Source organism: Amblyomma maculatum, chromosome 1 (assembly GCF_055883805.1).
Source record: "Amblyomma maculatum isolate TAMU_Amacu chromosome 1, ASM5588380v1, whole genome shotgun sequence".
In the NCBI taxonomy this organism is placed as follows: Eukaryota; Metazoa; Arthropoda; class Arachnida; order Ixodida; family Ixodidae; genus Amblyomma; species Amblyomma maculatum.
The window spans coordinates 456,816,293-456,888,381 of NC_139344.1; the positions used below are offsets into that span (position 1 = coordinate 456,816,293).

Consider the following 72,089-nt stretch of genomic DNA (forward strand, 5'->3'; position numbering starts at 1 on the left):
TCAGCACCAGCGCCCATTCAGCCTTCCCAAAATGGACAACAGCCCGTAAGTGAACTGTTCTCTGGGCGGAGCACGGCTATGGCCACTCAGCTAACACGACGAGATGCACATCCAACAGTGCGTCCTGAGGAGACAATCTCTTCAATGGACCTATCGGCTCCACCATCCGTATCAACGAGCACCCGTGCGCCTCACAAGCGTCCTTCGGAAGATAATCAACCGAATTCGTCCTCGGCAAGTGGTGGCTATCAAGGAAAGCGCTCCTGTTTAACTATCGAAAACCAGGTTGCACCTACACCGGGATCGTCATCTTATAAAGTGGCGATTAAATCTCTTGCCAACAAAAGCCTCACCGATATACCAAACAGGATCATCCAGGCCAACTTGGACGCGTGTCTCGGAACCAGAGGTTTTCGGGGCTTCACGGCAAGGAAGAAGTCAAACACTATAGCTGTGTGGCTCCCGACACTTACTGCGGTGGAACGTGTCCAAACGCTTAGTTACATTTCAGTCACAAGTGAGATCTCAGTGCCTGTGCAAGTGTATCTAGTTGAAGGCTCCGACTTGCAGCGTTGCGTTGTTTACAACGTCGACATAAACGATGATCAAACCACCCTTCAACGTGAGCTGTACTGCCCAACGCACCGAGTCATACAGGCCCGACACATAGGAAAGGGGCGTTCCTGCATGATCACCTTGCAAGGCCCTCCGACACTCCCAGCTTGTCTGTACTACTACGGCTGCATATTAAGGCCACGGCCGTATAAACCGAGTGTGGTTTACTGTTATAACTGTTTTCGGGCAGGGCACATGCGCAAATCTTGCCCCTTTGCTACTGCCGATGAAGGTGCGTCTGAAGGAAAAGTTACGTACCGATGCGGCCTCTGCAAATCGGACGACCACGAGATAACATCTCCAAGTTGTCCGACAAAGCAAAAGGCAACGCAGAAGGCTCGTCTTCGGAACACTAAGCGTTGGCCAATAGAGGATATGACGCCGGTGCAGACATCCAATCGCTTTGCAGCTCTTCAGTGGAATGATGACGAGTGGCCAGAGCTTCCTGAGCCCGCTTCGAATGCACCTCCAGCTAAGACAAAGTCTAATGATACGGTGCTCAAGAAACGCCGTCGACAACAGCCAATACAGCAGTGTACTGATCTACCAGACGACGATATGGCTGTAGTGGATGAGCAAATCAATCGTCTCTTAGCAGAGGTCTCTAAGCTCCGACAACACCGCGAAATGCTTGCTCGACGTCGGCGAGTTGCAGAAGTAACCGCCAAATCTAGTAATTGCCCAACACAACCGCCCTCATTCCGCGCAACAGGGCCATTTGCTGCCTCTTCCCAGTGTACCACAACACCCAATGATAACTCTGCAACATCGCTGCTCCGCTATATGGTCAACCAGTTATCCAACCTGACATCTGTGATACTACAGCGCTTGGACTAGCACACAAAAATGGCGAAATCCGGTCGTCCTGGTGTACTACAGTGGAACTGTAGAGGCATTTCCACGAAGGTTGCCGAGCTCAGGACCCGACTGCGATTTAACAAGCTTCGGGTGTGGGCTATGTTACTTCAGGAAACGAACGCCTTGCCATCTATTCCTGGCTTCAGCGGCTACGTGTCCCCTTCAATGACCGACCGCCGCGTGCAGACTGCTTCTCCCCCGGGAAAGGCGGCGATATATGTCGAAACGAGTATTCCTCATGTACGCCTTTCTCTCGAAAACTGGTGCACATCATACCAAGAGGTAGTAGCAGTTGCTGCGAAATTTCTGAAAGGAACAGTTGTTCTTGTTTCTTATTACGTTCGACCAGCTGGAGGCGCCTCTTCCCGTATTAATCTTGGCTGGTTATTAAGTGTTCGTCAGCAATACCCCGGGTGTCCAATTTTAGTCGGAGGCGACTTTAACGCCCCTCACCCAGATTGGGGGTATCCGACTGCAAGCCCTCGTGGTAGGCGTGTGCGGGACGCCTTCACTGATGCCCTGTTTGTTCTGCTTAATCACCCTGGGACAGCAACACGGCCTGTGCGTCACATACATAGTGCTGCTTATGCTCCAGACTTGACGTGGTGGTTGGGCGCAGGAACTCCCTCATGGCACATGGAGCCGGACTGCTGGGGAAGTGATCACCACCCTATCCTCATCGGTCTCCATCCCTCCCGCCTCCGCCCTTTACGCCGCAAATGTTCTGTGATAAACTGGGACAGCTTTCGCTCATGTCTCGACAGTATGTCTTCAGATTCGCCGTCACTCCTTGTTGACCGTATACAAAGAGCACTAAACAGCGCTACGACTACTACCTGGATTGATGTAGGTCGACCGGCACCAGATCTCGGCCTGCTTAACCTGTGGGCAGCCCGCCGTCAAGCTGAGCTGGCTGCTACACGAGACCCTACTTCGGGGCAGGCACGTACACGACTGAATTATCTCACCGCGAAGGCTCGGAGATATGAACGCGATCTATCGCGACGCCAGTGGCATGCATGGTGTGAACAATTTTCTGATAAATCATCGAATGCCTCACTATGGCGAACGTTTCGTGCAATGGAACATGGTCGTCGTTCTACTGACGCAGCAGCAACAGCATGCTTTGCGGCTAATCTGTCGCCGGGTGATTTCGCCAAAGAAGCTGCTCGAAAATTTTTCCCAAAATACGATATACTGCCTCCTTCAGCTGTAAACCTTAATTTGGCAGGTATCCCTGCAGACGCATGGAAATTACCATCTGCTGCCGACGCAGATGGAATTGCGAGCCCCTTTTCGATGTGCGAGCTGCTGGCTGCAATTGACGATGCGAAACGGAAAACAGCGCCCGGCCTGGACAAAATTCAGTATGAGGTTTACAAGAACCTCAGTACTGCTGCACTTCCTCAACTACTAGACACCATAAACAAAGTGTGGCTTGATGGTGTCGTACCCGAGAGCTGGAAAACCGCTGTCGTGATCCCTATTCCCAAACCTGGGAAGCCTCCAACGGACCTCGCCAACTTGCGACCAATCTCCTTAACATCAACGCTTTGCAAGCTTGCAGAGAAAATGCTAGCCACACGACTTTCTTGGTGGCTTGAACAGCACGGTTTTTATCATCCTGCTCAAATTGGATTTCGTCCATACATAGGTACAGAGGACGGGTTGGCTGTCTTGGCCTCAGCAGTTCTGTCATCTACCCACAGCCGCGATGTACGTACCATATTAGCAATGGATGTTGAAAAGGCATATGACAACATCAGTCATGCTGCAATCCTGAATGCCATTGACATGCTCCATCTCCCTCCGAGAGTACGCACTTTTGTCGCATCATTTTTGGATGGACGAAAATTTGCAATACGTCTCAGCGGTGACACTGTTGGTTCATTCGTTTCACTACGTGGCGTGCCCCAGGGATCAGTATTGTCTCCGACGTTATTCAATATTACTTTCATCCCATTGGCGTGGCGCTTACATGATATCCCTGAAATCAAGTTTTTGCAGTACGCAGATGATATCACGGTATGGAGCACTCACCATGATCTTCTCACTCAAGAGGCCGCCCTTCAGTCAGCATTAGACGTAACCTCTGATTACGCCTCCTCCATTGGCCTTCAACTTTCTGTGTGTAAAACGTCATACACGTCAGTCGCCAACCGCTGGGGACGCCGTAAACTTTCCTCAAATCCAATTCGTCTCTCTCTATCAGGCACCCCAATACAAGAAAGTTCGAGCCTGAAAATTCTGGGCTTAACAATTCACCAATCAGGATCAGCGACTGCTTGGCTCTCTCAGGCAAAAAAGCAAGCACTTCAAACTATAAGTTTAATAAGAAGAATTGCACCTAAAACGGGTGGCGCTGGCTCGTCTGTTGCACGCCAGTTAGTGAGGGCGGTTCTGCAGCCCCGTATTGTTTATCAGGCCCAGTTCCAGCATCTTACAAGGGCACAATGGGATCGCCTTGAAGCCTTAAATCGAGAAGCTATGAGGACCATAACATGCCTTCCACGAATCACACCGGTCGTAGCGTTACAGGAGAATGCGCAGCTCAACACCATCGATGAACTGGTGCAGCAGCGCCGAGACGCTCGCAGACTCAAGGCCACTTTGTCACATTCCACGCAAGCACTGAGGGCGTATGCAATGTCACACATTATTCTTCAGCCACCTACGCCAGTTCTCCCTCCCTGGAAATTTATACAGTTAGGAGACAACAAGCCAACTGACATCCGCAGACCGACGTCTGCCAACTCTGCATCGTTGCTACGCCAGAGATTTGAAGAGCACGATGCTAACCTGCCTCAGGATTCCGTAGTAGTGTACGTAGATGGAAGCCTGCAAGGCTGTGAAGCCAAAACGGCAATCCACTGTCCACGGAGGCCTAGCCTGAATCAGACAACTACGTTTCAGCTTTCGGAACCACTTACATCTTTCTGCGTTGAGCTTGTGGCAGTTCAAGAGGCACTCTGCTCCGTGACTTCTATAACCATGCTCCCTACAGCCCACATTGTAATCCGCACTGACGCACTTCAAGCAATACGTCTGCTCCGACGTGTCAGCCGCTGCCCTAAAATTTGCCAGGACATCCACCAGCTTGCGGCGCGCATCCCACAGTCAATACGCATTGAGTGGGTCCCACGGAATCTGCTGCCTTCCCAAAGTCAAGCTGATTTTGCAGCCCGCCTCGTGAACCAAGACGCATCAATCCCACAGCTTCTCGAAGTCGACGACGCTACCCTCCTTTTGTCAAGAAAGGAGCACCTCCGGCGCCGCACACGTGCACTTATCCCTCCGTGTGCGATATCCCTTCCCCGCGGTCTCACCCGTGCAGAGGAGGTTGCGCTTAGGAGGATCTGGGTCGGTGTTGCCCTTACACCAGCAGTAACTAGGACGTGGTCATACTTCCAACACTTATATCCTCGCCCAGGATGCCCGATCTGTAACAACGAAGATGTCGAGGCCGACATCCACCACTTGCTGTGGGACTGCCCAGCACTCAAGCCAACACGATTCCGGCACCTGAGAATAGCTGGCCTTTCAGCAACCAATCCTGCCTCATACGTCACTTGGACGCAGGGACCTCATCATCGCTCACTTCTGAACTTCATAAAATCAGCCAACATTTTTCCATTCATTTAATCATTTATTCATCCTTCATCTCATAACCTACTGATGCCCTGAGGCAATAAATATCGACTTAAAAAAAAAAAAAAATTACGCAGGTGATGCCGATTGCAGTGGCTTACAAGTGAGTTCACCTGCTACATCGAAATAATCCAAACATTGCTGTTCACCCCGAAGTCTACTGTACAAATGGTAGAATACATCCTGCGGAAAGATCTCGGCTATGTCATTACCAGGCAATTCAATGGAGACCGCAGTAAGTGTCTCTTCGGGAAAGTAAGACTAATGTGTGGAGGCAATGACATGCTAAATGCGAGAGCCGTAACCGCGACATTTAACCACACTGTCAAGAAGGACGTTTCATCAGCGAGCAAAATCAAGGCACTTTGCGTCGATGCCGAAGAAATCATTGCTGTTCTGCAACAATCAGTAACCGAGGAATTTAAAAACTGATGGCATCTCTTTTTCTTCCTATTATCCACTGTCACATTCCTGCTTAGCTTACGTTGCTGGATGCATCGTTGAACTAACCATGCAGTGACTTCAGGCGTTCGAAAGAAGCAGCCATATGAACACTCTTAGAAGAGGGCATCATTCTAGTGGACTGCATTATCCAAAATTAGAGTTTGTTGCCCTCTTGGTCAAGCATTTTTTTTTAAGAAGAAGAGGAAGCTGTCGTGCACCTATCACGCACAAATGTTCTTGAAGTACTTCAAAACCTTTGATATCTGATATCTGAAAATTTTCTCAAAGTCCATGTCAATTAGGCGAAAAACGTGACAGACAGGAACGAGAGGCAAGTATTCTTATGTGCAAAAAACCGTCCAGGAAGATTTTAAGACTATGAATTTTCTAGCCACAGGTTACGTTTTGATGAATTTATGAATATGGTGTGCACGCAATGGTGTAACATTAAACGAATATTTTTTTGTTTGCCGCTCTTTTCAATTATGCGTAAATGTTTACAACCATTTCCTTACCTAAAGGTTGTTTATATATTAAACCGACTACGTCTGTCATACATGTGCGTCAGTCGCGAGACTGCATATACATCTGCTGTCTTTCAACCAACTGATTTGTTTGGAAGCTAGTAGAGCCCACTCCGTTAGACAACTGAAAGTTTTACTACACGCTGAAATTTTTGTACCATACTCCGAATCTGGGACGTGCCAAGAATTTTAGCCGGTGCCTTTTTTGCTCTAAACAAGAACAGTAGCGGTTCACAGAATCTACACCCAACAGTTTGCATTTACTCGCGTCAGGTCGCGCTAACATGTCTGCAGTTTTAAAAGGCACACTGCATAGCCTGGTACATTTATTTTTGTAGAAAATCTAGGGGCAAAACGTGTTGAGGTAAGTTTACCCGAAGCTCATTCGACTGTGCTCGGCTGCCCTGACGAAGGCGCGCACGGCCGTGCGCGGACTGTTGACTATTTTATTCCTAATACACGATAAATCTAGGGCTCTGAATGCGGAATGTTTGCATAAACCAGAAGGGGTGAAAAGTCGGTACCGACCTGCCGGTTGCAATTGATGCGGGGGAAGCGAAGATAAAGCGCGCGTTTCCCTTGCGCTCAAACAGCGATAGCAGAAGCGCAGTAGTGGGGCGATCCAACCGAGGCACGGCGGGAGATGGAAACAGACATTATCCGTGAATCAGTAAGAGAATAGAAGCGCGCTCTCCCTCGAGTCTGGCCGTGGACAGAATCGGAATAGGGTGCCAACTTCTAACATGAAAATTGAACGAACCGGGATCCTTCGACCCGAAGACATCCAAACAGATGCAGGCACGTTCGTGCGGCTTCGTTAAAGTTGATCTTTATGTCTATGGTAGGTGGTGCTTCACATTATGTGGCAGATTACAACGGTATGCCAACGTGTACGTGCCACTCGAAACGTAAATGGAAAACCTGAGTTATACCACTACTTGAGTTATACCATTGGTCTAACCACAGTAATCCGACCGCGATTTACTCTTTAAGATATGCAACCTGGCCACTTATACATTTCATTAAATATCTACTGCAGCACGCATTCGCATGTTTGTTGAAGTGTACAGCTAAACAATTAAATTTATTCACCAGAAATGTTTCGATGGTTTCCTGGATAAAAGCAGCTTGCGCAGCTTTACTAGATCCAGGAAACCTAATACAAGGCATAGCGTACAGCAATCAGACATCTAATTAGTAATCGTCAATGACTATAACACAAATTAAACATAATAAATTAAGAAATATAAAGCACAAAACGAGAGGCAATGATAAGGTATACAACTCAAGAAATGCCTATATGTACAGGTGCGGACTGAAGTAAAGGGACCGCCCCGCCCAAGAAAAAAACTGAGGGTCAGCGCCGCCTAGACGAGCCAGCCGAAACCAGAAAATCGTCACGCGAATCTGCCCGTGCCCTGCCTGCGTGGTCTTCCATTTGCTTCGCATGTCTTGTCACTGCCCCGTCGTCACTGTCGCGATGATGATGATCATGTTCGAATGGTCGCGCTCTTCAAAGCGAGCGGGCATATTAGATGCGCGGACCGCTGCCTCGATAAATCGTAGTCCGCTGGGACGGCGCCATTTCATCCGGTTTGTTTATAAAGCGGTAAATGCATTTCCACTACAGATGACTGGCGTATTTTGAACATTTTGTGGCGCCGCCACTCATTTGTATCTCGCTGTCGGCCTGGTCGAAATGCGTGTGGTGCCGCCGCAGATTGGGATCGCTCAATTTGAGGGACAAGTGGTGTCATATTAGCGGGTAGCACACTTAAAATTCAAAGCACTATTGAGCTGGCCATTGTCAAATCAGACTGGATACCATGTAAAATTTGGGAACTTTTCCACCATGTCAAATTTTCAAACTCCAGTTTGCCAAACTTTCGGGGTGGTCACATCAATTTGGTATTCATCACTGAGTTGCCGTAGCTAAGAATTAATATACCGAATAATATTTGTCGATCATCTCTTTATCTATCTAATTTTTTGCGGACACTTTCTGCGGAAATATTCTATATGCAGGCACTTTCTGCCCCATGGTCGTATTATATCCAAGCATTGCCAGTAACTCCAACAAACGAACCCAAATCTGCGCCGGCACATCGAGTTCTACCACACTTCGTCGGCAGCGAGATAAAAATGAATCCAGGCAGCAACAAAAGTTCAAAACACAAAACACGCTGCCATCTGCGGCGTAAATGCCTCTACTGCTATCTGAATGAAGCACCTTAAATGTAGCGCAGCCCACTCCGGCTCTGCTATCAAGGCAGCGCCCACGCACCTTAAATGCCCAGTCGCTTCGAAGACTGTGACCATCCGATCGCGATTTTCAGTGACGCCAGGACAGTGGCAAGTGATGCGGAGCGCAGGAGGGTTATGGTGGCGGGGTATGTGTAGTGCGCGCCACGATTTCCTACTTTCAGCCGGCTCGGCTAGGCGGCGCTGACCTCAAGTTTTTTCTTCGGCTTGGCGCTCCGTTTACTTCTGTCCGCACCTGTACAAAAAAAAAAAAAAAACGTACACAGGCAACTAAAATCGCACTGCACTGAAACAAAGAGAAGGAAACATTCCAGGTGACACCGAGGTAATAAACAAACAAGAAGATCTTACGCCTTGTGGCAAACTCTTCGAAAAAAAAAAAAAGAAGGTAGTGAAAATATTACTGTACACAAGTATTTAGTTTTACAAAGCGTAGTTCCTTTCTGTTATAGTTTGTGGTGTCTTGAAATGCGTTTAAGGCGCGGGAAGGTTATGCGCTGAAGACTACTTTATAGTTGCTAAAAATGGCATGGCCCATACATACTGATTTCTGGTGTGCATTAAAGCCTGGCGCATTTATAAAGATGCCACGGTAGATAAGGTTTAACATGGTGGCAGCAAAATACATGCGAAATTTATATAGGCCTCCTTCACTCTGCCTACGTCACGAAGATGCGGTGGCGCTGGCGTCGTCAGTGACTTTCGCGTGGTAGGCAAAACAACGCTTCAGTTGCTTTTGCCTACCGTGATTGCCGGGCGATCGGATGCTTTGCTGCTGCCGAAGAGAAACTGCACCCTGCCGACTAGTTGCGTCGCCGTGGCGTGCGCTGAAAGGCACAGGAAGGGAAGTTCTATAAGCTTCCATAGGTTTCCTGCCGATAAAAGTCGCCGTAAGCAGTGGGCCGTCGCGGTGAAGCGTAAAAATTGGACACCGACGCCGGCTCATCGAATATGTGGCAAACACTTCGTCACGGGTAAGCTGGAGCTTTATTCAACTTTGTGCCAGAGCATTTTAGCTAGTCAAAGGTCGCGAATAGCTCGAGCTAACTGGCCGTTTTTACGACACGTAATGGTATCTTGGCACTGCTTTGGTGCGACTGCGCAAGTAACATGCATACAAGGCAGCCAGTATGTTGCAATGCGTAGGCCTGTTTCTTTTTTGTGCCTTCACAGTTGTATCTACTTCTGTAAACAATTCCTCGAACATGTTATTTTTCACTTAGGTAATTGTGCGTATGCGTAGGGATATGCTGCGCGAGTGATCTGTGTTGTTGCACTCCACCGTGATTATGTTGCATCAGTCTTCACCGTGTTAAAATCTTTTCTCTATTTCGTGATGACTGGTGCGAGCGCTTACAGGCGCTAATTTTCTCTATCGGAGGTTCATTTTGTTTTTCTTACCCAGAGTGAATTTAGTTGTATTCACGGCAAGTAATTGTGAATAGGATTTCTGGGGTTGGGCATCGGCACCTCATTCAGACTATCTGAAATATTTCCATTACCTGCGTTCTGCGCCGCACATTATCGCATTTCAAGTTTATTCTGAGTTGAATCACGGTTACGGTGACTAGGACTGAACTGGGTCGCCCTAAGTATCGAACCACCGCGGTCAGTACAGCATGTAATTGTTATGCAAGCTGAAAGTGTGAACACCTGTAAAGAAACTTTTCCGAAAGCGCAGTCTACAATGGCATTATTTGCACACAGGAGAGCCGTCCCACACCACCCGGACTATGTACCGACAATATTCGCCCACAAACAGAACAAAAAGGCAGCAGCTGCTGCTCTCCTGCAGCGAGCCAAGGCGCAGGCTTTCACTAGAGAAGTGCTTCCAATGGACACTTGTAAGTAGTATGCGACTCCATATCGTAATCCGTCCCGCATTTTTTGCTTCCTTTACTCTAGTTAAAATATTTAGTCCTCAGGATTCCTTGTCACTTGCTGATGCAGTTTTTATTTAGTTTCCTTTTTTTAACAGTTTCATCAAGTGAACACGATCATGACATCAGTGATACTGGTAAGGCAGTTGTAGTTGAGTTGCAATTCATTTATTTATTCATCTACCCACAATGCGCCCAGAGGGCATTACAGCAAGGGGGTATATTACAGAATGTGACAAGTAAAAACGAGGCAGTCATCAGAACAATCATCAAGAGCGGTAAAACATAAACTTAGAAGTGAAACAGTAAGGTGCGGATAAGGTGAGCAAGTAAACGGACCCAGCACTGACAACTTGCCAGCAACATACTAAGCAAAAAAAAAAACAAAAAAAAAAACAGAAAAGCAGGAATACAAAAGTGATATGTGCAATGAAGCATAATAGTCAAAGCAATCAGCCAGAACGGCAAGGCGTCAAGGTTTGATGGAAGCAGTCAACTGAAAAAACGGTAAGTAGCATAGCAGACTCAACCTAAACTAGCCAGCAACACACTAAAAGCAGGACTCAGATTTTTACACTGAGGCAAGCAGGTGCTGCGACAGTAGAACTGGAAAAGTGTCATCAGCCGCCGAATTAAGGCAGCAGATATTATCATGGGTTATCCTTCACTAATGTGTGCTTTATGTTGGTCACATTACTTCAGATTCCCAGTCAGAGTTCTCCCAAATTGACAGTGGAGCTGATTATCTACAAGATGTCAGTACTGAAGGTGAGGAAGCAATAAATTAAATATAGTATTGTAGTAAACCATCACATTTCTTTTTATGCAGGCCCCACAGCTGTACACCTATCATGCCATGATACAGATCTGCCAGCTGCTGCATCAGGCAGAGATGCTGATCTTCTCGTAGCCGTGCCATGCTATATTTGCAGTAAATGTTTGAACTTATGTGTGGTGTGCATACGTTTATACAACTTTATTTGCTTCAGAGCCAGAATATCAAGCACTGGAAAAAAGAGTTACTGCTCTTGAAAGAGAAAACAAGAAGCAGGAGCGGGACTTCAATGTTCTACAGAAGGAACTGCTCCACTCTGAACAAAGGGCTGCAGAAGCAGAACAAAATGCACGAGGGCACTTCTCAGCAAAATGCATTACAGAGCAGTGTGTTAGCTTATATACGGGATTGCCAAGCAAAGCACTTTTCATTTTCTTTGTTTCACTGTTTGAGAATGTATCTATGTATGTGCCAAAGCACTGCACAATAGCAGATGTTGCTCTTATAATACTCATGAAATTCAGACTTGCACTTCTGAACCTCGACCTTAGCCACCGTTTTGGCATCTCTGAAACAGCAGTGGCTAGGATAATGGTTAAGAATACCCCAGTCATTGCTGCGGAGCTGAAACGCTTCATAATCTGGCCATCAAGGGAGGATGTATGGAGGACAATGCCAATGATTGTGCGCAGAAAGTACCCAACGTGCATGTCTATCATTGATTGCACTGAAGTACGGATTCAGAGGCCATTAGGGTTTACTTTATAGGTCCCGTACTTATTCTCATTATAAAGGACATAGGTTTGTATGTAATATACGAGAGTGAATGTATGGTACAGAGGTACACACTTGAATTACTAGAAGCTGCTGCCATCTAAACAATTCAGCCACTGTTATGTTTCTGCCTACCAGTAATACAACTTGCATTTCGTGGAAGTGCATTCATAATTCCAGTTAGCTGCAATTAGCATAATTCCCTCAGCGTTCACTAATCGCAGCACTGATACAAACACCTATGTTCTTGCTCTTTTCGCTGCATGTCCTAGGGTTTTGTTGGATGGCCAACTTCATTTACTTCTGCCAGTAGTTATCCAACTTCATTCTTGCAGAATAGAGAAATGTGGAAGTGCACTGCCATTTCTTCTCTTGTGACAACTGACAACCTCTCTCTCCCCTCATCAGACCCTGCAGCTAATGGGTTATGCAGAATTGAGCATTGTATCCCAAACAAACATTCTTTTCAAGTGTACCTTGTATCAAGCGATGATTGTGTAAGTTGCAAAATTCAACAAAATATTGCGCTGCTTTGAAACTAGCAATGTAATGTATATGCCACTCATATTTTGGCAGAATGAATGAACCTGTTTATTGTATTCAGTTAGCCTTATATCAGGAGCCTTTTTGTTGGGTATGCTTGTGCAAGACCCTGTAAAGCATGCAGTATCTATGAGCAATAAATGTACCACTTCTGATTTTGACTCTATATTTCACTTTGCCATACTGCTAGTGTGACTGAAGAATGGCATATGTTCCTGTGATCTGAGCGGCATGATCCAGGCAAGCAAAGATGTAAAATGTACAACTACAAGTTGGTGTTTAACGTTGTCTTGTAATATGTGAGTTTTAATATGACTATTTTGTTCTTTTTTTTCTTTTTTGCCTAGTGATAAATTTGCTGCTATTTTTGTGTTTGTGTGTGCGTGTCTTTTTAGTCTTTTTTCTTGGTGAACTGTATCCGAATTGTATAATGATTTATTTTCTGTAAAACATGCAACACTGTCTGCCTGGTTTTCAAACAAGCACTTCGTGCTTAGAGTGACCACCATACCCTTATGTGTATTTCTGTTTGGAAATAAAAGTTGATTGATTGATTGAAGTCACCGCTCAAATTGCCTGACAACTCTATTTATTGTTCCACAGTGTTAAAATATGGACAAGCGTGCTTAAAAAAGAGCAGGAAGGACATGTTCATCCCAAGCAACACGAGCCTTTTCTGAAAGTGGGAGAGACTTTCGTGGGATCAATAGATGCATGCAGAAAAGCGCAATTTGTTCAGGTGCGCATAAATTCTGTGCCCATTTTTGCAAAGGTTGACTCAGGTGCTGAAGTGTCAGTATTACCATCAACGTTTCCGGGATTACCGTCCCGACTGGTAAAAACCGATGAAATCTTGCAAGGTGCCGGAGGCAGTAAGCTTAACGTACTAGGCAAATTCGTAGCAGAGATCGCATGGAAAGAGAAAACAGTGTATCAAACATGCTACGTTGTCAGTCCGTTACGCGACGTCCTTCTAGGATTACCTGCACTTGAGGTCTTAGGTATCGTGAAATTTGCAGACGCGGTCGAGTCGGGAAACCTGGAGTACGAGACGCATTTTCCAGAAATGTTCCGCGGTCTAGGTACGATGCCAGGGCAGTACACCATCAGGCTACAAGCTGGCGCTAACCCGCATGCCATAAGCGCTCCACGCAGGGTACCGATTCCCCTGAGGGAGTCCCTGAAGCGCGAAATATATAAAATGGAGCGTTTAGGCATAATCAGAAAAGTGGATGGACCCACCGAATGGTGCGCCGTAATAGTTCCGGTAGTGAAGCCCTCAGGAGACCTGAGAGTTTGCGTAGACCTCACTAAATTAAACAAATGCGTAGTTCGTGAGCGATTTACGTTACCAACTGTGGATCAAGCGCTAGGGTCACTGTCGGGAGCGAAATGGTTTTCAAAGCTTGATGCCAACTCAGGCTTCCACCAAGTGCGTCTCAGTAAAGACTCGGAAGAGCTAACCACGTTCATAACACCCTTCGGTAGATACTGTTTCACGCGACTACCCTTTGGAATTACCTCCGCTGCGGAGTACTTGCAAAAGAGAATTTCTGAGATACTAGGTGGCCTGCCGGGGGTCGTTAATATCATGGACGATGTCCTAGTGTTTGGCGAAAGCGAAGCTCAACACGATGAGCGCTTAAGTAACGTGATCACACGCCTAGCAAGGGCAAATGTGACATTAAACAAAGAGAAATGCTTATTCGGGGTTAGGCAAGTGCGTTTTTTGGGTCACATTCTGAATGAAAATGGTATTCATCCTGATCCAGCGAAAGTCAGTGCTATAAAAGATTTGAAAGCACCCAGAAACGTTACTGAGCTTAGAAGCATTTTGGGCATAGCGAATCATTTGGACCGCTTCCTGCCACATTTAGCCCAAGTGACTGCTCCCATGCGTGTTCTTTTGCACAAGGATAGGGACTGGGTGTGGGACAGCAATCAGGAAAAAGCGTTCCAAGAACTCAGAGCTCATTTGTTCAACGCAATGCATGGCTTTGTACGACGCTTCGCTACAAACCACTCTTTCAGCCGACGCATCGTCTTTCGGTCTGGGAGCAGTTTTGTTTCAAAAGCAAGACGGGCAACGTAGACCAGTTGCATTCGCTTCTCGTTCGCTCACCAAAACCGAGCAACGGTACTCCCAGATCGAAAAGAAGGCGCTGGCGTTGACGTGGGCAGCGGAAAGGTTTGATGAGTATATACGTGGTCTGGAAGTTGTTTTTGAAACTGACCACAAGCCCTTGGTGTCGCTGTTGGGTCCCATGGCAATCGATGCTATGCCGCCAAGAATTCAACGTTTTCGTCTACGCCTGATGCGACACAGTTTTTCTGTATTATACGTACCAGGCAAATCGCTAACCACTGCTGATACTGTTTCACGTTCGCCGTTAGCTCGTACGAAAGTGGAAAGCTGTTTAACTGTCTCAGAGGTAACCGCTTACTCGAAAGCTTGTTTACTGGGTTTAGAAACAGGCGACGATTTCTCGAAAAGAGTAAAAGAAGGTCAAGCAAAAGACGAAGTGTGTCGAAGCTTGCGCACAGTGTGCAAAAAAAGGGTGGCCCAGGAAACAAAATGTTCTCTGTTATCTTCTGCCATACTGGCAGGAACGTGCATGCATTACATTGGTGACCGGGTTTCTACTCAAAGGTATGAGGCTTATCATTCCTCAGACCCTTCGCAAGGAAGCGCTAAGCAACTGCTTGACGGTCACCAAGGCATCTCGCCATGCCGCAGTGTGGCTAAAGGTCCTGTCTGGTGGCCGGGACTTAGCACTGAGATAGCGTCATTCGTGAAACAGTGCAGCGTTTGCGCGATGCATGCGCCAGAACAGATCGAACCGATGATTGCATCGCCAACTCTCTCTTTTCCTTGGGAGAGAGTAGGGGTCGATCTGTTTCAAATTCAGGGAGGGCAATATCTTGTCGTAGTAGACTATCTTTCGCGATACCCAGAGATTGCCATTCTTCCGTCAACAAAGTCTGCTGCCGTGATAAGCCGAATGAAAAGCATTTTTGCGAGACATGGCATTCCGAGTGTGTGGTGACCGACAATGGTCCCCAATTTGTCAGTGCCGAGTTCGAGAAATTTGCAAAACTGTATGGCTTCCGTCATGTCACCTCGAGTCCGAGGCACCTCCAGGGAAACGGGGAAGTCGAACGTATGGTAAAGACGGTTAAGAATCTCATTCTCAAATCGGACGACCCTTACTTAGCCTTGCTGGCTTATAGGGTCACGCCTGGTGTTTTGAACGTCAGCCCAGCGGAGATACTGATGGGTAGAAGGCTTATGACGAGAGTTCCAATGCTGCCTTCGCACCGCAATCCGGGACAATGCTGTCTGCAAGAAGCGGCAGCCAAGGACCGTAAAGTCAGAAAGGAGCAAAGCCGCCACTTCGACCGACGTCACCAGTTTAAATATCTCCCAAATCTGGAAGCAGGTGATGTGGTGTTGGTGACTGATCTCCGTACCAAAGGTACAGTGCTCGGAGCAGCACCACAGCCGCGTTCATACCGTGTTCAAACGGAAAACGGGGTTGAAGTCCGTCGAAACAGGAGAATGCTTAACCGTCTCCCAAAAGACCAGGTAGATAGCGGGAACTACGAATTTCCGGATAGTCATGAACAGCCCAGCAGGGCCGGATTGGTAACTGGAGTAGACAACCAATTTGACGAAGCTCCGGAAGCTTTGGTGCCTCTAACTCAGACGGAGACTGACGGTGGCAATTCTCAAGCTAGAATTGTAACTACGACCAGATTTGGCAGAGTTGTTCGCAAACCTATAAGGCTGGGCGTGGACGACTGATGCTTGGAGTGACTGTGTTCTGTCTTGTTTTCTTGGGTGTGTTCCAATGTTATTTTGAAGTGTATGCATGTAAAGTTAATAGTGCTTGAAAAGGGGGATGTGCTGTTATCTGTTTCGGCTTGACGCTGCGACTGCTTGGCTTGGCTGGCAGCTGCGACTGCGATAGTGGATCTGCGGCGCAAGTGTATAAAAGCGGAGTGCGATAATAAACTGGGGGTTCATTTTCGTCGCTTTGGAGCGCGGTGTCTGGACTGCTTTCTCGGGCAGCGTTCCGGCGCGGGTGCGACGGCGCCCCCCTACCTGCCTGGGTTAACACGACAAAAGTGGCTTGAAGAAGTTCCCGTTATATGGTACCTCCACCACTGCGAACTGGTGCGGTAACCATAACGCAAAATGTGCCATTTCTTTCCTGCAAACATGCAGTTGTGTTCGCACTTTAGTATAGTATGTGTGCTGCTCTGCAAAACCTCCACTGGCGTTGAGGTATGAGGCCTTGAAAACTTGATTTTGAGAATCCCTGAGGGACCATGGGCACTTCACTTCCAGCAGCTCTACGCCATGGCAGCTGCAATGCCACAAGCCATCAGGAGTGGCACCAAGAAAGGGGGCCTGGTAAAAAGAAAATGTTATAGACAAATTGACAGGACATAAAATGAATGTTACTATGACAAAGCTTGTTTTAAAGCCACTACCTGAATTTAAATTGCATGAAAACATACATCAGGGTCAATGACAAAACCAATGTCGTGCAGCTTGATGTTTTGGTGATGGGCTGCCATAAACTCGGTGCACTGTTCTTTAGCTGCCTTTTCATTATTGGTACCCCACTTGACAGCTTCAGAGTTAAGGGGGGGTCGACGCTGCAAGACACTGTCCAAAAGGCCTTTTGGATTAGTGTCAGCCTTCATCGTTCAGATCTAAAGCAAAAGAGAGAGCATTATTCAAATTACTCACTTGCTCTAATGCCGGAACTCTAAGCAAACAGTTGTGTTTACAAAACTGATCTCTCACCCTGTGCATGGTTGTGCCAGTGAACCTCCCATACCTGGCTGCAAACCACAAAAGAGACTTTGTAGACAGCCTTGTAGCTTTTTCGATTCGTTCTATTTCCGTTAAAGGAAGAAACATATCTTCCATGAAATCCTCCTTTGTGCTCCTTGTTTTTTGAGCATTTCTAGATGAAAAAAAAATTGAGCATGAGCAATGTTACCCAAAGCAAAACAATGTTTTAAACTTCAACATCTAATTTGATGTTATGGAAATATCGCTCTGAATATGAGGTACAATCTGGCCAAACTGTGCGATGCTGAGTTACATCATTACCCATATCACACAATCAACTTTAATGCTGCAGTACAGCAGTGCAGTACTTTAATGCTGATGTACAGCTTCGTTACAACGACGGATACACTAGTGTCGAGAATCCCCACCACATGTAATGAGCCCCCCCCCCTCCCCTCTACCGACAACATTGTATGCGATTTCATATCTTGGAGCTAGATATGCTGCCCTGAAAATGCACCCTCTGCTATGAGAGCAAAAGTTCAGTGCCAGTTTTTTGACGAGTTGCTGTTAATATATGTGTAAATATGTGCTCATACCTCAAAGTGACAATCTTTTAGTACTACATTGTTTTTTGCTATTATTATGGGTTTATTAGGTACACCTATTCACCATGGTAATCATTTTTCATAACTTGCATTAAAGTTTTGAGCACTTTTTGGGTATTCTGAGTCATAACCACTTCTGTCATTGTTGCCACAGGCAGATGAAGTAATGATACAATAGTTTCTCTTAAATAGTTACTATGGCCTGAGTGGTTGGCTTATTAGCTTTGCTGTGATATTCCCTTTGCATTATGAAAGTCTCAAATCTGTCAGAGGAAACGTGACCCCCAGAATTTACCCCTATCATCTGACAATTGTTTGCAGTCGTCTTAAGTTGCACACTTAGAAGTAGGTCCTTTAGGTTGTTGCTGCAACTGAAGAGGGAAGGCCTGCCCACTGGCTGTTGCTGAGCCACTACTAATGCTTCATACAGGTAGAGGAGAGTTGAATAAGAAGAGAAAAGAAAGGAAAGAAAGAACAGCTTCGTTACAATGACGGATACACTAGTGTCGAGAATCCCCGCCACATGTAATGAGCCCCCCCCCCCCCCCCCCCTCTACCGACAACATTGTATGCGATTTCATTTTTTTATGATACTTGTAGCTACCTGATGCAACATAGTAACCTGTGTCAAGAAGGAACAGTCAACAGCCTGTAAGCTGGGATATCTGTTGTGACTGAGAGAAGGCAAAAACAGGTCATGAGCATTCTCGGTTGTTTCTAAATAGTTACTGAATTATGCACGATAGTGGAAAGAAAAATGTTTTGTTCTGTAAACATGTAACAACAATTGTAGTAGTGCGAGCCAATTTCTGTTTTGTGGAAATTTTCTTTCACAGAACAATGAAAAAGCTGATGACGCTTACTCAAACATAACTTGAAAAGCATGCATAAGACTGTTATCTTGCCTTAAAAATGTGTACATTTCTTCATATTCCGATGCAAAGTCTGTGTCCTCTTCATCTACCTTTGGAATGCTCCTTAAAACAACAGCGCTTGCACTGGCCTTTCTGAGACGCTGAAATATTTCTCTCTCCCTCGCGTCATAAGCTTGGGACGTATGTTGGGTTGTGGTGTAAGCTTTCGTGGCTTTTTGCCAGGCTTAGCTTGATCAAGGTGGTCAACAGGGATCATGGTAGCCTAAAATATAACACACGAAGTATGCACAATAATCATTTAATGTGTCTTTTACTCTCCAGTTATGTATTTCAAGACTACCCTCACATTCCAATATTTACCTTTTTGGACACAGCAGCTCTGCAGGCACATGGCTGTTAGGTGCACGATACATCTGCCCGCTCACGAGCTGCTGACTCCAGCACGAACAGTACTGCAGCGACATGGCTGCATACTTCTCCAAGCCTGCACAAGAACTTTTGCTTAATGATCAGTTACATATAAAAAGGATTGATAGGAAGGAGTCCACTCACCAAGCTTTGCACTGGCAATGGCCAGCCAATATATGCCCTGATTGATCATCGACACAGAGCCATGTGTCGTGGCCTTTTGCTGCAGTAGTTTGTGATGGCATCACTTCAGCGCGCAGGAAGCTAATTTTTCCACCACCTGGCCTCCACAGCCGACATTTTCGGACCAGTCCTGTAAATAATGAGCATGGATGAATACCAGGAGATTAATAAATATTTTTGTGCTCAAAATAATTTTCCTCCAAAAGCCACTGCAGTAAAGAAACATATTATAATGCTTAAAGCATCCAGCATTTATGGCGAGGGATAGTAAACAATAGCTTATACAGCTCGTTTGGACAAAATGCCGTTGACATTGTAGTAGTAACAGTTGTCAGCACCATGTGTCGGAAATAATCAGGGGCGGCATATGAAATTGTATCCTGGTAATTTGAAGTTTTATTCGTTGATGAATTATTGGTTACAATAGGCTATGATGGGTTAATGAAATCATTGGAATTTACTTGAAGGAATCAAAATGTTTAGAATGGAACACTTGATGATGTCATTTAAGAAAACTTGGAGTGTGCAACTGATGAATAATTTAATAGAAACTGAAAAATGAAAAAAAGGGTTGAAAGATGTCAAAATGCTCAGAGTCCATATCTTACGTGGATGCAACGACTTAGATTTAAAAAGATGGAGCTTAGTAAGAAAATTTAGTGTGTGTAATTGATTGCTTTACTACAAAAAAATGCAAAGGAAGTTGAAAGGTGTCAAAATCCTCAGAATGAGAAGCCAATGCTTTTGTGAAGCTAACAGCAAAATTTTCAGTGTAATTGATTAATTGTAAAATAAAAATGCATTCAAAGGTGTCAAACTGCTAAGCTAACGTTTGTTGACGCTAAGTATTGTGTACAAAAAAAAATAAAGCAGGTTTGGTTTATGGGGTTTAATGTCTCAAAGCTACTCAGGCTATGAGAGACGTGGTAGGAGGGGAGTCCGGAAATTTCGACCACCTGGGGTTCTTTAGCGTGCAGAGACATCGCACAGCACATGGGCGCCTAGCTTTTAACTGCAACGAAAGAACGGCGGCCGGGATTCTATCACGGATCTTTAGGCGCTGTAGTCGAGCACCTACCCACTCCCTCACCGTGGCGGCTCAAAAATCAAAACAGTGAGGAAATGTATGTGTGCGTGAAGCGCTATTACGTGATACCCTCCGGAGAAGCATGTGGGTCCCACGTTTTTGTTTTTTTAATCTAAGTCGTTGCATCCACGTAAGACATGGATTTATCAGCGAACAACTTGGCACAGGGAAATTGGTGTCTGGGAGGTGTACCTACGCTACGAAACCGGCCTTTGAAGGATCAAGATTAAAATTAAAGTGCATTTTTATATTTAATCTTGCACCGGTGAGTGCGCAGTGTGTATGCGTTTGCATTTTGTTACTGTCGAAATTGTCGCCGCTGGTTAGCAGTTAAGTGCGTGCGCCGCTGCCAAGCCACCTCAGCAAGTAAATAACTTAGCCAAAACAGTCGAAAGGTACTACTAGTACTGCGTGCGAGTGTTGCATTGCTCCCTGAAATGCGGAAGTTAATGCCGATAGCGACACATGAATGGAATAGATACAATAGTGCGCAGCATGGTGGTTTCAACGAATCCTTGATCATGTTTCCATGCTTACCTAAAGCCCCTTAACCTAAGCATACAGCCCCTCGACGCTAGCGTAGGGCTTCATGCTTACCAAGCCTCATTTGCCGATCAGCATGAAAGATCGCCCGATAGTGAAATTTTGAGCGGAATACTTCATACGCGGTCTCCGCACGCTGCTGCCGAGCAAGAAAAATTGTCGCCCACTTACCTGACTGAAAGTAGTTATAAGCATCCAGAGCTTAATTCTCCACGCTTTCCGGGGTGAATTTGCTGGGTGAAAACAGCAAATAGACGAGAACGTTGCTCATTTTCACCAGAGGGCAGCAACGCTTCGATTGTGCGCCTTGAAGCCAATCTCCGTCCGGGACGGCGTACGGGTCCGGACGCTGCACGCCGTGTACTTTGAGTTTTTCCACATAGCGTTTTTGCTCCTCACTGCTGAGGCTCACAAAATACTCACTCCCTGAGTACATCGTTATTGCGGCAGCCATAAAGGAACCTGCACGCCTGAAAACCACAATAAGAGATGACAAACTTGGTCAGAAGGCTCCAAAACACTGCCGCGCCCGGGCTTTTTGCCTACCATGGGATCGCAGACGACTGCAGCGCCACCTCGATCCCCTTGTTTGTTTGTAAACATGAAGGAGGTCTATAGGGTATCTACGCGCTAGTAGAATGTGCTTGGAAGACGATTCCTATTGGAGTCGATCTATCAAGATATGCAATATAGCAGACAATTTTTTTCGTAATAAGAATAACTTATTAATGTTAGTCTTAGTAGTTATCCCCCACACTAAATGGCAATAATTTATATGCGACTGGAGTAATGCAAAATAAAATTGGATTTTGCATTTCAGAGCCAGAGCGTCACGGTATCTTGAGAGTGCACCTGCAACTGAGGATAAAGTTCTGCAAATGTGGTCAGCTAGACGCACAGTATACTCCTAATGTTTACACTCGCGAACAGTGTCAATAATCTGTCCTTCGGAGTTTAGTACATAATCATGGTGAAGAGCTTTATTAGAGCAAAATATTATTGCTTTGCTTTTTCATGCTTTCAGTTTAAATCCATTTCAGCGTGAGCAGGCTGATACTTTTTCCAGAGCAACATTATACTTTGCTATGAGATACTGTGAGAGGTACGAAGAAAGGCCACTCTTGACGAGCAGTTTTGAAGTATGGCTGAAAACTTCCTCGGTCATGGTAGCACACAAACAAAATGTTCTTGTTACAGATTGCAAACTAGACTTTCCCTATTGTTTGTCAGTACCGTCAAATAAAAAAAAACAGCCTTCTTCCAATAAGGAATCAGTTTTCAAATCAATGTTATCTACAGTCAGGCAATAAATGAATTAAATATAGAATAAAATGGTTGCAAGTTTGAACACGAATTTCTAACCGATGCAAATAGCTCAAGTTATTCACTCGATCTCATTCTTAAGATAGCGCAATGTCTCTGAGATTGATAGTCCTCACCAACCTTGTTGCATGCTATGAACGATATGTGGACCGTTAAAATGCACGCGAAAACATTGCATAGAACTAACGCAAAGAGTCAGTTCAGAGTTCAGCAACACATGTTTGCGCAAACTTTCCCGCGCGCATAAAGTTGCACTTTCCTGGCGATAAACAAGGATACGGGTATTAAAGGGAGCTTTGTGCACGCTACCACTTGTATTCGACTAGTGGGTATTTCTGTGATGCTGCGCTAGTGTTAAAAGAGACAAGATTTTGCAAAACCGCTTGCCAGATTCAAGAACTGCCGCATTAGATACCGAATGAAACACATTCTAAACAACACGCAAATGTGTGTGCTCTTTTTCCTGTTATTATCTACCGTAAGAAATATGTTGCCTTAAGGGAATATGTGATATTCTGTACATAACATCACACCAAGGTAGGTTTACGTAAAAGTTTGCTTCAGTAAACAGAGACAAAACCTGCACCGCCTAATGGAGTTATAACGAAGTTGAAACAACAAAAATAAGCTTTCATCAAAAAGCTGCCCCCGCTGTAAAACCGGGAAAAAATTATCGTCTGTGGCAAAGAACAGTGCGTAAAGCAATGGTCACCATGTCATACGCTGCAGTCTGTTCTCGTGTACATGTGGGTTCCAACCTTGCATTCGAAGGCAGTGGCGAAGTGTTGGAAAAACCTCAGAGGGTCGTTGCACCTGTGTTTTCCGTCGTATGAACCACACTGCGTCATGCACCAAAAGACGAAGAACATTCTCTTCTCCGTCAGCGACTCGTAGCCTTCGAGCCTGAACTGATCGTTGCCATTGGTGGCATAAAGAAATGCCTCGAATATTATATCTAAGGACACTACTCTTTCGGCAATCTCTCGCTTCGAGATGTTGGGCCAGCCGAGCCTCTGGGGCATTTCTGTCTGAACAGGGATGGTAGGCTGGCTGCGCTGACACAGTGCTTCGGTGTAGACCCTGGTCTGCGTGTCTTCGTCCGCATCGCGAAGCCTCCTGAAGAGGAGGGCGGCCATGGCGTCTCCGATTTGTGCCCCCAAAGCCCCGTACTTTACAGCCGGCGGTGCCTCGGCATTGTATAAGGGAGGCTCCAGGGCAATGGGCAGAAGCTCGAAGCGCTTCTCTTCTGTAAAGTAATAGAAATGTATCGTGCCGTTCCAGCGGAAACTTGCCGTGCGTGTATCGGCCGCTGTCATTCGTCTTGCGGCCGCGATGCTCTTGATATTGTCGAAAATGTTCGTCGTCAAGTCCGGGAAATTCTGGAAGAGCTCGTTCAGTTGCCTTTCCTCAGAGTCACTGACGAAGCTCAGCGGAGCGCTTGTAGCGCTTGGAGGCTCGGTCGTCTGGTCCAGAGACTGTAGACTCTTCTCGATGAGCTCCTTCAAAGCCTCCGTGGAAGAGAACCCGTCATGGAGGAAGTTGTGCACATACCTCACAAGGGCTCTCACGTCGGCGACATCGTGAGCCGAGAATTGCTCTCTGATATAGTTGGCGTAGAAGGCTAGGCCCATGTAATGGTGTGAGAGGGAAGCGCAAGCTACCACGTGGCGCTGGAAAGCCTTGCTTCGCGTCGGGTAGTAGAAGTTGATAATCTGGCGCTTAGTCAACAGCGACATTCCTTGAACGGCGGCCCAGCCTAGATAGTAAGCCATACGGGACTCGCTCAAGTTTCTCACCAAAGCGAAGAACTCGCTGAAGAAGAACACGTTGTCAACAACGAACGTGTGGTTTGAAGCGGCATATTTGAAGTTGTCACGGATCTCAACCTCCCACCTGGACCTGGACAGAAGTGAGTGCCATGGGCGATTACCTACAATAGTAATATATTTGCAGGGGAGAGGTAAAAGACAGTCGAACGCAGTACACAAATAAATTATAAGCGCCCAAGGCCCCTTTAACCTATGACGCCTTTTGGTATGTTGCATTGAAAACAATATTATTTATATTAGACAAGAATCAAGAAAATTTATACCTCAGCAGATTAGTTTTAAGGCGTTCCTCCCCAGCTATGCGTCAGAAATAGTCGTGTCTGGCCGCTGGTGCGGGTAGTCCTATTTTGATCACATTCCGCGAATGACTGAGCAATGTAACACCCAGTAGTTTTGCTCACTTTGGAAAACCGTCGAATGACGTAAAGGCATGCGCACTTCCTCCAAGGACAACAATTATTTCATCAACTAAATATTTACTCCATTCATTAACCTACGATAATGCGTCTTTCAGGAGAAAGCAATGGCAGCAGTCAACGTCTCCTCGTCAATTAAAGTTATCGTTTCAAAAAAACCGCAATTAAAAAAAATTACCTGAATGTCCTTTCCTTAAATATATATTTCGGTCAGTCCTGTATGTCCAAGACAGCCTTCAATTTCAAACCAGTTTAGTTTTGCCTGTACTGCCTGAGAAATACCTGTTCGACGGTACTTTCTTTTGCGAACTAGGCATGACGAACTAGGCATTTTGCGAACTAGGAATTCAAGAAAAGGCTGCAAATTATTATCGGTAGTAAGCTTCGCCCCATCGAATCATGCTACAGGATATGCATTTAGCCGTTGGAGTAATTCACTCCTTAAATATTACGTGTACTGAAATAGTGCGAAAATAATTGCATAAGTATAAAGCCCTAACCATTGAATTTGGTCATTTTGCTGTGAAACTAAATACATGGTCCGGCTTCGTTCTTACATTTACCTCTGCAAAAACATATCAAGCCGCTCCTATTCAAATAATGCTCCTATGAATATTTCTTAATGATCTTAATGATAATGCTCCTAAAGCATAAAATTGACTGGAACGTGCAATGTTGGCTATGAGGCCCACTGTGGTCGTATAAAGATAGAGCCTACCAAGCAAATGCTAACAGCAGGCAAGCAAAGTGGAAGTTTGGGAATGTTGGCACGACATCATTTGTAGGAGAGTTCAACTGCACTTTACGATGACGATTATCCTGCTCTCCTTCATTGTTCTTTCTGTTAGGCCAAGTCACTATCTAATGAATGCTTTACCCTGCATTGACATCGCTAAGTACAAGGGCGTTATTCTTTCCGCTTCAGTTGTACAGTGGACGCCATAGACGGAATCGAGCCCGCAACCTTAGGATCACCCGTTCAGAGCCAGAAATACTAATCCACCCCTGCTGGCACACCATGGTACTTACATCGTTTCTGAATGGTCATCTTTGGTGAACCACATGTCCCGCAAAGCATGCGTTTTTATTTCTGTGGGATAGACCCAACGCTTATCTCAACACGTTTTCGTTTTCTCCTCTGCCGTTAGCTAGCTGCTTAGAGCAGCGCACTAAATCAGCACGAAAGCAGCATTTTATGAATATTTAAAGAATTCAACAAGTGAATTATTGCATGCATACGTCCTGGATGTATCGCTGAAAGATGAAACTTTGGGCGCGGCATAGTAATTATTTACGCCCTGAATTCAAGTACTTGCCAACAGCACGCCGTACCTAGGGATAGCTTCGCCAGACAGCTCTAGGACGTCGTCGAAAGTTCCATTTTTTATACGGCCTCCCTCGGCAGTGTTGTACGCTTCCTGTAACACTGGCACTACTTGAGACTCAATAGCTAGCAGCTCGTCGTAGGAGAGGACACCGGTGAGCGGTCCTGGCTGAAGGAAGGTATCCACCATGTGTCGGAAGTAGTGCTTGTACTCGCGGCCCTCATTGCTGCCGTGGAGCGTGGCTCCTCTCCGCCCAAGCAAGAAGGCGTAGAAAGATGCCGGCGCCATCAGGATGTGCCCAGGGCGGACCAGCGAGAAGAGGATGACGGGCGACCAGTCCAAGACGGCGGACATCGCGAAGCAGGTGCGGAGCAAGTTGGAGGCATTGTCGAGCCGAGGCCAAAAAACACCAAAGTCGGCCAGCAGCTGCTTGACTATTTTCAGCTCCCGGTCGCCACCCGTCACGTAAATATTCGTGCACGACTGGTAGAACTGCGCTGCCTTCTGCACCGCACTCTGACCCTGAGTTGGTATGTACGTGTGGAGGTTCCTGTCGGAGACTCGTTGGATGAACCTGCGAAGGGACGCACAGTGATGGCCCTGTGTGTTAAAGATGAATCGGACAGGTTCTCACACAGCCGTATCAACAGCAATGGTGAGTAAAACTCAAGGTGATAATGTGCCAGAATGAGGCTTGTAGCATCTATGCACACTACGTACTGCAGTGTGACAGTAACTTTTCACCAAAGTGAACATTCACGCTTTAAAAAAAAACATTATTTCATAATTATATGGACCTAATGACACACAGATAAAGAAAGCTCTAGCGATATTTGTAAGACTTCAAATGTACCATAAACACAAACAGGAAATGGTGGCTCTTATGTGCGCGATGACGCAGAACCAATTTATGATTCCACCTTTCCTAATCGGGTATGCAAACGCTATGTCATCCACAGATCGCAATCCTTATTATCGTTAGTGTTGTTTCTACATGCCAGGTTTTGTTTCAAGTAAATGCAGGGTTCCAAAATAAGATATCCCATAAAGAACAGAGCGTGATAATAACAGATGTTCACAGCATATGATATATTTTGAAGCTGCGCCTATAAATACACCCGAAGCAATTGATTAACAGTCCACAACAACCCGCGCCGACAGATTGGCTGTTGGTTCTTGAACGGCCCCCCTAGGGTGTATAAGGGCACTTGACTGCTGTGCCGAAGAATGCGGGATTGAATCCCAGCCGCGGCAGCCGCTTTTCGATGGAGGTGAAAAGCTAGACGGCCGTGTGCTGGGCGATGTCGGTACACGTCAAAGAATCCCAGGGGGTGGAAATTGCTGAAGCTCTCCACTACGGAGTCTCTTATAGGCTTTGCTTCTTTTTAACGTAAACCCCTGTAAACCAACAAGACCAACTTTCATCTGGAGGCCAGTCTAAACGACTCCCGCAGCCAATACAGGCATGCCTTTTTCAATCGATGCATTCAGACAGCTGTAAAAAATTACTTCGGCTACGTACATCAAGTATATGCTCTCCTTGAACGCGTAGAAATGCTTGGCGTGCCATCTTGAGCATACGTGGCTGTAGAAATCTTCACAAGGGCTCACCGAAACGTTCAGCATTTCGAAGAGGAGCTGCAAAAGATGTTGCAGTGTATAACACATGGAATTAAAGAACGGTGCAGGAGATAACGCTGAAAGGCGAGCCGAGCAGAGCTGCTTTTCGCTAAAAGTAGGTTGTGCCCACAATTACCCCGCTCGAGCGGTAGCTTTCAGAGAGATGGCTTTTGATGCTTATATTAAATGACTGAATTATCGAATTCAAATATAATAATGAATGTAATGTTCGGTTTTTAACGCATTACATATGCATGAATGGTAATAAGGGAGTAATTATCTTTTGACATCCACATAAGCACATTCATACGGCTACAAAGGAAAGCTATACAGCTTTCTCAGAACTTCGTAGTTATAAGAAAATTCGTCCTGGTCCGCGGATCGAACCCGTCCCCACCGCCTTTCCGAGGCAGTCGCTCTGCCGAATGAGCTAAGCAGAAATGAAAAAACAGATGAATGTTTATGCTTAAAGTTTACAATATGGAAGTGTACAATGTGTAAAATTTAAGGTACGGCGTGTGTGTGAAATATACGTTTTTATCAACCACATGGAACCCTACAACACAAATGCAACTCGCAGTAAATGACAGTTTCGCATTTCACCTTTTACAGAGCGAGAAATTCAGTCAGCGCTCTACGTTCAACGCGATATAGTTAAGGTCCCTGTGTCGCAGAAAAGCCGGTGTCCGCGCTGTTGTCCTCCCTTGTTAAAAAAAAGTACATATAAAGATTTAAAAAAGACGCTAACAAATCAAAAGTTTTTTCTGAATATACTGGAAATCAAACTCCGGGTTTCCAGGTTGCGAGGCTAGCACGTAATTGATACACCACAAAAGCACTTTTTGTCTTTATTGTACTAATTTCCCAGCCAAATCGAGCATACGCCACAGAACCGAATGTATGCGTCGATGTAGAACTGCATACTAAATAACAGCAATGATATTTGAAAATGACTATTACGAACTAAAGTTATGCGAGTAAAAAGCATACTTCTGCATAATTTGCGCTTTGCTTAAATGTGATTTCAGTCCTAGCATGCGGCGCCCCAGAAAACCCGCGATCATACTATGCTGCCGCACTCCCGATGACGCGTAAGCAGTAGAAAAAGTTCTCCTAACGTGTGCTTTGTTGTACGACTGTATGCTTATGGAGAGCTGTGCCATTAGAAAAGAAACTGTAGAATATACGAGCAGTCATGAGCCTCTTTCGCATCTACTATTAAGTCGAAGCTTGGCACCCTCATTTTTTTTTACAAACTCCACCAGTTGCCCATAATTTACATATACAAAAGTGCATTGAACCACTCACGCGAGGTTATACCCCGCTTCATAAAGTTTTTACAGCCCTAGCAAATGCAATCAGGCAAACCAGGTTGCAGCGCACAGCACAAAACTCAGCTCGTACTTTCCCGTGCCGCCGTTGACAGATGCACGCTCATAGAATGCGTATATCTTGTTTGGCCCAGATTGCCCTTGCACTTCGCAGTGCTGCGAGCAGCTTGTGGAACACAGTATAGATTTGGGTGACGAATCAACTGATGCTGCCCATCAATACTTTGAAAGTTGTTTCTTATGATCGCCATAGTCCACATCCATCCAATCAACCCAGTACTGAGCTTCCTGCGTCCACTGGACCCCTGCAAAGGTTTTACCCACATCCGCCCACCAAACTTTATACCGCTCCTGCTATGCTTGCCGTTACTTGCAAAAATATTTGTTTTTCTTAGAATATCCTGCCCATATCCATTTCTTCTCCATTTCAACTAAACTCTTGAGTTTGTTACCTTATTCCTCTCTGCACGCTTCATATCTCTTAACGTTTCACCGACCATATTCCGTATAATTGCTGTACACGTTGTCCTCACCTTAAGTAGAACTATATTGTAACGGGTATTTGAGCCAAACGTCCAGGCAACGTCCTGAGCCTAGAAGACTGCCGAAGTCCGAGAGCGGTCCGAGCAGCGGTCTGAGCGCGGTTCCAGGCAACCAACTTCGTCGTCTACGCCAACTAGCCACTGATTGTCTCCGCTTCGTCGTCGACTGTAGTTTGTATCACTGCCCCCCTCCTCTGTAGCATCGACTCAATCGACGCGGTGCTACTAGGAAGAAGTCAGCGAAAGGGTGCACTAAAGTGTCACAAGGGCCCAGCGGCGTTGACGAAAAGTTCAGTCATGTATGATCATGATAGGGCTTCAGGCGAACCACGTGCACGACTTCTGGACGCTGTGGCCTTCGGGATGGAGCTGAAGCTACGGGAACAACGCCGTAGGTGACTTCACTGACACGGCGAACAATCTCGTAAGGGCCGAAGTATCGACGCAGTAATTTTTCAGATAGGCCGCGATGACGAACAGGTGTCCAATCCCAGAAGAGGTCGCCCGGCTCGTAAGTGACGATTCTTCGGCTGAGGTTATATCGAGCAGCGTCATTCGCCTGTTGTCGGTGGATTCTGAGGCGTGCTAGTTGCCGCGCTTCCTCAGCACGCTGAACAAAGATGTCGGCGTCAAGTTCGGCGTCAGAGCCGCAAGAAGGACTAACTGGCATCATGGCATCCAACGGCGTACTCACCTGGCGACCGAAGACAAATTCGAAGGGAGAGCGCGCGCTCTTTCTTACGGTCTTCCCAATCGCCACGGGAACAATGGGAACTTGTCTCCTTGAGTTACGCTCTCCGCCGCCGCAAGGGGCGCGACCTGCTCACTGTTCGCTCCGCGTGTGCTTCAGCGGCGGCGGTGGGCTTTTGCCTGGTTTCGCGCTGTCGCTCGCGGGTTTCGTCTCGAGTACAGCCCCGAAATGAAAGGACCCAGAAGGTAGACGCTGCAGTGGCATGTCGTCATTTACTATACATGTGAACGGAGTCTTTATTATATTTACACTATAGCTCAGCAAACGTTCGACAAGCATATGACATACATTGTAGCATATGGTAGCTACTTTTGTCCATTTTAGTCCGAATTTTCCCCAAGCCTGTACGAGAAACGGAATGTAAAAAAAAAACTGAATGGACAGTGAAGCTTCTTGAAGACTAACATGACAACAAATCGTCTGCAACAGCAAAACCGTCTTTAAGCGCTAGATGCGAAACCATCCATGTAACACCAAAGATGAAAATAATTTAATAAAAATGTAATGTAAATTGCAAAATGCTTGCTTGATATAAAGTATTAGTATAACAGTCAAAGTAAACGTTGTAGGATTGAGTGTTAAATGTTATTACAATTAATATATTAGCCAATGTGTTGTATTATAAACATTTTAATTTTGCAAAAAACCTTGTTTTACTGAGATTTTTACATGATAATTAGCTTATTATGAAAACAATCAAAAATAGTTTGATATTCATGAAACCACTTGTGCTGGAAGTGGTAAAAGGAGGCCAATAAATGATGAAGGTGATTGCAGTGACTTATGAGTTCACCTGCTATATCGAAAGTATGCAAGAAACTTCTAAAGCGTTGAGGAAGGACATTCTCATTGAAGGCACATTTCAAGCCCTATATAGCGACCCATTGAAGCTCTCTTCGGGACAGTAAGGCTAATGTGCGGAAGGGAACATTCTAGATGCGAGGGCCGTAACAGCAAGCAGCACATGATTACACTGTCAAGACGGACGTTTCATCTGAGAGCAAACTCAAGGTGCACCTTGCGTCGATGAAAAAAAAGTAATTTCTGCTGTGCCGCAATCAGTAACCGAGGATCAATTGAAGGAAGTGATGGCATCTCCTGCCATCCCATTTCCCACTGTCACATATTCTGGTTTAGCTTACATCGGTTAATATATTGTTAAGTTAATCCACTTCGGGAGTGACGCTTGCGCTATTCTTGAAACTAGCTAAAGAAGCAGCCCCATGTAAGTACACTCTTCTACGAGAACAATATTCTATAGTGGACTGCATTATCCGAAACCAGAGCTTGTTGTCCTGTTGGACAAGCTTTTTTTAAAAAAAAAGCTGCCGTACACCTACTACACACAAAGGTTCTCGAAGTACTTAAGATACTGATTCAATCAGCACTTGAGAATTCAACACTGAGTTGCCCGAAAGAAATTGACAACAGCCATGTTATTAGGTCCGCTTCTTTCATATTTAAAAATTTTCTCAGAATTCTTCTCAATTATACCAAGAAAGTGACGGAGAAGGCCGAGAGGCCAATTAACTCCTTGTGTGCACAAGCCGCGCAGGAAGATTTTGAGACTGAATTTTATAGACGCAGGTACCATTTTGATGAATTGGTGAATATGAACAATTTTATTGTTTGCCGCTCTTTTCAATGCTGCTTAACTGTTTATGCCCATTTCCTTGTATAAAAGTAGTCGCGGGACTACATATATACATCTTCGGGCTTTTAACCGACTTATATGTTTTGAACGAAGCTAGAACAGCCCACTTCACCAACCAAGTGAAATTTTAACTATATGAGTAAATTTTTGTTCTTTACTCTGAATCTGAGACACGCCATGAATTTTTGCTGATGCCTTTTCTGATCTAAACGAATACGGTAGCGGTTGACAGAATCTCCATCCAACAGTTCACCATGCACTCACGTCAGGTCGCTCTACACTTGCTTACAACATTCAAAGGCACATTGCATAGCCTGATAAATTTATTTTTTGTACAAAACTTAGGGGCAAAAAATGTTGAAGTGTACCCGAAGCTTCATTCGACCTTGCACGGCCGCACTGACGAAGACGCGCGAGCGCGTGAGCGGATTGTTGACTGTATATTATTCCTCGTACACGATAAATGTTCGATGCTGATTACGGCCTTTGTATAAACCATAAACCATGCCGGTTGCAATTGACGCGGGTGGAGCTAAGAGCGAGCGCGCGTTTCCCTTGCACATGAACGGCTCTAGCGGAGGAGCAGCAGTGGGGCGGTGGCGACCCCACCGAGGCGCGGCGGGCGGTGGAAACAGACCCCATTGGAGAGGCCGTAAGAGAATGGAAGCCCGCTCTCCCTCGAGACCGGCCGTGAACGGGGTCAGTCGCGTCGTCTCTTGAGTGGCGGTATTGTACGCGAAAGTTATATATATGGCAAAATCGCATCCCAGGTGCGATGTTTTGCGACCACATATAGAAATCATGTCGGTGAGGGTGCGATTGAGGCGCTCCACCAGCCCGTTGGTGTGAGGGTGATACGCCGTCGCACGTCGATGGCTAGTGTGAGTCAGAGTCATGACCAACCGGATTAGGCGAGCCGTAAAAGCTTTTCCACGGTCAGTGATTACCACGGCGGGGGCGCCATGACGTAGGACAATGTTATGAACGAAAAATTGAGCAACTTTGGCTGCAGTACCTTTAACAAGGGATGCGGTCTCTGCGTACCGTGTTAGATAGTTTGTCGCGACGACTACCCAACGGTTGCCAGACGAGGACTTCGGAAAAGGACCGGGATGATCCATGCCCACTTGATGGAAAGGGGTCTTCGGCGGAGCAATAGGCTGAAGAAATCCAGCGGGTTTCAGTGGCGGAGACTTGCGACGTTACCAGTCACGACATGAGCGTACATAAGCCCGCACTGATAGGCATAACCTGGGCCAATAATACTTTTGACGAATTCGTGCAAGTGTACGGCTCACCCCCAGGTGGCCGGCGGTGGGTTCATCATGACAGGCACTCAATATATCTCGGCGCAACTCGGAGGGCACAACAAGGAGAAACGTCTCTTCACTGTTAGCGAAATTTCGCTTGTAGAGCACGTTACCACGCAGAGTGAACGTTTGAAGCCCACGACGAAAAACACGGGGAATACGGGCGTCGACGCCCTGCAGATAGTCGACGAGTGGCGCTAACTCTGGGTCCATTCTCTGCAGCTGCGCCATTTGGGTTGTACTAATAGCCCCAGAAAGGGAAAATCTTTGGCCGTTTCTTCTGGACATATGGCGATGGGCGAGCGCGACAGACAGTCAGCATCCTGATGCTTCCGTCCTGATTTGTATACGACTGTTACGTCATACTCTTGTAATCTAAGGCTCCATCTAGCCAATCGTCCTGAGGGGTCTCTGAGGCTCGCGAGCCAGCATAATGAATGGTGGTCGCTTATAACGCGGAAAGGTCGGCCGTAGAGGTATGGTCGGAACTTGGTGAGGGCCCATATTACCGCCAGACATTCTTTCTCAGTTGTTGAATAGTTGGTTTCGGAGCGGGTAAGTGTTCGGCTCGCGTAAGCGATGACCCGTTCTGCACCGTCTTGCCACTGAATTAGTACTGCAACCAACCCCAACGTTGCTGGCATCAGTGTGAACGTCAGTTGCGGCGTTTTCGTCAAAATGGCCTAGTATCGGAGGATTCTGCAGGCGGCTGCGAAGCTCAAGGAAAGCGGCCTCTTGTTCACTTCCCCACAGGAACGGCGTGTCATCTCGAGTCAGTGTGGTTAGCGGTTCTGCGATGTGCGAAAAGTCTCGTACAAAGCGTCTGTAATAGGAGCACAAACCTAAGAACCGTCGAACCACTTTCTTGTCAGTAGGGTGCGGAAAACCAGAAACGGCAGCTGTCTTTTCAGGGTCCGGGCGAACACCTTTCGCGCTGACCACGTGACCTAGGAAGCGAAGTTCCTCAAAGCCGAAGTGACATTTCTCCGGTTTGATTGTCAGATTGGCGTCTCGGAGAGCTTTTAACACAAGGCGTAACTTTTCTAGGTGCTGGTCGAAGGTGGTCGAAAATATGACGACATCGTCCAGGTAAACCAAACACGACTGCCACTTCAAACCGGACAGAACGGTGTCCATCATGCGTTGGAACGTGGCCGGTTCCAAACATAGGCGGAACGGTAGCACCTTAAACTCATACAAGCCATCGGGTGTCACGAAAGCCGTCTTCTACCGGTCTCTCTCATCCACTTCTATTTGCCAGTACCCACTTTTTAGGTCTAGCGACGAGGAGCATCGTGCATCTCGCAGTCGATCGAGTGGGTCGTCTATGCACGGAAGTGGGTAAACGTCCTTTTTAGTGACGAGATTAAGTTTTCTGTAATCGACACAGAACCGCAGAGCATTGTCCTTCTTTCTGACGAGAACAACCGGCGAAGCCCACGGGCTTGTAGACGGCTGAATGACATCGTCGGAAAGCATTCAGATGACCTGTCTCTGAATCGCTGCTCGTTCCGTTGGAGAAACACGGTATGGGCGTTGGCATACGGGGCGCGTGGTCTCGTCTGTTATTATACGGTGTTTGGCGACCGGAGTTCGGCCCACTTTGGAAGACGTTGCGAAGCAATCTGCAAAATCTGCCAAGACAGCCGAAAGAAGATCCTTCTGAGCCGGCGATAACTCGGTGTTTTTTTCGACAGGTGGCAGAACGTGACGAGGTCCAGTGTCGTCTTGAAGGGCTTCTTCCACGGTGCACAAATGTGGACACTCCACGACGTCTAGGAGGAAGGAGATTACCGTGCCTTTGACGAGGTGCTGAAATTCGTTAGAAAAGTTGGTGAGCAGAATGGTAGCGCAGCCATCCCGTAGGTGGACGAGGCCTCGGGCAACAATGAGACCCCTCTCAAGCTGCAGCGGGATATGACCCTCCGCCATGCCCTCAAAGTCATGAAATAGGTCATTCTGCACGCGCATTACGACACTGCACCGTGGTGGCACCGTGACATCATCCTCCACAATACACAGAGCATGGCTACAGGGATCGCGGGTGTCTAATCGTGCCACTGCTCGTTTGGTCGAGAATGTGACTCGTGCCTCGTGTAGGTCGATGACAGCACCGTTTGCCTGCAGAAAGTTGAGCCCCAGAATCAAATCTCTCGAACATTCGCGCAAGACAACAAATTCCCCAACGTAGACGAAACCGCGGATGCCAATTCGGGCTGTGCACCTTCCGGCCGGGCTAATGAGGTGACCTCCAGCCGTGCGAATGCTAGGGCCCAACCATGGCGTCACAACTTTGCTCAATTCCTGGGCGAGGGCGTGGCTCATCACTGAATAGTCTGTACCGGTGTCAAGTAATGCGATCATGTTAGTGCCGTCAAGTGTCACGCACAAATCAGAAGTAGCCCGTCGGATGCTGTCGCTACCCTGCCCCTGTGAGAAATCAGCGTATCGGTGTATCGGCGGCGGCGGATCTTCAATTTTTCCCACAGCAGCGGCCCTGCCTCCGGAGACCGCTGGAATGAGTTTTCCCGGTGTGGACTTTGAGAACGCCGCTCAGTATTGCTGGGGTCTCTGCGAGGGCTTGGGGAACGGTACCGCAGCGGAGATGACGATCCTGAGTCATAGCGCCTGTATCTCGCAGGCCTCTGAATGGCCGACAGATGAGCTTCTATTTCGAGCGGCCGTTCGCCGTTCCGTGGACAGGGCGCATCGGGTGCGAAGCCGCGAAGTCCCACTCGGCGATACGGGCATGCACGGTAAAGGTGGCCGGCCTCCCCGCAGTGGTAGCAGATTGGCCTGCGGTCCCGCGTACGCCACACGTCCGACTTGCGAGGGCGTGTAACAGGCACCACAGCTTGAGCCGATACGTCATACGGACTGATGTCACTAACCACTGGTGTCGGGTCAATAGGACCACAGGCAGCTGCTTGACGTGCAACGAACGCGTAAGTTCGTTTGTCGTCGATCCGTGGAGGCATGGTAGCGACAGGATCGTAGGCAGCTGCCTGAGGAACAACGAATGTGTGCGTGGGCATTTCATCGCCACGCTGCAGTACGTTGGTGACCGGGAATTCACGAGCAGCCTGGCGTACTTCATTTCTGACGACTTCGGTCAGTGAGGTCACTGGCGCTCTTGAGACAGACGGAAACGTTGGAGTTCCTCTCGAACAACGAACCGAATGAGGTCACGTAAGGCGTCCGCACCGCCTCCATGGTACGACGAAAAAACATCTGGGGCCAGGCTGCTGACATCTCGGTTGTACTGCCGGGCCCGTTGTTGGAGCGTCGTTTCCATGGTCGTTGCTTCCGCGAGGAATTCAGCAATGGTACGCGGTGGACTGCGAACGAGGCCCGCAAACAGCTCCTGCTTACCTCCGCGCATGAGGTGGCGAAGCTTCGTCTCCTCTTTCATATTGGGGTCTGCGCGCTGGAAAAGACTGGTCATGTCTTCAGAGAACATGCGTACACTTTCATTTGGCCGCTGGTTTCTGAACTGAAGTGCAGCTTCAGCTTTCTCGCGGCGATCGGCGTTGGGGATGGTGGTCAGAAGTTCATGGCAAAATGCTTGCCAGGTGGTAAGGGCGCCCTCGTGGTTTTCGAACCACTTACGCGCAGACTCTTCTAGGGCAAAGTAAACATTATTGAGCTTTCGCTCGTCACTCCAGCCGTTGTACCGAGCCACTCGCTCGATGGTAGCCAGCCAATCCTCAGCGTCTTCGAAGACGTCGCCGTGAAAAGATGGTGGTGTTCGCGGCGGGTGGCAGAGGATCGGAGCTGACAGCCTGGGATCAGTGGCCATGTCAAGGTGGCTCGAGAGTTGCGGCTGCGTGATCCTCGTAGGGGTGGAAAGGGGCCCAACCTCAGGCGACTGTCCGCGGAGGCGGCGACTGAGTCGCTGGTGTACCGGAGTCAGATCCGTCGTGAAGCTTGTAAACGTGGGAAAACGTACCCAGTGGACTCCACCAGACTGTAACGGGTATTGAGCCAAACGTCCAGGGAACGCCCTGAGCCTAGAAGACTGCCGAAGTCCGAGAGTGGTCCGAGCAGCGGTCTGAGCGGGGTTCCAGGCAACCAACTTCGTCGTCTACGCCAACTAGCCACTGATTGTGTCCGCTTCGTCGTCGACTATAGTTTGTATCAATATTGATTAGCCTTCACGTTTATGTCCCATAGGAGAATACCGGTAAGATACAACTGGCATATACGCTTCTCCTGAAAGATACCAGTAAGCTGCTCCTACGAGTACTTGCCAAATATATTCCATCTCAATCTGATTCTCCTAGTTTCCATTTCGTGGTCTGGATCTGTGGCTACAATATCTAATCTGAGCAGATATATTCCTCTACACTTTCAGTACATCGCTACCAATTGTAAACTGCTGTTTCTTTGCGAGGCTGTTGAACGTTACCTTACTCTTCTGCATATTAATTTGTACCCTATCTTACAGCTTTGCTTGTCTAGCACATTGTAGAACCTTTTGTCTAAACTTTTTTTCAAACCGCAGGCGCGTGGCTACGGTACTAGATATTTAACAAATGCAAAGAGCCCTGTGAAATATTCAAGTAGGAAATGTCGTTTCTCGCGATTAACGCAAGTAGTCACAGCTTGTTTCAGAAGAAACTTTCTCATCAAGAGATTAACGAACATGGCAAACACGGCTCGCTGAAGCGCACAATGTGGTCACCCCATCTCCATCGTAGAAAGCATGTTCAGGCGACATACTAACAACAATGATCAACAAGTGCCTGTTTGCCTTATTTTGAAACGTGTTGTGAGCGATACAAAGTTACTGCTGTTTTTAATTACGTGAAGCAAATTCGCCACCTGCGCACTCTCGCGACTGACATTTGGACCTGCAATATGCGCTGTGGCCGAATCATCTTGCTTGTTGTATCATTGTATAGACTGCCAAAGCATTGCTGGGCGGCGCCGCAGCTCCTGATGTGCAGCGCTATCTGTGACAGGAAAGCACAAACTGGGACATCGTTAGCTCCCCTCACTGCTTACGATGCGTGAGCCGCGCGCTTTCTCTTGCACGTGTAGTGCTCGTGCCGACGTGTCATGACGTAAAACCTGCACTGCACCTGGAATACTGGGCACACTACCGCAGATTTATATAAAGCAACCTAATTAAAGGCGCGGAATTTTTTTATTTACGTGTGCTCTAGAAAGCAGACAACAGGCGATGATGAGTTCCTATTGACCGCAAAATGAGTTTCCCACGTGACCAAAACATCGTGTAGGAAGAGCTTCTCTACTTAAGTTCGCTATGTAGTTATGTTTTCCTATATAATAATGTTACGTACAGACAACGCATAAAAAAAGTGTTTATTTTCAGTACGAGGAATCCAGAGTCTATAGCTCACCAGCTTCCATTTCTTCCTTCTTGTTCCCCTCTTTCTCCATCTCTTTGGTTCCGACCCTTAGCACGTGACACTTCTCGCTGACGAAGCGCTCAGAACGAGTTAAACAGGCTGTTTGGGGTGAAATGTTTTGAGCCGAGCGACATGGACTACTTGCGTCTTCCGTGAGCATCGGACGCTTTGGGTGTGGCGTGATATGAGGTAGTTCAAGTCACTCATACGCACCAGGATAACAAAAGGGACAGTATAATGGCACAGGAGATTCTTGGATAACCCTAACTTGCGCAGCGGCGTCCTCAGCCACACTGAATCGGTTGTCGTAACGCTGCTCGGAGCAAGCCTGTTTGTCTATATGGGAAGACGAGCAAGGCGGCGACCTTCGTCAGCTCGACGGAGGGCAGCGGCGATAGCTGGGTCACCGAGGAGGGTATCCAGACACCTGCGGGGAACGCGAGCTAGAAAACGTAGAACGAACGGTATCTAGTAGTATAGTGTTACGCTGTATTATAGGCGTACGGGATAAAAGGGAGTTTGTCATCCGAGTTCTTATGGTGGGAATCGACTTACATTGCCACCATAGTAGTGAGAGTGCGGTTGGTGCGTTCATTGAGGTCGTTCGTTTGGGGATGGTAAGAAGCTGAATAACGGAAATCGCATGCACAGAGGCGAAGAAGCTCTTTAATAACGTCATCAGTCAACTGTCGTCCACGGTCACTGATTATAACTTGAGGCGGACCCTTTCGAAGAACAAAAAGCCGCAGAAGAAATTTGAACACATTGAAAGCAGCGGCTGACGGTGGTGCAGCTGTCTCAGAGTATCGAGTGAGGTACTCGACACACACAATGATCCACCGGTTGCCGCTGGAAGACCGTGAAAAAGGGCCCAAGAGGTCGATTGTCACTTGCTCAAAAGGTGTGGTAGGAGGGGCGACAAGTTGCAGCGGTCTCAGCTGGCGTGATGTAGGAAGCTTGTAAGGCTGGCACAGCACACAACTGGCTGTATAGCGTCCAATTGCTTGACACATTTTTCGACAATAAATATTTCCTGTGTGCGATCAAGAGTGCGGGTAAAACCCAAGTGGCAAGAAGTGGCGTCGTCGTGCATCGTTTCTAAATAGGAATTCGGAAATTTTCGGAAACGACGAGAAGAAAACGCGCACCTCCAGGTGTTAAATTCCTCTCATAATGCAAGCCATCGCGAACGTAAAAATGGGCATCTGGTGAATTATGAGCAGCTCGGAAGACAGTTCTCAAAGAAAGTCATGTCATTGCGCTGTTCATTCCAGAAGTGTGGAAGGTCAGGAAACGGTGGTGATATAGGCGCTAGGTATACTCTTCAAAGCTGCCGCCAATGAAACCAGAAGCGCAAGAGGCAGTCAGTGTCGGCGTGTTCGCGGCCGCTCTTGTACAGCCGTGAGCAAAAGTGCTATACAACACTAAGCCTGTGGCGAAGCTCCACCACAGCGAAGTTCATGTAGTAGCAACCGAGATCGAGGCAATAGTGGCGGTGCTTTATTTTATCAACATGCATGTGTCGCAATCGCTGTCCCTGACGCTGCCGCTGGATGACATTTAATGTACAGTTTTCCCGAGCTCTGCACCGGCTGAGTGTTGTATACCACTTTTGCTCACGACTGTACATCCCAGTGAAGTTGAAGTTTTGGAGGCACAAACCCAATCGCGCGAGACGGCAACAGCGATAACGAGCTTTAAAAGCCACCACAGCGAATGATGGCCGGTGACAATAGTAAAATAATTTCCTTAGAGATGGAACGAAATATTTCCACAGCAAAAACAATGCAAGGCACTTTTGTTCAGTCACTGTATAATTGCGTTCCGACTTCCGCAGCGAACGACTGGCACAAGCTATTACATGCTGCTGTCCCTGTGACGCTGTGAAGCCGACACCACTAGCGTCAGTGTGAACTTCGATGGGAGCAGAAGAGAAGTGGCGCTGCACAGGGCCCGCTATCAGAAGAAATTTCACATGACGGAAAGCAGAGTTCCTGTCAGCAATCGAGTTGAATAGTGCATCTTTGTTCAAAAGCCATGTAAGAGGATAAGCGGTCTCAACGAACCTGGGAATAAAACGTCGCAAATAAGAACACAGTCCTTAAATGCTTTGAAGTTCCTTCACTGATTTCGGTGCCGTGAAGCTGTTTACAACATCAATCTTCTGGGGATCCAGCCGAACCCCATTCTTACCAATCAAGTGGCCAAGGATAAGGGTATCGCGTACGCCGAAATGGGATTTCGTCGAGTTGAGTACGAGGCCGGCTCTTTCAATGCAAACAAGAAGGATGGCAAGGCATCTGCTATGCTCGCGAAATGATTATCATGCAATTAAAACTTCAAGTTTGGTTAGCATGTAATGGCTTGCCGGAATAATTTCTAAGCGATAAAAAAGCATGCGCACCCAAAGAGCGCTATACATAAAGGACACCCGCCAAGGGCGAGTTTTTTACAGCTAATAAAATGATTCCAGCTGGTCGCCACTTCAGTCCACGCAGAATAGTGTCCATGAAACGTTCACACGTGACAGGCGGATTGCATAATCCAATTGACGTTACGTTAAACTCGTAAAGACCTTAGCGTGTCATAAATGCTGTCTTTTTTTTGTCGGTCTGGTGTATTAGTATTGCCACCTGGTGTTCCTAATGTTCTTAGGTGGCGCCTGGAAGAAGAGGACGCTGAAGTCGGCTCGCGCACTGTGTACAGAACTCTGCCTGCTCCTAGCCCTTTCGTTCACGCTTGCCCTGTTGTCCGAGACATATTTTGGTGGAGGTGCTGGGTGTCGATTCCAGTACATGTCCCGTACACCAACGCACGCCCAGGACTCAACCTCTGTGCCAGTCGATACCTCTGCGCACCAAACTAGACGGAGGAATCAATGTCTGCTCCCTGAGCACGGGCCGTTGGAGTTCAACACTACAGCCGCCCCTCGACCTGCTATGCAAACTCCAAGTTACTACACCCTACAGAACTCACGACAGCTTCAGCCCTTGGCAGGCAGACCGAAGACGTCGAAGACTGGGTCATCCAGTTTGGGCGGGTCGCCTCATTTAATCAGTGGGACGACGCCGCCAAGTTTCGAAACGTCTTCTTCAGCCTGAGATATGGCGCTCATACTTTTCACGAGAACCTAGAAGACGTCCTAACATCATGGCGCAAGATCTGCCGACGCATTCGTGAGACCAATACTAGCGCGGATCGGCGAGAACGCGCAAAAAGGGCTCTACAGTCTCGTATACAGATGCAGAATTAGACTTTAACCATGTACGTGGAGGACATGACCCGGCTCTTCCGACGTTCTGACCCGGCCATCACCGAAGACAAAAAGGTGTACCACCTCATGCGCGGTGTTAAAGTGCAACTGTTCGCTGGCCTTGTGCGTAATCCATCGAGCACGGTTGCCGAGTTTCTTGCTGAAGCGGTTACAATGGAGAGGATGCTCCAGCAGCGCTCTACCACCTATGACAGGCCGGTGCTCGCCGTTTCGGTTGCGGAGCCGCTTTCGGCCTTCGGTGCCACCCCCCACCTACGCGACATCATCCGTTCAGTTTTACGCGAACAGCTCCAGACGCTTTTCAGTGCTCCCGAGCCGATGGTCGGCTCTGTAGCTAGCATTGTACGCGAAGAGCTTCAAGCGTTGAGGACTTCGCTAGCGTCCGCTGATCCGCCACCTTTTCCCGCGGAGTACGTATACGTCCAACTTATGCAGATACGGTGCGACACCCTGCGTCTGCTTCGACGCTATTACAGCCACCCGATCAAGGATCACTGTATTCCGCACACATTGAGCCGTACGTCGACAACTGACGCCCAACCCAGCGGAAGGCGGATCTTTGGCGTGCCCCAAATAGCCAGCGGCTGTGCTTCCATTGCGGGGAACCAGGTCATCTCTATCGCCAGTACCCCTATCGACAACTGGGACTTCAGAAATTTCCCATCGACATGCGTCGCCCTCCAATAGACCAACGACCCCGTGAGATTGAAGCAGCGCATGACGCCAAGTTCTCAGCGGCAGTCATGTTCCCCGTCCCCACGCCGACCATCGCCGCAGCCCAGATCATCCTGGATGGCGCAGTGGCGGTCGCCGAGTCCTTGCTGGGAAAACTAAGGACAGCGACCTCCTGAGGGGAGGCCGCTTGCAATCGACGTGACGAAGACCCCCCGACAACGAGACCTGTGAGCGATCGCGAATTTACGGCACCGATGACAGCTCCTACGCATGAAGACTGATTCTCGCTGGGTATACCCGTGATTCTCGACGGCCATAAGGTTAGCGCATTGGTGGACAATGGCGCTGATTTTTCGATTATAAGCTGGAACCTAGCGGCGCTTCTTAAAGAAGTAATGACATCATGGTCTGGCACGCAGATTCGCACCGCTGGCGGAAATGTCGTAACTCGTAGGGGCCTGTGCACGGCAAGATTTCAAATTCACAGCTCCATGTTCATTGTAAGCTGCCTTGTTATAACTGACTGCTCCCGTGACTTTATCCTTGGTGTTAATTTTCTCCGGAAGTATGGAGCTATTATCGATCTTCGGAAGCGCACAGTGATATTTTCAACCAAGAAAGCTGCTGATACTGACACCAAGAATCGGCAACGCCGCACCGCCCTTCGAATTTCCGCCGAGAGCGTTTCGATTCCGCCACGCGCCAGTGTTTTTATGACTTACATTCGACGAACTACGTGACGGGCATGCGGTCGCGAAAGGCCACCAGTCACTTTTGCTCACCCACGGCATCTGTACAGCACGAAGCCTCATTCACCTCCACGACGGCCGGTCTGAGCGTTTGGTGACTAAATTCACCAACGAACCCCGGAATCTTTTTCGCCAACGCATTTGCTGAATCCTTAGCGGATGCTTCCGAATGTTTTACGTTTGGGGCTATTAGCACTGCGCGCCCTCCACTGGGTCATCTTGATATTAGTCCGGATCTCTCAGACACACAAAAGCGTGACCTATGAGCCCTCATTCTAGAGTACAACACTTGTTTCGTGTCCTCATTGAAACTACCGCAAACGCCTCTTATGAAGCACCGCATCATTACTCCTGACGACGCCAGCCCTATCCTCCAGCAGCCGTACCGTATCCCAACGACGGAACGTGAAGCGATTCAGACACAAGTTCAGGAGATGCTTTGTGATGGCGTCATAGAACCATCCAACAGCCAGTGGTCATCCCCTGTCGTGTTGATAAAGAAAAGGATGGGACCCTTCGCTTCTGTGTAGATTATCTAAAGTTCAGACATCATTAAAAAAAGACGTCTACCCGCTGCCCCTTATCGACGATTAGCTTGACAAGCTTCATCGCGCCCGGTACTTCTCCTCATTTGACTTGAAGAGCTGGTACTGGCAGATTGAGGTCGATGAGCGGGACCCCGCAAAAACAGCTTTTGGCACCCTAGGTCGGCTGTACGAGTTCAAAGTGCTGCCTTTTGGCCTATGTTCAGCGCCGGCTACTTCTAAGCGCATAATAGACACCGTTCTCGCCGGCCTCAAATGGCAAACCTGTTTAGTTTATCCCGACGATGTTGTCATGTTCTCCGAAACTTTTAGAGAACACCTCGAACGCCCGCGCGCAGTATAGATGCCTTCCGATCAGCTGACTTGACACTCAAGCCCGAGAAGTGCCACTTTGGCTACAAAGAGTTGAAGCTTCTCGGTCATCTATGAGTGACGCAGGCGTTAGGCCAGACCCCTACAAAAGTGCCGCTGTCGCCAATTTTCCCGTTCTTGCCTCGAAGAGGAGTTTGAATCGTTTCCTGGTTCTATGTGCGTACTACCGCCGCTTCATCGCCTACGTTTCCAAGATAGCCGCACCCCTGACCCGCCTCACGCGGAATGATACACAGTTTGTGTGGGCCGCCGAGCGACGGGAGGCTTTTGCGGAGCTGCGCACACGACTGCAAACTACCCCTGTTCTTGCGCACTTTGATGAAGACGCTGCCACCGAAGTCCACACCGACACCAGCGACATCGGCCTTGACACTGTACTCGTTCAACACCAAGCTGGCATGGAAAGGGTCATTGCGTATGCCAGCCGCACGCTCTCCTGCGCTAAAACAAATGATTCCACTAAGGAAAATAAATGTCTCGCGGTTGTGTGGGCAACTATGAAATTTAGGCCTTACCTCTATGGCCGCGCGTTTAAAGTCGTTACTGACCACCATTCGTTCTGCTGGCTGGCCGATCTCCGCGACTCATCAGGGCGCCTGGCGCGATTGAGTCTTCGCCCCCAAGAAATTGACTACACAATTGTGTACAAATCTGATCATAAGCACGAGGATGCTGAAGTGCTCTCGCGAGCACCTATCGCATTAGTCGATAACGTCACGGATGACGACAGATGTTTTCTTGGACTAGTGAAAGCCTTCGACATAATGACCCGACAGCGAACTGACCCAGACCTTCGACCTGTCATTGACTACCTGGAAGGTCGCGCTGCTGACGTCCCCTCCACTTTGGAAAGAGCCTGTCTGCATTCTGTCATCAGAACGGCGTTTTATTCAAGAAAGGCTCCAACACTGTTGACCGAGCGCACATCCTCGTCGTGCCGACGGATCTTCGCGCCGATATCCGTTTTGCATGCAACAATGGGCCCACCTCCGGCCACTTGGCCTTTACACGCACACTCGTTCGAGTTCGTAAAGCCTATTATCGGCCTAAACTTTCTGACGCCGTCCATCGCTACGTCAGAGGCTGCCACGAATGTCATCGTCAGAAGATGCCGCCTCTCAAGCCTGAGGGTTTGCTTCAACCTATTTATCCACCTCGGATGCCGTTTGACTAAGTCCCGCATCGACCTTCTGGGCCCATTTCCGCTGTCATCAGGGTTAAAAAATGAATTATAGTCACCGCCGACTATTTCCCACGCTATGCGGAAACCAAGGCAGTGCTGCGTGGCACATCATTTGAAATCGCTCAATTCTTTATGCAACAAAACGTGTTGCGTCATGGCGCACCGTCCCTATGTCATCATCGATCGAGGCACCGCGTTTACGGCACAGCTCATGCACGACGTGTTCGAGCTGAGTCATACGAGCCACCGAAAAACCCCTGCATATCGCCCGCAGACGACTGGCCTCGCGCAGAGACTCAACAAAACTACCGCCGACATGACGCAATGTACATAGACTCGCAGCACAAAACCTGGGATTAGATTCTCCCTTACATCACATATGCCTACAACACGGTCATCCAGAGACGACGCGTTTTACACCATTTTGCCTAGTCTACGAACGTAACGTTCACACGAAGTTGGATGCTATGCTTCCGATCTGCACACATGATCACCCACTCACACCAGACGCCGAACAGTTTGCTTAGCGCACTGGGGTACCACGTCAGCTTGCCCTCATTCACATCCAGCAACAGCAAAGCACGGATAGACGCAACTACAACCTCCGTCATCGACACGTCCCATACCATCCTGGACAGAAAGTTTGGGTGTGGACCCCGGTGCGTCGGCCCGGCTTGTGTGACAAACTGATTTCCTGTTACTTCGGACCATACGAAGTTCTGCGCCATGTCACGGAAGTGACATACGAAGTTTTTCCAGCGAGTACTGTGCAGCCCTCACGTCGGCAACCGTCTGCCTGCTCCTAGTCCGGTCGTTCACGTCTTGCCCTGTGCTCCGCGACAGTATCTTCCAGGGGCCTTATAGCAAATCAACCGAGAAGTACGAAGCTGCGTGTAGGCAGTTGGTGGCATCTTCTATTCGTGGAGCGGAATACACGTCTTTTTGTCATGGCAATAAGTCGAGAATAACCAACACAGAATCTGCATGTATTGTCTATCTTTTTAACCAGGATAACAGACGATTCCTGGATGACGCCGCATTGAAGCATGTCACGAAATTGTTCATCGATTAGTTAACCGTTCGGATAGTGACACGCGGATGGCTTCTATCTGACCGGGCGGGCGCATCCAGTATCGCCTGCATGATGAATACGAGAAGTTGTAATCGCTGGCAACTGGTCCGGGGAAAAATCGAACACGTGCTTGGAAAGATCAATCAACATTCGGTATTCGGTATGTACAGAGACGAGTTAACCATGGCCTGAACTTGAGACTGCACTTGGTTGTGCCTTTTCTTCATGAGGACAGATACTTGGTGCAGCCGCAGAAATTGGCAAACCTTCCTCAAAATGCACGAGTTTCATGCCACGAGGTGACATGGCTGGCTCTTCCTAATAGTTCACTGTCCACAGCGAAGTGTGACCTCTAGTCACAGAAACGATGCAACGGAGAACCAAGATACTCTTTTTTACGCAGATGATTGCAGAAGGTTCAGCTACGGTGTCAAAATCTTCGGACGAGTTTCTAGATGATACAACCTCAATGAGCTAAGCAGACATCGCTGGCAACCCTGCATCCTTTGATACAAAAAACGCTCCCAAATCAGCAGATGAGCCCTCCGCAAAAGCTATCATCAACGTAATGTTTATTGTGTCCAGTTAGCCAGTATAACGTTGCACCACACTGTTGAAAGAAGTTTATGCCAAGAATTACCTCATGTCTAGAACTAAACAACACCGTGAATTCTGATCTAAACACTTGACCAAGTGGCGCCAAATATTCCTCGCCAAAACCATGGAATGCCACCGCCTGATTTATGCTGAACAACAATTTGTGTCCCAGACGATTATTGACAGCTAAGCTCATAACAGTAACGGTTGCCCCAGTATCCACCAACGCCATAGTGCGAATGCCATGAATGAGCCCTTGAAGTCTGTCCTCCACCATAACACAAGTCTGACTCTCCGGCGGCCTCATCTCCATCGGCCGCGCCGCCTACATAGTTTCCCGGAGGTGGAGAACGGTGCCGAGGAGTTGATCAGAGGGTGGTGGCGTCATACTGCGGTCAGAAGCAGGCGAAGCGTCGCTCAACTGTGCTGGATTGTAGTCATCCCATTTCAGTGCAAAGGCGATGAAAAGCGTTGGACCAGGGACGCTGGTCTTGCAGCCATATTCCCCGTCGACGACAGTAGCGAAATATATGTTCGGTCATTCCAAAAAGTAGCACACAGGTGGAGGGCGCCGCCGGTCAGCGATACAGTGCGTACAAACTTAGTCATAGCGGGAATCGTAGCCAGGCCTGGATTACGGGCGAACGATTCCGCTGTGTCGGTGATCCTTCTTCACAATCGCTGCTGGGAAGAGAGAGTCAGTGTATTCGGCTGTTGAAGTTGTGTGCAGTGCGAGCTGGAGTCCAAGAAGCAGATGGGGTCACAGGCTCTGGCTCCAATGCGCAACCCACATATTGGTCTTCATCTCGGAAGGGAGAATCCTGGTTTCGAGGCAATTCTCAGACGATCCGGCCTATCAAGTTAGCCATTCACTCGGGAACATCATCTACACTTGCAATGGAAGTGACGTTGGCGAGTCGGCCAAATTTAGGGGCGATAGTATGACGACTACGGACTTCGAAAGCACGGCAGTGCCTGATCACGTCAATGGTACTGTTCAAACGATCTTTGCTGATGAGGAATGTATACACATATTCAGCTCTGCCTTTCAGCAAATGCCAAAATTTATCTTCTTCCGACATTCGTGGGTTCACTACTTTATAAAGCCTTAAATTTTCTTAATGAATGTGGCACAAGTATCACCAGGTACTCGGGCTTGCTGGAGCAACGTTAGCCCAGCGTGTTTCTATTTTGCGATTCCATGGCAGAATCACTTTTTTATGTCCGCCCTGAAACGGTCAAGCTAGTTAGTATCTTCATGGCTGTCGAACCAAATTAGTGCTATGGCTTCCAGAAAGAACATAAAACTGGCTATTTTCACGGTGGGGTCCATCCATTTTAGCGGCTGACACGTTCGTAGTATGTGAGCCACTCATCGATATCTTCGGCAGATTTCCTAGTGAACGTCGGCGGTTCGCAGTGATACTGCGCGTTTGTCACCGTTAGTGGCGTTCGCTGGGCATTGCCTGTTTCAGCCATATTCAGGGGCAGCGGTGGTATGCCGGCGAGTCAGCGGCTGCGTCGAAAGTCAGATGTGTCCGTCTTGGACCACCCCGCACACTGAACCAAACTGTTACGTACTGAGTATGTAACAAAGTGTTTATTTTCAGTTAGAGGAACCCAGAGTCCAAGACTCACCAGCTCGGGCTTCTTCCTTCATTTTCCCCTTTTTCTCCTGCTCACTTGACATTGAAAAATATACAAAATTATATATATATATATATATATATATATATATATATATATATATATATATATATATATATATATATATATATATATATATATATATATATATATATATATATATATATATATATTTATAAACTTGAAGTAGGTGAGACACGGTGAAAAAAACAGCACTTTAATCCGACGTTTCGGCCGGGGTCCGGCCGAAACGTCGGATTAAAGTGTTGTTTTTTTCACCGTGTGTCACCTACTTCAAGTTTATGACCTACCGGACCCATTCGAGCTTCAACCCCCTCTCTCTCTCTCTCTCTCTCTCTATATATATATATATATATATATATATATATATATATCTGCACTTGTGTCCTACATTAAGCGTAGCTACTTTGTTTTGGCTAGCACGATGCGATCACTTCAATGTTCATAATGTTCATGGGACTGGGGGTCCTCCTAAGACTAAAAAAGCAAGCAAAGTTACTGACAGCATCTTTTAGTTCAATAAACTGGTGTATATGCCACATAACTGTCGCATGTTTGCTAGCCATATGTGATGTGTTTCATGTAAACGTTTGCTGATGTTTTCATGCCGGCTTACCATTTGCTCATTTTTTTTCTTTTTTTGCAAAATGCATGAGTACTCCACATCACGTTTTGAGGATAGCAGTAAACTCGTGTTAATCGATATTTCATTGTGCTTGCTTGTACAGCAAATATTCTATTGCTGTAAATTCATTATTTTGAACATAACGGATACGCGTTTCGCTCCCGAGTCCACATGTCATTGGTAAATGAATAGGAAATATCTTTGGTGCTTATGAGGAGCAAAGTCACATTCCGGTCCGATTCTGCGCCATCCCACTTGGAAGGTCCCGGTGCCATTCTTGCTTTTCAGCTTTAACGCTGCTCGCGGGTCGTAAACTCGCTGGGTATCTCCGTCTATAGCTTGCCCAGAATGTCTGACCACCTGGACTTCATAATACACTGAAACCGCAACTCCGCAACAAAGTTCAGTTGCTCTCAATGCGGCCTCAAGCGCCCGCAGAGAGAAATAGTACACTGAAGCGACTCGGTTTCTGGAGCGTCGTCGCTTTTCATACTTGGCACCAAAATTACAACAGACAACGACGCCGTTTTTTCTGTATTTTTTTTTTTTTTCATTTTAGTAAGATGCGTAGCCAGAATGTGTGGTACGCTGCACACGTCACTCCTATATCACAATTTGAACAAATGACGAACTGTCGAAAGTAGGGTCCCAGCTATCGTCAGCCATTGTGAACGTATCGAGTGCATAATCTGGCCCCCGATGACTGTCGCTTCAAGGCGCTGGCGGCAGTTCAAGTAAAGTTTTCCATCATTAGTGTTAAGTGTGTGAGCAGCAGCATGCCGCACCAGCAAGACAGTGAGAATGCCGGTGGTGCCACTGCCACTAGTCACACTACTTGTCCGCTTCTGATAAAGTGCCCTACCTGATCTGTAAATCAGGAGTTAAATTTGTAAAGAAAACGCAGGGTGCTGACGTATTTAAAAAAATATTACAAGGATTACGTTTTTTCCTATTGCGAAATTTGAGCGTAGCTTATCAGCTGTTCCACCTTTTTCTATAGATTGCGGCAAAGATTTGGAGCAGGACATGTACGTACAATTAGAGACAACTTTTTTCGCACATATTCCTTGAAGAAACACTCAACTAACAGTTCTTGACTGTCATGAAGGAAGCTTTGAGGTGGGAGACAAAGAGAGCAATTACGTTACCTAGAGGATGCGAGAGGCAGCGCGTGGGCCCCATAGGAACCAAACTTAACGCCAAAAACAGAAGTACCCTATCTTATCAATCCAAAAAGTCAAGTTCTTTATGATACAGGTGAATTGATATCTCGCTAAAACATTTTTCCGCACCGTATCGAGCAATCTGGCAGACTTCGAAAATCTCGCGTGCCTTCGTGTCCTTTGAGCAGCCTATATTCTTCGTTTGCTTGAAAAGCGGTGTACAAAATGCTTTTTTTTTTTCATTTTTGTCATTATTATTATAGAGTGTGGAAAAATGTGTTAGCGAGGCATTAATTCACCTTTAACAAAAGGAACTTGACATTTCGGGTTGATAAGATAGGGTATTTGTGTTTTGGGCGTTAAGTTTGGTTGCGCATGCGTTATGCTCTTGAAGGAAGAATGTTTCGTTCGATAAATCCGTTGTTAGTCTACGCTCGTCCTATCTGTATATTTCTGTGTCCTGTCTCCTGTGCAGTTTTTTGTCTTCAGAATGCCTTACCAACTCTCACCACACACTTCTAGAATTCACACAGATGAATTTTCTCCGTCCTTCGTTTGCATGAGGAGCCTGAAAAGAATGAGCTGTCATGGCCCAGGATATTTTGAAAAATTATCGGTATACGTTCTTGATACTCCAGTTGGCCTGCTTTATACCAAGCCACTCTGTCTATTTGTGTAGCAGTTTTAATATGCATAATTGTGAGTGCTGAGTGTTTACGGTAGTTTTGCAATAAAGCTTCAAGAATTCAAACTGCTGTTTCTACAACCGCATGTTGGTGTACATGTAAATTCGACATGTTTTCACAGACAATACATCGGAATACAGCTCTTCTAGCATACGTGCAACTGGGACGGAAGTTTTGTTTACACGCTGTTGTTCGATGTTTTATGTTCATAAAAGTAAAGCAGACAACAGAAAACTTAACATGTTACTTATTCTGTCACGGGATTTACTATTTCACAACATATACATTACCATACAGTTCAACTGAAATTTTCATGTGAGTGGCAACACACCCTATCGCTGTGCTTTACAAGGATCTTATTTGCAAATAATTTATGCACTCTTATAATAGACTATTGCGCTATTATCGTTAGATCTTTATTGTAAGCGCGTTGTTTTGTCTGTCCAGCCACCCTCTCCAAGATTCTAATCGGCAGTGTAGGCCACATGGGCGCTTGCTTTGGTTTCCTCCTTTTCCTCAACTGGCGGGCATGTTATACCACGGCCGGTCTCGAGGGAGAGCGCGTTTCTCTCTTCTCTTACGGCCTCTCCAATGGGGTCTGTTTCCACCGCCCGGCGCGCCTCGGTGGGGTCGCCACCGCCCCACTGCTGCTCCTCCGCTACAGCCGTTCACGCTCAAGGGAAACGCGCGCCCGCTTTTTGCTCCGCCCGCATCGGTTGCAACCGGCAGGTTCTGATATTTCACCCCTTATGGCTTATAGGAAGGAGCCGTAATCAGCGTCTGATTTATCGTGTATGAGCAATAAAATAGTCAATAATGCGCGTGCGCGCGAGAGCGCGCGCCCCTTCGTCAGTGCTGTCGCGCACGGTCGAATGAAGTTTCGGGTGCACTTACATCAACACTTTTTGCCCCTAAATTTTTCACAAAACTATATGCACCATTTTATGCTGTGTGCCTTTGAAAGCTGTAAGCAGGTATAGCGCGACCTGACGCTAGTCTGCATGGCAAACTTTTCGGTGAATATTCAAAGTATTCTGTCCACCGCTGCCGTTTTCGTTTAGAGCAAAACAGGCACTGACGAAAATTCATAGCACGTCTCAGATTCAGAGTAAGGAACAAAAATTTACGCATACAGTTGAAATTTCAGTTGTCTAGTGGAGTGAGCTGTTCTAGCTTCGCCTAAAATAAATCAGTAGGTTGAAAGACAGCAGATGTATACGTAGCCTCACGACTGACGCACACGTAGACAGTCGTAGTCAGTTTAATACCAGTAATAAAAAAACATTTAATCGAGGAAATATGGGCATAAACAGATATGCATAATTGAAAAGAGCAGCAAGCAATAAAAAAAATATCCTTCAAAGTCAACACATTGCACTCATTCACCAAAACGGTGCATGCGGCTAGAAAATTAAAGACAAAATCTTTTTGGACGGTTTGTGCACATATAAGGAGCTGGCCTTTCGTTCCTGTCTGTCACCTTCTTAGCATAATTGACAAGGAGTCTGAGAAATTTCTCACATATTAAAGAAGCGGACCTTGCTATTGTCAATGCCTTCCGGGCAACTCGATCAGCAAAGGTGAGTTCTCAAGTGCTGGTTGGATTAAGATTTGAAGGACTTCAAGGACATTTGTGTGTGGTAGGTGCACGACAGCTTTTTCAAAAAAAGACACAACCTTGTCCAAGAGGGCTACAAACTCTGGTTTTGGATAATGCAGTCCGCTAGGATCTTGTCCTCTCAGAATAGTGTACATGGGGCTGCTTCTTTCGCTGGTTTCAAGAAGGATAGCACAAGCGTCACACCCGAAGTCACTGATTAACTTCACAATGTATCCAGCGACGTAAGCTAAACCAGAATACGTGACAGTGGGTAATGGGATGACAGGAGATACCATCACTTCTTTCAGTTCCTCGGTTACTGATTGCGGTAGAGCTGAAATGATTTCGTCGGTGTCGACACTAGCTGCCTAGGCACGCAATACAGCGCGAACTCCTATAGTCACCTTTGAATAAATAGCACAGAGAAAAGCTTTTATATCCATTATTAAGGAGTGTCCCTTGAGTAACAGTGGCGAATGTGTAATAAGCAACGCATTCTACCAAAATAATGGGGCAGCGATTGCTCTCTAAGGCAGGCATTACTGCACAGATAGTTACAAAGAATTATTAGTTCAAAAAAATACTAGAAAAAGAAAGAAAATATTGCTAGGAATTTAGAGCTTGAAATAGATTTCCTGTTTTTTTCATGAAATAATCATGATATCATGTAAACATTTCATTAAACCAACGTTTATTTGCAAAATTAAAATAATGTTTATAATACAACATAAAACATTTGCTGGCCTATAAGCAATAGCAAAATTGAAAACAAAACTTAAAATCGTTTACTCTGACGTTATACTACTAATACTTCATGTCATGTAAGCATTGTGCAACTTACATTACATTTTTATAAAATTATTTTCATCTTCGGTGTTACCTCGATGGTTTCTCATCTAGCGCTGAAAGACGGTTTTTCCATTGTTGCTCCATTGTTGCTGTTATGTTTGCCTTGAACAAGCTTCGATGTTATCACTGCTCATTCACTTTTTTTATTCATCTTCTTGTAAAGGCTTGGGCAAAAATTCAGATTAGAATGAACAAAAGTAGATACAATGCCGCAATACATGTCATATGCTTGTCGAGCGTTTGCTGAGCGACAGTGTTTTTTAATATAAAGACTCCATTCACGTGTGTAGCACGCTGACAGGATGCCGCTGCAGCATCTACCTTCTGTAATCTTTCATTTAGAGGCTGCACTCACCACGAAACCCACGGGCGACAGCACGAAACCAGGCAAAAGCCACCCGCCGCCACTGAAGAAGATGCGGAGCGAACAGTGAGCAGGTCACGCCCCTTGCGGCGGCGCAGAGCGTGACTCAAGGAGAAAAGTTCCCATTGTTCACGCGGCGATTGAGAAGGCCGTAAGAAAGAGCGCGCGCTCTCTCCCTCGAGACCGGCCGTGGTTATACATGACCAAATAAATACTACTGCTACTGAAACAAATTGTTTTTCACTAAAAGTGGGTCCTGATAGCAGGTTTCGGGAAACATTTAAATGCCTGCCTTTTGATGTATGTCGGGCGTCATTTGGACATGATCCGGAGTCACAAACAATAGTCAAGCGGATGTCTCCAGAACAGAAGTCGAAGAAAAGCGCATTGACCACAGATATCGAATCATTCGTACAAGAATTCCGGTCTGACGCCTGTCATACCTGCATTGCCGCCTGGGACTTTATCATTCATGCTATCATCACACATTTATAAATTTAAACTCTGGGGTGTTATTAACCCACAAACTGACGAATTTATCATAATGGCAGACGAGTTAGAGGACGCTATTCCAGCAAGGCATGTGCATCAACTCTTAGGAATACTTTTCAATAATTTATTTTCAGCCTATACGGTTAATGCACCTTTCAGCCACCAATAAATTGCATGGATATGCCTCCTACACCGGGAGAAATATTTAAATATTTAAGAGATTCGAAGTTTAAAAAAAGCTAACTGGCTTTGTTCTTACTTTAGCCGGTGGGCAATATTAGGGGCTACGGCAGACAGTAGGTAAAAGAAATAATGCTTTAATTCGCTAATAACCTCAATACATTAGCCTCCTAAATTTTAATTTTAGGGGATCTGGCGTGTGCTTAATTGGACCTCATCCTCCAAATAGTAGAGCCAAGATAAAAATTCGGTTGAAGAAATTGTGCCGCGCGTTGAAAGTCCACAGGTATGTGCAATCACATCACGACACAGCGCCAGCGGGAATACGACGTAGACTGCATCGCATCACAGCTTTAAGGCCGGATAGCGACCAAAATGACTGCGCACAATGGATACCAACGCTGTGCTTTCAGCGAGGTTGCGGTGGGAACGAATTTGACAACGCACTGCTGCGCGCTCCTCTGGCTATGTGATGCCAACAAATGGACGAAATTACTGGGTCCTTGCGCTACGATCTGCGTTACAGAATGGGGCCTGGTTGCGCAGCAGGCTGCTTATCAGGATATTTGTCTGCCCTGTAACGTGCGCCACACTTTTTAAGAACGTTCCTTTTCCCTCGTCATTACTGTTATGCGAACGAGCTTCAAAAGCACAAATGCAATACACTCCAGCAAATAAATACTTAAAATTTAATGAATCTATTTAGTTCATTAGCTAGAGAAAAATAAAACAGCTTGCTTCTTACCGGGGGCCCACCATTGCCCCATTAATCAAAAATAATCCCAAGAGCTAAAATGAATATGACGCCAGTTACCTTTTTAAAAATTTTCAACCTTCTTTAATATAACACATGGTTTACATCGATCCATCAGGCATGGCTAAACCTACCACATAACATTTGTTTGTTATTCTGTAACAAATTTTTCTCAGTATCAACTTGATATCCCAATACTGTCCACCCAGTAGAAAAATGAGAAGATGGTTCCCCTGTGCAAATCTGGAATAACAACCTCACCTAACAATTATCATGCCCTCTCTTCTACTAGTGCAAGCTGTAAATTATTTAAACAATTTTTTCACAAACTTCATCAATATTTTCCTGTCTAATTATTTCTACACACCCGCTCAACACGGCTCTCAAAAATAATTTTCAAGTGATATCTAACTTCATACTTTGTATATGCGATAAATTCAGACAATGTTTGTGAACTTGAGACATTCAACTGCTCAAGCGCCACTGAGCCTAACAATGTCATTTTAACAGCGCATATGCCCATCGGTGCCAGTCGTCATGCATTGTCACTAATATATTCAAACGTTAGAAGCATCATGAATAAACGCGATGCCTTATCCTCGGTTTGCGATGATTCTTCAGCTGATATTGTTGTATTTACAGAAACCTGGTTGTCTGCAAAAATTGACAACGAAGAATTCTTCAGCTGTGACAAGAATTACACTGTTTACTGTTACGATTGGGACCTTAGGTCTGGAGGAGGGGTATTGATTGGCGTGGCTGATACTTTTCGGTCTAATTTGGTTGAAATTAGCACTCCCTTGGAATTAATTTGTGTGAATATACGTTACAGTCATCACAATTTGTTGCTAGTTGAATGCTATATTTCACCGAATTCTACATCTACATTTATTGATTATTTAGATGTCGTTTTGAACAGTTTAACTCTGAGGTTTCCACAAACTCCAATAATATTATTAAGTGGCTTTAATTTTCCAAAAATAAACTGGACATCTTGCTCTTCAACTGTCACTGAACCGTCATCTGAATGTGGATCATTTATTAATCTATGCAGCGACTTCAGCCTATACTTCAGCTAACGTACTAGATTTACCTTTTACAAGTACGCTAGACTTTATCGATTCGGTAAGGTATTTTACGGGTTTAAGCGATCATTGTTTCATGCTTTTCAACACAAAAAGTTCCATTTGTTCTCGAATTTCTTCAAGCCAATCAGAAATTACCGTAACGCCGACTTTACTTCAATCACTAGAGAGCTGGAATTGTCTCTTGTTTTTTTGATCACTCAGTTGATGACAATTGGGTATTAAGAATAAGTTATATCTCTTATTGCCAGATACGTTCTATAGCAAGTAATCTCCAGAAAACAGCGATCATTGCGGTTTACCGTTACACTGAAAAGGCTGCTCAACAAAAAAGCGTCTTGTTCGGTCAGCAAAAACAGTGAATAAACCTGATCGCTGGCCAGCTTATCGCGAAGCTCTTAACTCTTATAGTGTAGCAGTAGTCAGAGAGGCCAAGCATGCTTTCTTTCACAAGACACTTCCCTCACTTCTTTCAAGTAACCCATCGAAGTATTGGAGTATTATCAAACCATCAGCGAAACCTGTCGTATCGCTGTTAGATTCCGACGACCATCCCGTGCGCAATGAAGACTGCTGTTCTGTTTTGAATGTCGTTTTTGTAAATGTTTTTTATGATTCTTCAGCTACTGCTGTGCCTGGTTTGTGCAATAGCGATTTTGTTTCCTATAAATCCGATAGTTGTTGACTCTGTTGGGATAATGAACTTAATTCGTAAGTTAAAGCTCTCATCCTGTTCTCGCATCGAAGAAATTAATTCAAAATTTCTGAAAAACACAGAAGTGTATACATCTATTTTATTACCGCATATTTTCACACAATCTATTCAGTGTTCACTTTGCCGCACGACTGGAAAGTGGGGAAGGTGGTTCCGCTTTCAACCACAACTACCGCTTGATTACCGACCAATCTCGTTAACTAATTAGCTAAAGGTTGTGCTTCTTCATCTTTGGTGTCCCTCAAGACTCTGTATTAGGTCCCTTACTATTTCTAATATATATAAATGACCTCCCTGTATGCGCTAATTCTCTTAATAAACTCTGTGCTGACGACTGTGTCCTTTATCGTACAATAACTACACCCTCTGACAGTCTGGTGCAGCACATGATTAATGACTCTCAATATTAACAAATGTCAGCACATGACAATCTCACGCCGTTTAAATCCTGCCCAATTATCAGAATACAAAATAAATGATAGTCCTTTAGAGCATGCTACTTCATATAAGTACCTGGGTGTCTACATAACCTGCAATTTCTCCTGGAATATTCACATTAAAAACATAATAAGCAATGCAAACCGAACTCTTGGCTACTTAAGGCGGAATTTTTTTTTTTTCAATCTTCGTTACATTTCAAACTAAACTTTTGTCAGTCCCTTGTACGTCCTAAATTGCAATAAGCGTCAGCAATTCGGGACACATCACAACAGTCTCTTATCAATGAAATTGAAGCTGTTCAGAAGAAATCTGCTCGTTTTATAGCTTTCAATTGCTCTCTTATAACCAGTGTTTCTCTTCTGAAGTATAACATTAATTTAACCGATGTGAAAGTTAGAAGAAATATTTCCGCTCTATGTCTTTTCCATAAAGTGTTCTTTCATGATTCTTCCCTGAAACGCGAACTTGTATCGCAACCTACGTATGTATCAGCTAGTATAGATCCCCGCCATAAAGTTTTCGTTACTTGTCGAACAAATGTCCTTTTTTATTTTTTTCTGCCCAAGAAAAGTGCAGAGTGCAACCGCCTTCCCTCCTCCATCACATCAATTGAACACACATTGTTGTTTAAGTCTGCTATTTGTAACCATTTTTACGTGACTATGTAGCAAATTTTTTTTGTTTTTGTTCCTGAGCATGGTATGCACTTCACTGTTTGACTTGTCTTGTTTTCTTTCATTACATTTGTCATTCTTGCACTTTGTTTCATTCTGATTTTTATTATAATTCCCACTCCCTCTGTAATGACCACAGGCCCTGAGGGTAATGTAATAAATAAATAAACTGCTAGCTTCATTAACAGGTGTCACCTATTTTAGCCTGTGCATCAGAGGTTGAATAAATTTTCCTCCGTGCACTTCTCTGAAGCATCAGACAAAGTATGCCCACCACGTATTGTTTTTCAAGCTAAATTAGTTGTACACTGATCATAACATTCTGAAATAGTTAACCGAGCACTACTTGTTTCCGCTAACTACAGCTCACCTTTCAGTGATGTTTAATGGGGCGTGCTTCAGAAGGAAGGAAGGAAGGAAGGAAGGAAGGAAGGAAGGAAGGAAGGAAGGAAGGAAGGAAGGAAGGAAGGAAGGAAGGAAGGAAGGAAGGAAGGAAGGAAGGAAGGAAGGAAGGAAGGAAGGAAGGAAGGAAGGAAGGAAGGAAGGAAGGAAGGAAGGAAGGAAGGAAGGAAGGAAGGAAGGAAGGAAGGAAGGAAGGAAGGAAGGAAGGAAGGAAGGAAGGAAGGAAGGAAGGAAGGAAGGAAGGAAGGAAGGAAGGAAGGAAGGAAGGAAGGAAGGAAGGAAGGAAGGAAGGAAGGAAGGAAGGAAGGAAGGAAGGAAGGAAGGAAGGAAGGAAGGAAGGAAGGAAGGAAGGAAGGAAGGAAGGAAGGAAGGAAGGAAGGAAGGAAGGAAGGAAGGAAGGAAGGAAGGAAGGAAGGAAGGAAGGAAGGAAGGAAGGAAGGAAGGAAGGAAGGAAGGAAGGAAGGAAGGAAGGAAGGAAGGAAGGAAGGAAGGAAGGAAGGAAGGAAGGAAGGAAGGAAGGAAGGAAGGAAGGAAGGAAGGAAGGAAGGAAGGAAGGAAGGAAGGAAGGAAGGAAGGAAGGAAGGAAGGAAGGAAGGAAGGAAGGAAGGAAGGAAGGAAGGAAGGAAGGAAGGAAGGAAGGAAGGAAGGAAGGAAGGAAGGAAGGAAGGAAGGAAGGAAGGAAGGAAGGAAGGAAGGAAGGAAGGAAGGAAGGAAGGGCGACAAGCGGATCTGGGCCACAAACGAAATAACGAATGTGTTGAAAAGGGCAAGAGAGAGGAAAATTTTGGACTTAACTGAACAGTTACAGTTAACGAGGCGATCAAGTGTTTCTGCACTTGACTGAACCGTTAAGTGTACAAACACTTGATCGCTTTATTTTCCGAGAAGCAGCGCCTGCTAAATTGAAGTGGATATCTACTAAGGACGTTTCAAACACTCATTTCAAGTGTCGTCTTCTCACAATGCTACCAGTTATTGCCGAAAACAGAATCCAAGGCAAAAGAGCATAAATTGTAGGCACATCTAGAGAGCATGAAATCTCGCAATTCATTACAGCCTGGATTATATCTTAATAACATCATAGTGGTCCGCTCATTAGGCACTCATCCGAGCAATTGTACACACGATAAGGATGCCTTAGCATACATTTTTTTTTGAGCATCTTAATTCTGAAGAATAATCACTGCCAGCCGTATGATAGGAGAGGTTGCAGCACTGAGTCAATCATACATGCTTAAAGAGAAAAGACATTAACTGTAAGATTGGAGAGTATGGAGACACCATGAAAGTACGGCGCTATCTTCCCAAATCAGAATACTAGATCCGATATAGGCAGAAGACAGAATGACAACACAACACAAGCTGCACATGATCAAGAACACGAGATTCACGCAGAGACATCAAACCGAGACCTGTGTAACCCTCTACAAAATTTGTTTCCGTTAGCGCTTATTCTGCGCTGTTTTATCTCCGAGCGAATGCTATTAATGCTGCATTGCAAGTCATGTTGTGATAATGCTTCGCAAGCGCAATGATCCACAATTTTGGCAGCCTAAAGTTTTGCCGATATGAAATTTTAAAGGTAGAATCACTAGGCACAGCACCGTTGAATATTGCCTGCCCGCATTAATAACTTCTAGCAGCTCGCATCTTGAATGCTGCATGCTCAATACAGAACTACGTTCTAACTTCTCTGCAGCATGTAGCCGTCTCCCACTCGATCACTGGGTGTCATCACCTTATCAGTTACTGCACAGAAGGAGGATGCTAAGCTCCGACGTCTTTCGTCAAGAACAAATCGCGTCTCAGATCTTCATATATACCCCCATTTTGCACTGCAGAGGCAGGTTCCTCCTGTCAGAGCCCCTCCATCCTACCCATACCCTTTCTCACCGGCAATTCTAGTGACTTGGAAGAGGTTAGAGAAAGCAGGACATCACAATAACAACTACAACCCACGAAGGGTCCATCCCACATGGGTATAGCTTTAGCTGAGCAGCTCGCAATGCGCCGAATAAGTATGTTGGGCAAGTTGGCCTTCTCTTCCGCACGAACCTGTGCGTAGGAGCGGCACACCTCGGTGCGACACAGCGGCCTTGTCGTGGTAACGCCGTAAAGGAACAGGATGCACAGCACGACAGCGAAGATAATGCAGACCACGCCTTCGAATGCGGTCAGGAGCCGTTCGCGCTGTTGGCGTGTCAGATGCAGGCCGTGGTTCAAATGGGGCATCATGGCTGAGGGGCTGCCCGTGGTGGGCAGGTTGCTGAGCAGCCGGTTCAGGCCCTCTTCATCCACCCGATGGACCTTCTTTGGTGTCAGCATCTGTCATTCCACCACAGAAGGCGCTTTAACAACGCTCGTTTGCTTAAAATAGCATGTTGTCAGTCCTAAAATTGAATCTATTTTCTTTGCCCTTTACCCTCCTGCCAGTCAGCATTGGCCAAGGTCATCAAGTGTGGCATTCTTTACACTAGTGGAGCGGTGACACTATGGGTGCGAACAGCATATTGTCCAACCAATTCAAATGGAATTTGTTGAATCGGGCCCTGTGACGTTCCCTCTTGACTAAGCGCACTAATTATTTGTTAACTAAGAGTTACCAGCCATCCCCGCAGTTAGCATGCGTACAATATATTCTGACCGATGGGGCAGAGTGTGCGAATCTGGCATCCTGAGGAGACGATTAATCTTCTTTTCACCGCTTGAAAGTGCAAGCATGTCGCAAACGTTTGTTGTTTAATGTGTGAATGTTAGGGTGCCAATGAAAAGCCGCCGGACATTTTAATGTGCAGCTGATTTCAATGTTTGTGTTCACAGTACACTGAAGCTAAAGCTCGCAAACTGAAACTGTGTACCAGAGATTGACTTACCTTTTTAAGTTGCGAACCTTTTGCAGCCTTATCGTCTCGAATGGATACTTTCACCTCCGGTGAGGTAACATGCTGTAAGATAGTCAGAAAGAATAGTTTTCTTTAGAGCCCTAGCTGTCCATTACACAATTTATATTGTATTATTTTCTTAAGCAGTGCTTCGTCGGTTATGAAAAGCAGCGAGCACGGAACATTCATCGAACATAATGATTCAAACGCACGGTGCACTGGTACGAATCTTCCCCAGGTGGTACGTCTTGAGTTAAATTTACCTCTCACGACGCAGAAAGCCGAAGTGCAAGCTGAAGAAAGAAAAAAAGATCGCTAAGAACAAGCTAAACGAGAGGCAAATATTATTTACAAATAGATACCTGAAGCACGTAGGAGCTTTGCACTGTTTTTGAGCAGAACAATACATCTCTTCAAATTGAGATAGCACTACATTTACGGTTACCGCGTACAGACGTGTTTGCCAGGCATATGCTGCAATGGTTTTAATAAGAAGGTGGTCGTGTTTACAAAGCGAAGGTGAACGCCTATGCTTTGTTACACTTCACCGCCTTAAGTGACGCATAACGGAGGGCTTCAGACCCTGTGAGCGCCTACGCTCTCTGCTGTGACTCAAGTGGCTGGCGTGCGTGCGTCGCGTTCGTCTTAAGAACATTCAACAGAGATATATTCCACTTACTGTGTAGTAGTTAAGGGAATTGCTGGTATCACTACACAAAACATAATTCGAGCAGGAAATTAGAACATCAATGTTTGGTTCAGCTCATAGCGTGTAACATCCCAAACTGACAGACTAATTTTCGAAGTCCTCCACTATGACGTTGTTTAAGAAAAGGAAAGTGACGAGCTGTGAAGCTGGTCCTTTATGGGTTCCAAAGCACAGCCTGAGGAAAAATCCAGATTTTGTGCCGATGCTTCAGAAGACTGAATTAAAAATTCCGGCTTTGACAGCAGTTAAGTCGTCCAGGATTGTTGTGTGTGTAAGGTAATGGAGAATAGATTGCAACATTGGGAGCAGACATGCGCCCTAAACAAACAGCGTTCACCGGAATGCAGTCAACTGTAAACTGATTTGGAGTAAGTTGAATTCGTGCATCATCTGAGCCAAACGTTCAGATGTGCAGCTACCGATGCGGGAGAGGCTACTCAAGCGCGCATCTACTTCGCTAGAAATTATTCACTATATAATTGAGCTGAATGTTACACGAGGCAAAGCGAAGACCCCGTGAGCCATTTATAGGCGGCAGCGCGCCCAAACGCTGATCTCCCATCGTACGTGAGGGCTGGGTACGATAAACTCAAGTTTCAGTGTACGCTGGCCGATCGTACGAAAGAGCTCGGTCTCGGATATCGTACAGCGCATGCGAAGTGCACGTCACGATATTTTTCGCCTGCGCTATTCCTTTGCGTGTGTCTGTGTACGCTATACTAAATGTCTCTAATAATCACTATCCAGTTATACCCTTGAAAGGACACTGAAGCGGTGTTAAAATACATTAAACTTTCAACCTCATCGTCCATCACATGTAACAGCTCTAGAAGACGTTTGAGGTACAAATAAATAAATAAAAAACATCTGCCAAGTTGTGTTTCAAATTACGTACGACACTTAGAGTAATCACTGATTAAATACAAGCGTTTAAATTTACCGCGTGTTGCGCGTGTGCTAGAGAGGAGAACAGCGCAGAGGGAAAGCTCGTCCGTGCCGGCTAACGTGACGTTTACTCTGAGGAGCCAAATACATTCGCAACCCGAGAGAGCTTTCAACGTGCGTTGTTCCTTGTCTTGCGGGCTTTGCAACCATACAAAGCATGTCAACTGAATTTTGTTCACTCAGTACCATGTGAGCGACAGTGCACAATCCCTTTACGGCACTAACGTTGTCAGTCTTTCACCGTTTCAGTACCGAAAGCTCGCGGCGCAGTGAGTCGCTGTTGCAGAGTTCAGGCTGATAAAAGCAGCCATATTCTGCTCGAAACGGTTTTATGCAAGACACAAAGTGCAGAGCTTGTCTCTAATCCCATTTCTAGGCTTGGACTTGGTCGTGCGGCAGATTTCAATGATGATGGCGCCCCTTTCCTTTTTTCGCACAAACATGTGGATCGCCGTTGCCAACAAGGGAGTTTACAATTACAGACAACTTTTAGGCAGGTGGTTCGTAGTTGCGAACGGCAGCGGCTGCGTTTCAGCTCGGGTGGTACGTGTACATATCGAGACTCACCGCCACTGATCCGGTGCTCTGATTGCCGCCGCAGAGAGGTGGCATTGGAGGAGGAGCGAAGAGGGTAATTAAGTTATCGGGGGTCGCGGGAGACGACGCGTGGGCCCATAGGAACGTTGCGTGGCGAAGAGATACCAGAGACTGAGTGATGCCGCAGAAGCCGCTAGCGAAGCAAGTCAACGTGGTTGTGCGTTTCGGCTTGGGATGCACGCAGCGTGATTCATTGATGCAGATCCGGCACTTCGTCAACGCCGCCACGCAGGAAGAGGGTGGCGGGTGCACGCAGCGGCGAACGGTGGCAGCAGTAGTGCGCGCAACAATCTGAGAACACGCTCGGTCGCCGCCACGGAGGAAGGAGGGGTGGGGGGGGGGGGGGGGGGGGGCACGCAGCGGTGGCCGGTGGCGGCAGGAGCCCACACAGCAGCCGGAGAACACGAGGAGGAGGGGGTACACGCAGCGGCAGGAGCGCGCGTTGCCCCTGCTGTAGTTACGAGGGACAACGACGATGCGAAATGCAGGAACGGGCGCTGAAGAGCTGTGCTCAGTGCTCCTGGCGATCGCTCGCGATCGATTGGGGCGAGGCATCCTGCACGAGTTCCTGCCGTGGACGTCACATGAGCTTACTGGGTGCGCTCACTGATTGGACGCTCCCAAGTTACGCGGGTGGGACGGGGTCAAGGGCGCCGCCGAGGCTTGTTTACTTCGTTCTTTCTTGCGCGCAGGCGCGGGCTGAGCAGAGGGGGGCAAGGAGGCGCATAATTATTGATTGCCCATATATCTTTAGTGCTAGAAATGCAGCTTAAAAATTTGTACGTTGCGGTAACAATTGATGACACGCCTATTGCTCGTGCGCGTTTTCTAGTTTTCGTAACTAGCTTTTCGTGGGCCTTACAAAGGAATTCCCACCGCTTCAGCTTAACTACCCACTTAAACTCCCAGTGCGGGGCTAAACTGCGCTCCAGCAAACTGACCATCTACACTTAAACATGAACAAACGCTCACTAGAAATGAGACAAGTCAAATCATTTTGAGATTTCTCGTTCGACCGTAGAAGCCTAAATGACAAAAAAAATTGTAAGACACTGAATGAGGGCGTTGAGCAAGCGCTACTTTCCTTCGCCAGCAGCTAACCCTAATTGAACACTGCACGAGAATTGGACAGGTATTTTTTTAAAGACCACTGCTCAAACCTATGCTTACCTTGAGGCCCAGGACCCCTGAAATCGAACTTCCGCTCGGGCTGCGTGCCATGAACTGCCACATAAGGTCAGAAAGAGTCTGCGCACGAAAGGGGAAATAGTTTAGATGCGCTAGGAGTGTATATTGGAACAACGAAAAGAATATCCTACCATTGCATTCGCTCAACAGAATGCACATTCTGTTATAGGCGAGGTAATGAAGTAAAATTATATACCTTTTTCATAAACAGAGTAAAGTGTTCAGATTTTATATTGTAAAATAGTGCGAAGAACAATACCGGTTTCTAACCTAAAAGCAATTCATTAACTGCACAAAAACTATGCTGGACATATATATAATGAGCGACTTTGAAATAATATATCAAACATCGTTTTATTCAATTCATTGAAAAAATATATTTCTTTCACTGCATGCGAGGCACTGAAGGTACAATTGGGCACCTCGTTCATAAACAGAGCCCAATTATTCAGGTTTTATTGCTGTAAAGTGGTATGATGAACAATATTGATATCGTGAGTAACGAGCATAAATTTACTGCAGAACAAATACGCTGAGTACAATAATAATGAGAAAAACATTGATACCTGAGTTCACAGTGCTCCCTAGACCATAGTATTGCTTGAGTATGTATGCAATAACATTCAAACTTAAAATATGTACCCTACATCCTCACTGTTGCACCTTATTATGGTCTCTTGTGCCTCATCTAGTCACCACGACCAGAATTTTCCCCAAGAAATCCAATCGTGTATTTGACATTATCAACGAATTTCACTGGAACTTGAACCTCAGGTTCATAACCGTAGACCTGGTATAAAACAAGCTCACGGTTGTAGTGTGAAACAGCGCTTAATTCAACACAACGTCTGCAAGCAAATCTTTGATCAGGCGGCTGCCCCAGTTCTGATAAACAAGACTTGCTTTATCGGCAACTTGTCATGAATATTTATGGATTTACTAATTTAATTATACACAATATACACAGTTCCATAGTGATTTAAATATACTGTTCGCGGCTTTAAGTGAATCGATCCCACAACACGTGGCATGCCAAAAATGTGTCTTCGTTTTTGTTTTCTTTTCTTTTTGGACGATAGCTTCTGTGTGTTGCTGTGTCTCGCTTCTGCTGCCAGGCTGTGTTCGCTGGATGGTCAAGTTGACCATGTAAGCTTTTATACTCACTTTAAGAACACTAGAAAAAAAAAGGTCTGGTTTGATACGACACAGGCATTGTAGATTCGTAATTATTAAAATCGAATCGAACATGGTCACGTTTCAGAGTAGCCTTGGAAAAAGCACAAATTTCGAATAGAGCACACTGTAGTGACTGCTTCTCAAACCAGGGTCCACTCCGACAACATATCTCATGCTGCCAAGACCGGTCCGCGCGGGGTTATTTTTTATCGCCGTGACGCTTCTGTTCGTGGGTTCCAGTGCTCGCGCAGGGGATTGATTAAAGCGGGAAAGTTCCGCAAGGTTCAGCCATAGCCTACTGTTCTATCTATACCCGGTCATACGCGCAGAGATCAAAGGATGCCGACCATCGCGTTTAAGGCCAAGGCAAAAATAAAACTTTTTGAGGCACTTAGAGCCCTTCAGAGCGTACGGCGAAAGTCTTTGGGGCTGATTCTATCTGTAGCGTTTATTAGCCAGAACTTTGCGCCGATCACACAGTCATCCACGCCGGATTAGAGACGAGCAGCTCCACAAGGCGGCAATGGGGAGCTCATTGAGGCGCTTGGTCTTCATAGCTTCACGTGCCTTCCTAGCCCTCCTTGTAAAACATCATGCACCATGATGCTGTCTCGTCTAAAGTGAGTGTGAGGAAGCCACATGGCATAAGGCGTAGTATCCGCGCCGTCCTTTTTTTTTCTCTCTTGAGTCGACGACGCTCAAAATGACAGCTGCAAAGCGTTGGCTCTCGGCGAGCTCGTCGGAATAATGCGAAATTGCGTCAGGAGCGGAAAGCATTGCTCAGTGGCTGTATGCATGTTTGAGAGTCGCTGCTCGTGTCGAAAGGGCCAAAGGCGGAAAATCGCCGCACTGTGAAAAAAAAGGCATACAAAACAAGCTGCTCTTCACGGAGCGTTTGCTTCGCCTCGGGTTGCAACTGACGCCACTGCGGGCAGGCGGAGAATGCTGGGGAGAGAAGTGCGGTCACGTGGTCGTGAAGGGGTGCTCTCGACACGAAGAGAGCGTTCCCGTGGAAGGACAGTACACCCTCGCTCGGCGTGCTCCTGTACTGCTCTGCAATGCTCGGCGCCTCTGCTGTCGTCCCTTCAACCGAATGCACAATATATTTCTCACGTGCCCAGCGTGGCGTAGTCGCTTAACGCTCTCGGCTGATGATCGGTGGGTTAGAAGTTTGATTCAGAGTTAAGGAGAACTTTGAAGCGAAAGCTTCACTACGCCAGGTAGTTCGAGCAGCCAGGTATGTACGGTTTTCACCCTGAGGGAGATTTAGCGGTCAGACTTCTGTGTTAAGCCTGGTAGTCGCCATGTGACTTTAGGGCACAGTAACGTAGGGTTTATACTTAATCAGCCAAAGGACGAGACACAGGAAAGAAGAGGACAGGACAAGGCTGGACTTTGTGCGCCTGATTTCAACAATACGGGTGTAGTTTACAGCAATGGTAATCAACTCTGCAGAGAGTTGGTTGAAGCATTTTACATTGCCAAAGCCGAGGATAAGTGCGTGGCTAAGGCGTCGGTTAGCCTTCATTGTAAGGAATTTGATCTATTAGAAAAGTCGTTAGTTAGGCCTTGACTTTGAATTGGCTTCGAAATTTCTTCATCTTCTTCCCAATTTCCTGCCATTCCACCGGTTGGGTTGTGCGCGTGCTTTTCGGAAGGAATCTTCGTTGTTTTCTTCTGATCAATAAGCATTCAGTTGCTAGTCCAGCCTTGTCCCGTCCTCTTCTTTCCTGTGTCTCGTCCTTTGGCTGGTTAAGTATGAACCCTTACCAACTTGCCCAGTCGTCAACCTTGTTGAATAGTCACGTAGGCCACCAAGTGGCAAGTGACCACTGTCAAGTTAAAGGTCACGTGAGGTGATGTCAGTGTGACATGGAAGTACAGGACATTAGGGGGCGATGTGGGTTTAAATAGGAGCCCCCAGGCTCCTGCCTACGTTACAACACTGCGCGAGATGGAGGAGGATGAACACGCTGCTACAGTTGCGCGTCGGAACGCGGAGGCATGTCGGAACGAGCTCCTGAAAAGGCGGAGTGCTGAAGAGACCAATGAAGAACGGGCTTTGCGATTGAAGAAACGCACATGTGTTTAATCCAAGCTATGCAATAAGCGTAGCCTTGTTACATCAGCTAATTGTTTTAATTTTCAAAGAGAACTCCGCCGTCATTCAATTGACAGGTTGAGTGTGACACTTTATGTGGACGGATGAACGCACAATGATGAGCCTATAAAGACTCGCCTTAAAAGTGCTCCGTCTCCGCGCTCGTGACGGTCGGAAACAGCGATTACTACTAGCGTACGCGGCTAGTGGCAGCACAATCTGTTAGGGACGATGCTTTCCGCCGATTCTGTTGACGTTCCTACGGGTGCCGTGCAGCGCGTGCTGGATCTCCGCGAGCTGTACCAGGAGTAAAACCTCACTACAGTTATGATCGCTCTGCTCAGATGAAGACAAGTCCACGTGTTCGAAATGTTGGCTCGACCTGCGACCTGAGGCTTCCCCCTCTAACCTTGTTCAGTCCTCCTTCATACCGTGTTATCTTCGTCCTCTCGTTCCACCTGGATCCACTACAATTTTGAAATATTACTGTTTTGAATATTTACGTGCCCAATTGTAAGAAAGTTGGACCTTTTGGGCCTCTTCTTGCCGCCTAAATTAAGTGAACATAGAGACGCACGTCGTCTGCTCGAGCAGCAATTGAGACGACACCGCAGGAGAGTCCAGTGGTAGGCTGCTTTGCTTGAAAAAGAAACCGGTTAGCAATTCGTGCCACCTATAGCAATCCCAGGGTAACGATCGGCTGCTCAACTCAGAGATATATTGTGAAGTGCAGGACTTGCTTTCCTGGGTTTCTGGTTTGGTTTTGTTTGTGGGGTTTAACGTCTCAAAGCGACTCGGGCTATGAGAGACGCCGTAGTGAAGGACTCCTGAAGTTTCGACCACCTGAGGTTCTTTAACGTGCACTGACATCGCATAGCAAAGAGGCGCCTCACTTTTCACCTCCATCGAGTCTGTACAAGTGAAAGTGCACACTTGTACCTTGCTCCACTGTCTAAATATTTTGCAAATTAATTCATCCATCCGTCCGTCTACACGTCCATTAATCTATCCATTCATACCTACTTACGTACGTACTTGCATACATACATACATACATACATACATACATACATACATACATACATACATACATACATACATACATACATACATACATACATACATACATACATACATACATACATACATACATACATACATACATACATACATACATACATACATACATACATACATACATACATACATACATACATACATACATACATACATACATACATACGTACGTACATACGTACATACATACATACATACATACATACATACATTTTTTAAATACACAGCGCTACAAACATAGCGCTGTTTCCGTCTACTCGCTTGTCCTATGTTTCTTGCGCTGTGTATTTAAAAAAAATGATGCACCAACTAGCTCAACTCTCAGTTTTATTATATGCATGCATACTGTTCGGTGGTAGGAATGGCACTCAGAAGACGGCGCATTTGGTTTGGGGGACGAGAGCAGAGGCTCCGAGCAGTACCGAGCAATACAGGAGCATGCCGAGCGAGGGTGTAACTGTCCTCCCACGGGAACACTCTCTGCGTTTCGAGTGTAGAGCGCCACGACCATGTGATCGCACTTCTTTCCCCAGCATGCTCCGCCTGTCCGCAGTGGCGGCGGTTTCAACCCGAGGAGAGGTCAACGCTCATCCGCTTGTTTTGTATGCCTTTGTTCTCACAACGCGGCGGTCTGCCTCCTTTGGCCCTTTAGACGCCAGCAGCGACTCTCAAACATGCATACACCACCTGAGCAATGTTTTTCGCTCGCCGAGCGCGGACGCTTTGAAGCCGCCATTTTGAGCGTCGCCAACTAAAGAAAAAGAAAGAAAAAGATGGCGTGGATATGACGCTTTATGCCATGTGACTACCTGTACTCTCTCTTTAGACGAGGGAGCAGCCGGGAGTGCACTCGGATGTTGTCAGCGGAGGAAAAGCCCTCTTCGTCTACCATTGCAAGCCAGTGTTTCTACTCCTGCTCTGCTACTGGAGGTCGCCCGCTTGTCTGAGAGCACTTTCGAAGTGCTCTCGTGTGCTCCTGCTCTCCCACTCAAATTCACCAACAGTCACAGAGACAGGCACAGCCACTCGCCTAAGACCGGCTCCATCGACCTCTTTTTCCCGCTCTCTTTTCCGCGAGCTAGCGCCGCACTCCTTTGTCTTTCATACCGTAACATCTTTCTTTCCACTAGGGGCGTAGGGGGACTGGAAATGCACTGAACGTGTCCAACCACGCACACACATACATACACGCGCGCGCGCGATAACACAGCTTACACAGGGAATAAACGATAACACACGACGTCACACCAACACACCAATCACAAAAGTTCAAACAATCACAATCAAAGTCTAAATCTGGGGAAAGCACAGTGTCCAATCGAAGTTCGTGGAAGACCGGCCGATGGGCACGGCTGTATCAGGTAATGCCATCTCACGGCAACGGCAGTAGCAAGGCGTAGTCATTGCGCGCAGGGCGCCATTTCTCGCTGGCATCCACCTTGCCCAGAGGGATGCCGTGCATCTTGGGGCGCCGCGCCGCTCGCTCGAACTCTGGGGGCGTCCGGCGGCAGTCACCGCAATACAGAGCGTAAAAGTAGACCAGCATGATCTTGGCGCTGTCGTCAGTGAGCTTGAAGTTCTCGGCGGTCAACTCGAGCAATACTTCCGCTGGTGGCGAAAACAGCGGGTCCGTCTTCACCGCCATCTGAGCGATGGCGGAAACGGTCAAAAATGTGCAAGATTACTGTTCCAGAGATAACGAAGTAAATGAACTGCGGCAAGAAGTATCGAGGGCCCTTCGTTGAATGCGCAGAAGGTGTAGTCTTTGAGATTTCGTTAAACTTTGGAAACCCTTATGTAGGCCAAACTGGGAGATGTGTGAACGATGGGTTGAGAGAACACGCCAACAATGTAAAAAATGCGCGTGACGGAAAATATTTTGAAGGTTTTCTGGGCATCCACTGCCTTACTTGTAAGGACTGTTCCCCGGACCTTGCTAGCACTGTTATTAATAAACAGAGCAAATACCGTGTAACGCGAAAAATCGTGGATTAAGAACTGATATGCAATCGGGGAGAAGCATGTGTTAGTTCCGCTACTATCACTCTCTCTGAAAAAAGAGCGCACTTATTTACGCAAGCATTGACGATGACGCCGGATTGTTAAGAGTATATATGTTCACGCGATTCGATCGCAATAAAAGTTGGAAGTTCAGCGCCGTCCTTGTCGTCTCGTCTTGTCCTTGTTTCTTTGCGCTGCCATATATTTTTTTTTTTTCAAAACTATAGCTAGCATCCTTAACCAGTTACTTAAGAAAGGAAATGCATCTTCACGCTCCTCTTTCTTTATGTCACACTAATCACTAACGTGCAAACGTCAGAGTGAACGAATGGAATTCGCAGACGAATTAAAATACGAAGTAGTGATGTGTACGAAAACCGGAACAAATGCTGCTGTGATTTAAGGCAGGGGTTCTCAAGCTTTTTTTGCCATAAGAAGCCCAACAGTCGTCAATATTTGCACGAACCAGACTGCATGACTGTGCGATCCCCCAAATGGTTAACCCAGTGCGCGCGCCATGCCTCCTTAACACATTTTGTCAGGGTCGTACACATAGAAGTAATGATGAAGCGAGTTGGCGCGCTACCAAATGTGCCAGACAGGCCGCCGCCGCTGGCCCTCTCGTCAACATAGGAAGCCGTCGGCGCATAGCATCTTGCCCAATGCTAACAGCACGAAATTGAGGACCTGATAAGTAAAGAAAAGTTAACGCTATAGAAGAGGCTTCAATGAACTACAGGCACTCTACCTGCTCCCTACGCGCAATAAACAGCACCCTTCATTTCCATAGCCATAACTACGAGAAACAAGTCTCAGAGCGTTATTACAATATGGTGACACGAATCACATCTTCAAGAACGTGTAAATAATAAATTACCTACCGCATTATTAACTAGTATTATTGATTTCATGCTATTTAAAAAATGCTTACAATGCTA

General features: G+C 46.6%; 1 protein-coding gene, 1 long non-coding RNA gene and 1 pseudogene across 3 annotated transcripts; 1 reads left to right on the forward strand and 2 right to left on the reverse strand.

Annotated features, from left to right (window-relative positions):
• Positions 1-9,100: 9,100 nt before the first annotated feature.
• On the forward strand, positions 9,101-12,885 carry LOC146209728 (uncharacterized). 2 transcript variants are annotated; one of them, XR_014707290.1, is made up of 5 exons: positions 9,101-9,325; positions 10,059-10,195; positions 10,934-10,999; positions 11,061-11,162; positions 11,221-12,885. It is a non-coding gene; the product is annotated as an uncharacterized LOC146209728 (long non-coding RNA). The 2 variants fall into 2 exon arrangements; XR_014707288.1 differs by having other exon boundaries at positions 11,061-12,885.
• A 3,794-nt stretch (positions 12,886-16,679) lies between these two features.
• On the reverse strand, positions 16,680-21,270 carry LOC146209729 (uncharacterized; annotated as a pseudogene).
• A 202-nt stretch (positions 21,271-21,472) lies between these two features.
• On the reverse strand, positions 21,473-27,500 carry LOC146209730 (neprilysin-1-like). The gene is made up of 3 exons (XM_084603258.1): positions 27,250-27,500; positions 25,735-26,301; positions 21,473-24,056 (listed from the first exon to the last, which is right to left on the reverse strand). Exons 1-3 carry the CDS (start codon positions 27,393-27,395, stop codon positions 22,874-22,876), a joined length of 1,896 nt encoding a protein of 631 aa, XP_084459384.1. The 5' UTR covers positions 27,396-27,500; the 3' UTR covers positions 21,473-22,873.
• Between the last annotated feature and the right edge of the window lie 44,589 nt (positions 27,501-72,089).

Bases quoted from the DNA above. Each gene is read 5' to 3' on its own strand.
- LOC146209730 (XM_084603258.1), bottom strand. From the start codon at position 27,395: ATGTGTTATACACTGCAACATCTTTTGCAGCTCCTCTTCGAAATGCTG. The intron at 26,302-27,249 runs GTACGTAGCCGA...GTCCCTTCGCAG, and splicing joins AAGGAGAGCATATACTTGAT to GTTCATCCAACGAGTCTCCG. The intron at 24,057-25,734 runs GTACGGCGTGCT...ACTTCTGTCCAG, and splicing joins TCTGGCGAAGCTATCCCTAG to GTCCAGGTGGGAGGTTGAGA.